This window comes from Episyrphus balteatus, chromosome 3, assembly GCF_945859705.1.
Source record: "Episyrphus balteatus chromosome 3, idEpiBalt1.1, whole genome shotgun sequence".
Taxonomy (NCBI): Eukaryota; Metazoa; Arthropoda; class Insecta; order Diptera; family Syrphidae; genus Episyrphus; species Episyrphus balteatus.
The window spans coordinates 40,319,429-40,391,517 of record NC_079136.1 but is presented as its reverse complement, the minus strand read 5'-3'; the positions used below and the strand labels follow the sequence as shown (position 1 = coordinate 40,391,517).

At 32.5% G+C, this 72,089-nt stretch overlaps 2 protein-coding genes across 2 annotated transcripts in view; both read left to right on the top strand.

Moving 5' to 3' along the window:
• The window catches only part of LOC129916921 (uncharacterized), a 536-nt gene extending 199 nt beyond the window's left edge, over window positions 1-337 (top strand). The window contains exon 1 of the mRNA XM_055997133.1: window positions 1-337. This exon is cut by the window's left edge and continues 199 nt beyond it. Within this exon, the coding sequence (XP_055853108.1) occupies window positions 1-269 (269 nt within the window). The 3' untranslated portion in view covers window positions 270-337.
• Window positions 338-54,166: 53,829 nt separating this feature from the next.
• LOC129915478 (uncharacterized) lies at window positions 54,167-56,589 on the top strand. The gene is made up of 3 exons (XM_055995029.1): window positions 54,167-55,736; window positions 55,805-55,870; window positions 56,575-56,589. The coding sequence occupies exon 1, from the start codon at window positions 54,395-54,397 to the stop codon at window positions 55,733-55,735; it is 1,341 nt and encodes a 446-aa protein (XP_055851004.1). The 5' UTR covers window positions 54,167-54,394; the 3' UTR covers window position 55,736; window positions 55,805-55,870; window positions 56,575-56,589.
• The last annotated feature ends 15,500 nt before the right edge of the window (window positions 56,590-72,089 follow it).

Genomic DNA, 72,089 nt, shown 5'->3' with positions numbered 1-72,089 from the left:
TGAAAAGTAGCGATGCAAAAAAATCTAACGTTCATGGTTATATGGATGAAATTGGTAAACGGCAAGTTTCAGGACCAAAGCAAATTTATGATAAACCAGCTACGGAAAATCAAATGTATGGATGGCTTGCTGATAAAGCATTTGTGTATGAAGATGAAGACGATATTGAATTGTTTTGTAGAGGAAGAAAAATCGATCCAAATATTAAAGTTCAAATGGAAATTAATGTGGGAATACAAAGAGATCGTAATTACAATATGCTGATATAGAATAGTAAAATTAATTAATTAATTGAATATATCCTTTGCACCTCTATTTACGACTTTCGGATGGTGGAGTGTCTACGGTGATTTTTCAATCGCTTAACCAGTTTATTTACAAGAATATGAAAAATTTAGAAATAAAGAAAATTAAAATCGTTAAATCTATTTTTGATAAAATCGCCCTTTCCATGGCAAGTACATTTCTTTTTGGGTTCTTGTTTCAAAATTCAGTTTTCAAAATGCAGTTTTTCAATATTCAGCTTTTTAAAATTTTGATTTCATAATTCTGTTTTACAAAATTCAGCAAGAAATGAAAATAGGGTGTTAGAAAAAGTTAAAAGCGCGCACTTAATAAGATTTTCCAAACCTTTTTTTAAATTTTTTTGCCGAATTTTATAAAATCATCTTTCTTACTTTTTCCATTTTTTATACCGAAAAATAATTAAAATTTTGTTGATTTATCAAATAATAAAAATAAATAAATTCAAGAAATTGAATAGGAAAAAGAATATTTTTTATAACACAACATCGTTTTTAATTTGTTTTCAACGATATATACATAGATGCGAGTAGCAAAAAATGCAGTCTATTAATTTTGAAAAATATTGGAAAGTTCCAAATTTGAATTACATTAAAAAACATCTAAAAACAAAAACAGAATTAGAAGAGTTTTTTTTGTTCAAATATATGCTGTCTGAATTTCGAAAAGTAGAATTTTAGAAAGCAGAATTTTAAAAGACAATAAATAAAAGCAGAACTTTAAAAAACACAGTTTTCGTGAAGAAAGCAGAATTTTGACCCGCTCCCAAATTTTGTTCATGAAATTAAGTTCCTGAAAAGTCAATTGTGCCTGGTCATATCCTGCCTCTAAAGACCACTCCGAGAAAAAAGACATCTGCTATTTGATAAAAATAACGTTTGCGGAGTTCGGTAGTTTTTTTTTTGTGCAACAACTTTTGCTAGAGGAAATCCCTCCAAAAGACCTAGAATCAATGAAAGGGAGGAAGCTCACAGGTGTTCGAACGGTCTTGGGAGGCGTGATAAATCAATGAAATCTAAATCATTCGATCGAAAAAAAAATAATACAATTTTAAGAATTAAAACAAAAACCCTACTGTCCCCGAATTTGAAAATCCAAAATACAAAAGAAGGGATTGGTAAAGTTGAAATGCGTTTTGGTATGGCCGAAATTTATAGTGAATAGAAATTCAGACGGAAAAAACTAGAGCCGTTGTTGTGAGAAATGCCAACAACCGTCAAGCCTTTAAGCAATCCCACATTTGTTTTCTTTCCACATTGCTATTATTGCCTCTAATGTTATAATAGGCGTGTTTTTTCTATTAATCAGTAGCTACTCATTTTTTATTTTTTTCCCAAAACAATAATAAAAATTACACAAGTAAGTATTTGTTTTTATTGTTTTACGAATAAAATAAAAAAAATGAGTAGCTACTGATTTGTAGAAAAAATACGCCTAATGTACAATATATTTTTTTAGGTTCAAACATTTAAAACATTGTATGGAACAAATTTTACAACTTGGAAAAGCTTTCAAAAATCAATTTTCGAAAAAAGGGACACTAATGCCCCCATTCACAATATTGCGAGACGACGAGACGAGAGCGAGACGTTTTTTCTGAACGTTTTCGATTTAAAGAAAAATCGTTTTAAAATCGTATGGAAATTCACAATACTGCGATTTTTTATTCTATAAAGTAAACAAAAATAAAAAAAAATAAACAGTATTTTCTGAAAATCGAACTCCGGGCGGAGAGGTTGGGAGGTAATCACCTTCTTATCTGAGCTAACTCGAATATTTTAAATTCAAAAAACTTTTATCCATATAAGCTGTCAAGAATATTTTAAATTAAAATATCATTTTCGAAAAATCGTCGTCTCGTGCGTCCTTTTTCAAAATTTTCGGAATTTCAACGCAACGAGAATCGGAACATTGTGTATTGTTTCATATATTTTCATTATTTGGAAATTTTTAAAATCGTCAAGGAAAATCTCGTCTCGCTCTGGTCTCGTCGCACAGTGGGCCCATATGGCCTTAGGCGTCTCAAAAATCTGTAACTTTGTTGTCTTTTGTGATAATTGCTTCAAATTTGGAACATAGTGCCTTTGATGTATAACGAATCATTCAACTTACTTTTTTTTAAATTAAAATTATTTTTAAGCTTCTAAAAATTAGTCAAAGTTCAAAAAGTACGATTTTCGCTTGATTTGGGTATTTAAAAATATCTGTAACTTTTTTGTCTCCTGAAATAATTAAACCAAATTTGGAACATATAATCTTTAATGTATCAGAAATCATTGAGCGTAGCTTTTTTTAAATGCAAATTATTTTTGAGCTTTGAAAAGCTAGGCAAAGTTCAAAAAGTACAATTTTAGCTCGACTATGGCGTTCCAAAAATCTCTCATTTCTTCGCGTCTGAAGATAATTAACTCAAATTAGGAATATATTACCTGAAATGTTTAATGAATTATTTGACACACTGTTTTTTTAGCTAATATTTTTATTTAAGTATTAAACGTTTATTCAAAGCTAAAAAACTACGATTTTGACTAGGCTAGAACGTCTCAAATATCTGTAACTTTTGTATCTTAAAAGATTATTTTCTCAAATTTTGCAAAATAAGATAAAACTGGTTTCTTACTTTTATAAAGGCCTTCCCTTCGTGTCTTAAAATTACTTAATTATTTTTATGAGTATAAAATGTTTGTGTTACGTTATTTGAAATTAAAGCTATTTTATTGCAAAATTATAAGAAAAATATTGATTATACTCATTTTAAATAAAGTCGTTTGTAAGGCAAAGTGAAATAGTAGAAAAACTACGCTTTTGAGAAAAGAGCAAAAAAAGAAATCACAAAAAAAAAAATGGTTGTCAATTTTCACGAAAATCCTTCTTAATTATTTACTTTAAACGGCTCTTTTGAAAATCTTCGAGTAAAATCAAAGTCAGTAAATAAAATCTCTATCTAACTTTTTCCATAGATGAAATTTTTTTTCAACAATTACAATATTAAATTCTAACATTTTTCTGCTACCTTAGACTTTTTCTAATAGTACAATGACTGAATTGTTCAAAATACAAATATCTTCAATTTCGGGTGCATATACTAAGTCTAAGAGCCCACAGCAAATTTTGGGAGTTGAGGTATAGCGTATAACCAAGATGTGAGAATGCAGTTTTATAGCCTTATGCGTTCTAACAACGAATTCAAAAGTCTGGCAGCTTTAAATCGCGGCTTTATATGGTTTCCGAGAGGTTAAATATCGTGAGTTTTCCAATTAATGTGAGTAGGCTAAAATAACACAAAATCACATTCTGGATATAAGGACTGATGCTCTGTCATTTCCCCAAGGCCTGAAGACATCAATCTTGACAGTGCGATCAAAAGAACTCAAGATATGTATTGAAACAGGTCAGGATGCACCAAAATACGTTTTTTTGTACTATGTCTTTCGACAGATATATCGTTCTCTATCAAAGAAAAGCAAATAAAAGCAGCCAATTCTTTTTGTATCTTTTAGTACATAAAATAAAGAACAAATTTGTGAAAAAAAGTAGACAGCGGAAGACAGCGGAAACATTTAAAACTCAATTCGAAATTAAAAAAGTGCAAATAAAAGCTTATTGTGTAAAAAAAATAATATTAATTAAAAATATATTTTTAAAAATTTTTATTTTCAGAAACATAAATAGTAGCAGTTGAAATAAGCTTTCCAACGACATACAACACTTATATAATTTATTCAAATATAGTTTTGAAAACGTATCGTGAAGATTTGGTTTATTTTGTTACTCAAACAAAGTATTTTCAAGTGGAGACTTCAGATACAATTTTGTAATAGAGGAACTCATTTTAAAAATCAATTTTTAATGAAAACATATATATTGACTTTCCCTTGATTCATTTCTGTAAAGAAATTACCAAAAATTAAAATTTCATAAAAACCATTTTTGAGACGCAAATGGTCCTTTGGGCCCATTGTGCGTCGTCTCGCAATATTGTGAATCAGGCATAAGTGAAAACAAGTTATTTTCGACTTTATCGTAAACGAAAAAGAGTTTATAGAGAACATCTATCAGGTACTTTTTATTCTTAGTCTAATCGTAGAACAAGTTGATATTTGTATGTGTTTCGAGCAAGTGTTAATAAAATTTAGAAAATCGTTCTCAGTTTTCGAAAAAATTACTATTAAATGTTGTCTCAATAATTCAAGATTTTTCTTGGCACTTACGATAATTTGGCGGAGAGGACTCGATGGTGTGTGTGTGTTTGTGAGCGAAGGGAGGAACAGCATCCCCAAACTTTACAACTTTTGAATCTGAATACTTACTATAAGTCAAAAAATACGACAACTGTTAGTGATGACGATAACGCGCAGAATTCTAGAAATCACATCCATTTGTTCTGAGAAATCAATATTTCATAAAAAGTGGGTGTGGCAGTAGGCGGATTTCTTTAAAACTACTTCAAATTTTATTTTACATTTAACAAAATTAAGCTTAAACTTTAACAATCCAAACATATTTTTCATTTTTTCCCGGATATGCCTCTGTAATACATTGTGTATGCGAATGTGCTCGTGCAACCCTTTATCGATATTCCATGCATATACCAGGCCAACATAATAGTTCCTGGAAAATTTTTCTACTTTCATATAACATGAGCCAAGAACTCTCCCCCTTTTGGATTTACTATATAACAGTTCTACGAATTAATAAGCCTTGGCCTGCATATTTCAATTCCAGAACACACTACTAACACACCCACCTATAATGCGATAAATCCGCAAAATAAATGTTAAGCTCGCATAGTTCTGTATTCCCTTCACAATCATCATCGATTCTAGTCACCTTTTTCTGTTGCTGTTCAGGTGACGGTGAATTGGGACATCTATCGGTTCATTTACGGTACGTGATCTATCTGTTTTGAACTGGGAATACAGGGAATATCTATATTGTCTATTTTTTTAGCGCACTTGGACTTGCGAATATTAATAGAAAAAGAATTGTATGCCTCTATTTCATGGCGCATTCCAAAATGTATTTTGCGAACCGTAGAAGAAGGTTTGAGCTGACAGACAGCACATTTCTTTTGTATTCATACAATTTTACCTGTGCAAGATATCGATTAGGTGCAATTTGCCAAACAGCATTGAGGTTCTACTGGCAGATAGATGGACATTCAGTTCGGACTAAGGGATGCCATAATTTTGAGTTCTTTGTTTTCTTTGTTGCGTGTTCTCGTATCTGGTCGATTGATTTAAAAGAACGGACTACGGGACGTGTGGTAAATATTGGACTCATATCAATTCAAGGACACATTTAAAGGTGATAAACGCTGCGTTAATAATGCGATTTGCATTCCAATGCGTAAAAGAGGAGTACAATGATGGAATTATAGCTAGCTACTGTGTTTGATATTTAACCAAAGGTGAAGAGGTTTAATACAAAAGAAAGGACACTTCCTTTAATTCTTTGTTGTGGACCGTGGATTGATACACCTTTTCGAAAGGTATTCATATTTTGTGGGACAAAAAAGCGGATTAAAAATTTTGGATGCTTTCAATGACGAAATGAAGTAGAAAATCTGGCGCTGGACGATATTCTTTTTATTCTTCTGTTTTTTGATTGATGGGTCAATTTAGGTGATGATTCTGGACAGGCACATGTCTTTTGGACACAATCAATGGTTTAATTTCTAGGTGTGGTTTTGCGTTTGGTTAAAAGTGATTATTGTTTACAGGAAATAGTAGCACATGTGTGCTGTGCATATATGACAAGGAAACAAAAAGAATAGCTGATGGTCAGCTTGCATTTCAATTTGTTTCCATCTGCGGTGTATTGAAGTTTGATTTTTTAACAAAGTACAGCAATAAAGTAGCATCGACTTGTTTTCCTTTCAAAACCAAACGAAACATTATGAAGAATAAGGGTCAAAAGCATAGAGGTGGGAAATTTCGAGGACCGAATTCTTAAAAAAAAATCAACTTTGTTATGATGAAAATTTCATGCTCAAATGTTCGCTTTAGCTATAATTTGTCGGTTCATGAACGGGTAGAGCACAAAAATGTATATTTTTCAATTTACCGCAAAACCAGAAAAAATAGTACTACAAAAACGGTCCTCGAAATGATCGTTATTTCTTCAAAACGACTTTAGGGGCCTTAAAATAGTATTATGTTTATTATATTAAGTCAGTAGGTCTAAAATAAATCAAATATAATTTTATTTCTTGGTTCAGAGACCAATTTCTACAAAAAATGCTTTTTATGCATGTCCGAAATATTTAGGCCATAAGTAATTTTTCCTTTTGTTTTTTGTAACATTTTTGATAAAAGTGTATATTACAGCCATACTTAGATAAGATACTGATTTAAAATACCTACCCAAAAACTGCGGAATTATTTATTCAGATTTTAAGATCGTTCCCGGAAATTACGTTTTGGCCTTAATTTAAAGAAAAGAGCACTTTTTAAACTTCAAATTGGAATAGAAAATGAGTGAAAGGAGCTACAAAATTCATTTTTGCTCAACAAATTTTGTTTTGCAAAGCCTCAATTTTAGGAAAAGAAAAAGATTTAAAAATTTAGCGGAATACTGAATAACAAAAAAAACTAAATGAGCTACAAAATCCAGGTTTTTGGGTTTCATCTTAGTCTAGGTTACTTCTTACTTCAAATTTCTACACAAAAAATTTTGAATTTCACTTTTTTTCTGGATTTTGAAGGGTTACTTTTGATCTATCTTTTTTAAAGGAAATCTCGAATATTTTAAAAACGGTTTGAGCTACAAAATTGGGGTTTATATGAAAAAAAAAAAATGTATTCAAAAGCTACAATTAATGGCAAAAGAAAAAAAGTGATTTTTTAAAAATGTCTCCACTGCCCTGGTCAAACCGGAAGTGCACTTCTGAAACCCAAAATTCGACATAGAAGAATTCCTATACAAGTACCTACGTTTTTTCCTTAAATAAAAAGTGGACTTAGAACAAAATATGATGGGACTTAAGAACAATCAAGAATACACGGGCTCATTTTCAAAAGGCTACATCCCTGTTTTATTGTTCTATGTCCCATTACATTATATTATCTGCGAAATGAAATTTTTTTTGACAAAAAACGGTTTTCAAATTCAAATTTTTTTAGCGGAATTTTGAATATCAAAAAAACTGTTGAGGTTACAAAAACCAAGTTTATGGAATTGCATAGCATTTAAAAAGCTACAAATTTGGAGGTCAACTGAACTCATTGTTTTTAATCATTTCAGATTTTGTCCGCTATCTTCAGAATTATTTTAGCAGAAAATTCAATAATTCAAAAACTATGCGAGCTACAATTTTTTGGTTTGCACAACAAATTAGCATTTTATTAGCTAATTTTTTTCGAATCCGCTACAAAGTGTCCGCCAAGGTAAGGGACGTAGATACGTGACTATTATTTTAATTGGTAAATGAGAAAAAACTTTTAATTAAATGTTAATTTGATTTAAACAAAATGCCTGAACATCCATGATTTTGACCCATAAATATTCTATCTAAACTTAAAAAAAAAAAAAATCAGAAAACTCTTGTAGTAAAACAGAGATATGTAATTCATCCTCTCTCTCTCTCTCTCTCTCTCTGTCCCACTTTCGAAATATATCTTACTTCCGAGTACAAATAAGAACCAACCATTTTGTACTGAGAAGTTATTGTTCCCATAAATGCCATATCCCCAAGGATTCAACATCATGCTACACCACCATTTACAGCATTGTAAACCATCTAACCTATTAAAAAAAAACCTCACTTTACATCATCCTAGAAAAAAAAAATCATCTCTCAAAGTTGTAAAAGATAAAAAGAATACTGATAGGTCTGTAAAAGTTACCAGGATAACATCAAAATGCTCCACATCCGGTTCTAGCAGCCATCATATAAAAGTACTTTTTTCCCTCTAGTTAAGGGTTCTTGTATACATATTCCCTTCCCATTTCTTAATTACACCAAAGAATTTATACATTATTTCTAAACTCTCTCTCTCTCTCCGTTAGAAAAACACATTCTATAAAAACTCATCATAGAAATCCACTTTCATTTTCAAAATGTATCCTTTTCCCCAACATTCCAAAGCCAGTCTAAATTTGCTGCTAGCCTAGCTAATGATTCTACAGGAGTTCTTTTTGAATTCCAACCATGACAATGATATAAATATTTCAATGAACGTTCATTCACCAGAACATGCAGAAATGTCAGACGAAAAAATGAGTTTGAGTAAAATTTTGCAAAAAAAAACCCTTGAAAACGGATTAGGATATGGCCGCCATGTCCCGAGCTAGGGAAGTCAATAACTCAAAAACAAAACAACAACAAAAAAAAAGTATGGGCCTACCCTAACAGTCCATGACATTGGGATATAATTCTAATCCGGCTTAGGGAGAAAGGAATTCCGCGAAATTCTTATCAAAACCCTAATTCGAACAGGAAACCAAAATACTTAGCAGACATTTTCTCTTCTTCTATAGTTTTTTTTTCCACTTTAAAAGCTTTAGAATACACGAAAAAAACACAACACGATAAGTTTGTAAATTACGATTCTGCGCGAGAAAAAATTGATTTCCATGCCATTGTCTCGAAAGGATACAAGGATACGTTTATGTTTTTGTGAAAGGATAGAAGTTGGCTGAAAGTTCTGTAAGCCTGTTAAAAAGTCGCGTCAGTGAGATGACTGTTTTCACATAAAAATAGAAAATTAATGGTTTTTTATACAAAGGTGTATATAAAAGGGTGGGAACACCCACAACTTGCTACGAAACACATAAATCTGCTCTCTAGCGTCTAAATGGCTCTGGAATTTTCTAAGGGTTAGTGGAAGCCCATCACCCACAACTTGTGTGTTTAGAAAAAGAATTTTGGTTTTTTCCTAATATTTCTATTCGAATATCTAGCTGCCAGGGGATAAGGACAAACCAGCAAGTCCAAGGCACAACATTCTTTTCCTTTCCTTTTTTTTTTGGAAAGAAAACTTGCTCCTTCGGGTGAACCTTGCGATAAAAATTAAACTTTCACTCCATCCACTCCATAAATGCAAGGATTTGTTTGTTTCAAGGAAGCAAACCTTTCGTTGTGTTCTGATTTCCTGCTGAAGTGTGACGAGAATGGAAATTTATTCCAAAATGTTTGTGTGAGAAAAAGAGAACGATGCAAAAAAGAGAAAGATAACTTTGCATGCTTAATGTACATAAATATGCCTGGCTTGGCTTGGTTCCTAGAAAACTATTGACTTTCGCTTAAGGACTTTCTGAAGGTGTATTTCACCATAATCTCAATTTTAAATTAATTTAAAACAGTTTTTTTGTTATTAATTTTGTAAAATTGTTCAGTCTTAGTCTTAGTCTTAGTCTTAGTCTTAGTCTTAGTCTTAGTCTTAGTCTTAGTCTTAGTCTTAGTCTTAGTCTTAGTCTTAGTCTTAGTCTTAGTCTTAGTCTTAGTCTTAGTCTTAGTCTTAGTCTTAGTCTTAGTCTTAGTCTTAGTCTTAGTCTTAGTCTTAGTCTTAGTCTTAGTCTTAGTCTTAGTCTTAGTCTTAGTCTTAGTCTTAGTCTTAGTCTTAGTCTTAGTCTTAGTCTTAGTCTTAGTCTTAGTCTTAGTCTTAGTCTTAGTCTTAGTCTTAGTCTTAGTCTTAGTCTTAGTCTTAGTCTTAGTCTTAGTCTTAGTCTTAGTCTTAGTCTTAAAAAAAATTTGGGAAAGACTTATTTGAACAAGTTCAACAAAGAAAACATTCACATTGGTGAAATTCTCCTTAAACATGTTATAAAGAGGTCAAAATCCTATGCAAGGAAACCTTTACAGGAGCTTTCTGCTATCCTGGCTGAAAAAGCGAAAAGATTGATGACTTGACATGTCAATGACAGAACCTTAATTCCTACATTAATGTCTGGGAAAATGCCATTAAAAAGGATTGTCTCTTGGCGATTAGATAAAAAAAAAAGGAAACTAACCCCAAAAAATTCTACATTCAATCTTCTGTAAACCTGGTAGAAGAATCGTTTTAAAAAAATATTTTTTTATTTTTATTTCAATAAAGTAAAAGTAGACACGGAGGGAATGTGAGAAAATGTGCTACTTAAGGCTTTCTCTTTGAGAGAGTATTTAGCCTTTTTTTATCCTTCATTTAACACAAATTTTATTTATATTATTTGAATTCTGAGGTCCTGGTAAATTAAAGCCCTTCGATAGCTCTTTAAGAGGAAACTCTAAAATTTGAAAAAAAAAAAAAAAAACAATAAAATAGAAACAAAACTTTAAAGCCTTTAAGGCGTTTATAGATAGGTCGGTACACTCTGCTCTCTGTGTGTCTGGCTGGATGGAAGGCAGATCCCCTTACACAAAAGGTTCATCAGCGCAGACATAACGGCTTCTTATTCAGGGGGTTTTAACCGTGATTTGCTCAACTCCTTTTTTTGCGTGGGGAGCCAATCAACGTCAATTGCTCGCTAGTCTGTATGTCGAAAATTCTGCGAGCCTGCTAAAAGATAGTCAATTTCTAGGGGGAGCCGTGGAGCTTGTGGAGCATTGGAGCCCTGATTCATATTGCAGCCAACCAGCAAAAAAGGAAACTTAAGTGGGAGGAACCTAGAACACCCACAAATTTCGGGTTTTGCACTTCAAGTCCCTTTATCTTTGAATGTCGTCGAAAACCAATCCCGGTTTGGGGGAATTCGACAAGAGTGTGACAAACCAAAAATAAAATGAAAAAAGAACAACAATTGGACGAATGTGAAAAGGAGCCGATGAAATACAAGGAGGAGTTGTTTAGAGACTTTATAAGAACTCGCTCAAAAATGTTATCACCTCTCTCGCTCGACTAGAAAATTCCATTGGTATTTGTTGGGAAGTGAAGAATTCTATGAAGTACAAGAGCACAGAAATTATAAAAAGTTATTCCTTGGAGGTTTTCAAGGAATCGAAGAACATTGGAATGTGCGAAAGGAATGTTTGGAATGTTTTTTTGTGTAGAATTTCGGCGATGCCATTGCGCGATTCCATTCGGATAACAGAAATTTGGCAAGGATCAAAGGAGTAGTATAGTTTTCTAATGACACAACGATTTTTGTTGTTTTCAATGTTCTAATGGCTGAAATAATGTTCTTCGAATGTGCCTTTGTTTTCGATGAGGAAAAGATATCGAAAGTTGTGCGTGCAAAATTTGGTTTGGAATATTTTTTTTTGTTTTCGTTATTTTGCCTTATCAGGGTTTGGGTTATGAATGGAAACAGGAACGCAGGATAGAAATTAGGGTTTCTTTTTTTAGATAGGGAACCTGAGAGTATTTCTAATAGTAGTCCAGTCAAGTTATACTTTTGCTGAGAAATAATTCGCAACTGCAATTTGTACTCAAAATATGAAAGTACACTAGTACAGGAACTAAACCCCCCATTTTCCGAACAAATGTCTGGACGACTTTGGCCGCCATTTTGTTTTGAACAGTTTTGAGACTATCGCTTGTAGTTCGGCTAGTTTTGGTCTTAGAGAAAAATGTTATGAGACAAAGTTGTAGCAAATTTTATTTCCCACAAAAAATGTTGAGTAAGTTTTTATTCTAAAACCTACCATTTAGGAGTTATAATGAATTTCGTAAAATGCTATGCTCACTTATTTTTTATATTCACCATAACTTTTTTTTCAAACTTTTATTAAAAAATTGTTGTTATAAAAGTTAAAGAGCTACTAATTATCTATGTTTGTCTCATACTAAGTTTTTTTGTCCGAGTTGCCGTTTCCTCACTAAAACAAAAATTCAAAAAAAAAAATTAGCAAAAACAGGGTGAGGGGAGAGTACGATAATTGTGGTGCCGAGATTTTATAACAGTTTTTTGAAGAAGGGTTCAATACAAGTATTTTTTACTATCGGAAGGGGGGTCTATCTCCCCCCGTTTATGCGGGAGGGGCAGTTTTCTAAAAAAAAACAGCCTAAAATAAAAAAAAATATTAAAAAACAACGGCAACACTTACAGTTATGAATGATACATTTTTCAAAAGCCACAATTATATGCATTATTGTAGTTTTTAAATGGAGCTATTAAAATTTATAGTTTTTGAAATAATCGTTAAAAAAAATTTTTTTTTTCCTAAATTTAACTTTGAGATCGATTATTTCAAAAACTATAAATTTTAATAGCTCCATTTAAAAACTACAATAATGCATATAATTGTGGCTTTTGAAAAATGTATCATTCATAACTGTAAGTGTTGCCGTTGTTTTTTAATATTTTTTTTTATTTTAGGCTGTTTTTTTTTTAGAAAACTGCCCCTCCCGCATAAACGGGGGGAGATAGACCCCCCTTCCGATAGTAAAAAATACTTGTATTGAACCCTTCTTCAAAAAACTGTTATAAAATCTCGGCACCACAATTATCGTACTCTCCCCTCACCCTGTTTTTGCTAATTTTTTTATTGAATTTTTGTTTTAGTGAGGAAACGGCAACTCGGACAAAAAAACTTAGTATGAGACAAACATAGATAATTAGTAGTTCTTTAAATTTTATAACAACAATTTTTTAATAAAAGTTTGAAAAAAAAAGTTATGGTGAATATAAAAAATAAGTGAGCATAGCATTTTACGAAATTCATTATAACTCCTAAATGGTAGGTTTTAGAATAAAAACTTATTCAACATTTTTTGTGGGAAATAAAATTTGCTACAACTTTGTCTCATAACATTTTTCTCTAAGACCAAAACTAGCCGAACTACAAGCGATAGTCGCAAAACTGTTCAAAACAAAATGGCGGCCAAAGTCGTCCAGACATTTGTTCGGAAAATGGGGGGTTTAGTTCCTGTACTAGTGTACTTTCATATTTTTAGTCCGAATTGCAGTTGCGAATTATTTCTCAGACCTCCATACAACCAAATCTAAAATGACTGGACTATAGGAGATAGTGTGATGATTTTAAAGAATTCTCCTTATCAAAGTTTTAGTTTTAGCTCCTCTCCGTTTTATTGAATAAGTGAGAGATATGAGAAGTTTGAGTAGGTCTTTAGGTGATGAGCGTAAATATGAGAAAAAGTGCTCAGAATTATCGAGGATTCAGGATCCTTAAGAGGTAAATACCCTCTCTCACCAAATAGAAAATAAACTTGAAAAGCTAAAGGTAGGTATATAATATGTTATGTAAGTTTTAATTAAACTTAAAAAGTTCTTCAGATAAAAGGTTAACAAATGTGCTTTAAGTTGATTAGTGCCCGGAAAGAAAAGTTTAAATGAAAATGAAAACAGTAGGTATTTTATACTTTTTACAAAAAGCATATATTTTATTTTAATTATGTATATGTATATTGAACCAATACCAATACATCTTTTGTTAAATCAATTGTTCAATTCTGACTAAAGTCGAGTCTGCAAACTCTTCTCAGCTTCACAAATCTGGATGGAAGACGTACAACACAACTGCTGTAAAATTGGACACAACAAAAACATTACTGTTAAAAAAAGAACCAAGTTCTCCTATGTTGAAATTATGCTGGCACAAAAAGTACTGAAATGTAAAAGTGTACCAAGTTCTAAAGCTTGACTTTAAATTTGTATAAATAGAATTTTGTGAGATGCTTGGTGTTTACCAGCTTAACAAATGAAGCAAAATTTCTGGCATCTTTGGTATATAAGTTAGAGGGGGGTCGAAAATGGCCTAGGTTGTTTCTTGTAAATAAGGGTGTAGTGCCAAAGTTGCTAGAGAACTTGGCTGGGCACTACCGTGCCCCTTGTTCAACGAAGGACTCACAACATTGGTAGAAATTACATTCAAAAGAACTTCAGCACTAAACAGAAATCGTAAATTGAATACTTTCTAGATTTCGAAAAAAGTAGTAGTTAAAGGTATAGTAAGGAATCGTCACTTTTCAAGCAACCAACGCGTCAAACAGTACCAAACCGACCGACTCGTTTTGTACAAGCATGAAGCAGTGCAGTGGTTTAATTTCTTTAATATTTTTTTTTTCACATGAATTTACCTCCCACATGTTTGTTGATAATTTGTATGTAAAATAAAAGCTTGGTGTGCTTTCATAAAATTGTGGTGACTATTTGAAAAGTATTGGTAAATTTAATAAAAGAAACATATTTTCCCACTTTTTCACTTAAAGTTCTACTTATGAAAATGTCATATCATATCTGCGAATTATATCTTTTTTTATAGTTTATTATGTGTTTTTGTAGGAACATAAATAAAAATCTGCGCATATTTGCGCTTTTTCTAAATTTGGCTTCTGAAACGGGTTAGAGTTTTGCGTTAGAAATTTTTTTTTTTTTTACTCGAAATTTTGATAGTAAATTTTACATTAGCCGTGTTTTATTAGTAACCCAGTACTTAGCTCCTTAGTTTTTCCTGAATATTTTGACATTAAAAATTTGGTCGTTGAGGGTTCGCTCAGAATGACAATTCAAAGTTGTCAATTCCGAATGGAATTTTTTACACCCAAACGCCAACATTATAATTGACTGAAACATATTTCTTCCTAAAAACATCAAATTTTTCTATTTAAAATCTATAAATTTTGTATAGTTTTGAATCATTTTTCAACAGTTTCACGCATCAAAACAATTTTTGCCAAGCATGCATTCGGCCCATGTGTGTGACCCAGAGAGTACCTAACTTAATTTAAAGTGTATGTAGACCGGCAGATTCACTAGCAAAAGTTGACTACCTTCTACTTTAACAAAAGTGCGCCACTTTGATTTAATAATTTTTGTTTTTAGGCTACAATCTGTTTTGTCTAAGTGCACATCTGAGAAAACTAAAGTAGGTATTTGCCGACCCCATCGAAGCAAAATTTCAAAATCCGCCCTTCACCACCGTCCAGATTTAATTGCAAAAGTAGATGCTTGATATGGAAATAAGACACCAGCAGCGTCAACACAAGCATCATCAGCTAGGACAAAAGGATCAAATGGAAGAAAACCGAGTTCATTTACCAACAAAAGTAACAAGAGGTCGCAGAGCTTTTGCATCACACTGTCATGGTTTCGAAAAAAGACTGATAATAAAACGGAATGTCGAGACAAAATCGGGACATTTTGTAAATCGGGTCAGATATCGGGAAAGAGTCTAAATGTCGGGACTGTCTGGCAGCCTTAATTAGCGGACGGCATTTACTTATTTGTTAGTTTTGTTTTCAACAAAATAAAAAATTATATATTGTTGCAAGCAAGTGAAGAAAGCAGTGAAAGTTAAGCCTCAGGACTAGCATATTCATTAATCATTATAAATATTTACCACCAACCACACCAAGGATTGAAAAATTATCCCTCGGAAACGACATCTGAAATCTAGATACCTGAGAGCCATTAAAATCCTGTATAGAATGCAGGAAAAATCCATCGGGTGGCTATATGCTTCCACCTATATATAGCATGTCAGTTTCCAAAAGAGCACAAAGGGTTATCAGCTCCCCAAATTCTCATCAGTCTATCTGCAGTTTGAAAATTCTTAACTCCTAGTTTCTAGACAACTACAAAAAAATTAATCTTTATTTCACCCATGTAAGTTCGGAAACAAAGACCTCACCTTTAGAAAAAAGCCATATAAGTTTGTTTCTACAATCTACATATAAGTTAAAAATGATTTTCCAAAAAAAATAAACCCTTTCAAATTCTCCTAGTAAAAACTAGAACTTGTATTTCTGCTTGCCTATTCAAAAGAGAAAGTATTTAATGGATATACAACTAAAAATAAACCAAAAAAATACAGACTCATAGATAAAATAGTTGACGTGTCTTTACTCATGCACAAATATGTGTATGCGTTTTACATAACAATCTCTCTAGTCTAGTACTACCCGTACAGAAGTTTCAAAACCTCCCCTTTTCTCTATTTAAATACACCCCAACAGTATAACTACAAAAACAACATTAAACTATACTTGTTTTCATGTCTGTGCAAAAAAACTAAATTTCTTTTTAGTTTTCCCACTATCGCCATTACCATACAGAACATCCAGGCAATCAGAAAATCTAGCAATACCCAAAAACTATCATGTTACTAGAACTTTCTCCAACACTATTTTCCCACCCATTTCTTGTGGCTTCGGATGGAAACTACAATATTTCTCACTTCTTCCAACTAGACAACTAGAAGACTTATTAGACGGAGAAGGTTTTCATTTATTTTTGTTCAACCCCAATCCATTAAACTGCGCATGTATCCAATTTTAAGGGTATAAAATCGACCAACTGTAAACTCTCTACCCCATAATCAAGCTTTCTATAGTTGCTGAACGCCAAACGTCTGGTTTTGTTAAAGGTGTTAACTTTCCATAGACGCCATGTTGTCTGCTATTAAAAAAATTCTTCAACGTTCGTAGAAGTTCAGCAACCCTTTCAATAAAACTTTCTAAGGACAATAAAGGTGAAAGGATTATGCACCTTTTTTTTCTTTTACCTTTATGGTAATTTATGTTGCGACACACTATTACCTGTTATTTTTGTTTACATATCTGCTATTTTTATAGATACACCTTCAATCAGAGCTTCACATATCGCTTAGACGTGATAAAAAGATTGCATAATTTACCTGTACCCACCAGGCATTCAGCAAACTTATGTTGTAACGGAATGTTATATGACTATTTTTACCAAAAGCATTCTTTCTCTCTCTCTCCTACATTCCTATCGTTTTTATCAGCATTCTCACCAAGTTTTAGTGTAAGCGAAAAAGAGAAAACGTCGATTTTCTAACACTGAAGGATATTTCATAACCGGGACACATAACCAATATTGGGGGATTCCTTCCTGGCCCAACTGACGACGACGACGACGACTTGGAATTCTAATGTTTAGAAACTGTGCGAGAAAGTATTAGAAAAAAGTCAACTATACGATGACGAGAAAAGAATTTTGATATTAGAAAGCACCAGGCAAACATATTCAACTGAAGGTTTATTTCTATCGAGCTGGAGACTTTGCAAGATGATATGGCGAAGGTTAGAAAAGATTCATAACCACCCACACACTCAACCCTTAGTTGGCGAGAGGGCAGTCGGTTTCTTACGCATGTCTCGACTTTTCTCCCCCAAATACCTCGTAGACTTTCGTTTTTCTTCCTTCATGACATAATGAGTAAGAATTTCATAAAATCAGAATCAGTCTGTCAAAAACTGTACGCCTGGTTGTATAACATTTCTCGAGCTTTGAAGATAGCAAAACGTTTAAAAAACGTTTGAAGTTGCTTAATTCGTAGAAAATTACATCCCGGCTTTATTATTCATGATATACACAAGAGCAAACAAACAAAAAAAAAAAAGGATCAAAGCTAAGAGTCTTGACAATTGTTGTAGTTGATGAAGGTACTCTACTCAGTGTTCAAAAAGAGAATAGCAATAGCTAAGAAGACTGCTCTAAAAGTTCAAAGAGAACAAAGCAACTTTGATGTTGTATATATTCTTGTAAGGATAAAAGAGGATATACATTTGAAAATCCCTTTGATGCTGAGCTGATGGTTTTATCAAAAGAGTACCGTTTTTCTATAATTTAATGAAAATTACAGAGAAGATTTATACAGTCACATTTATATTTTTGAAGACAGTTTTTGCGATTGTGGAAAAAGTTGAGTCACCTTTCGAATAGGCAATCAGGCTAAGCAAACGGGTATTTGAGTATAAAACTTAAGGATTTTCAAATAAAATTGGTGGGACACACTCAATGGAAGAATTCACTTTATTCATCCAAACATAGTCGAAAAAGTTTTCCTTTTGTCAAGTTTCGTTTGAAATATTGGGGAAAGGAAAATGTATGTTTTATTCTCTTGATGTACGAATGGTACCAGCATAACTTTGATGTTTTTTCATGAAATTGTATGTCCTTTGAAGTTCAAAGAGAAGAGAGTAAAGTTAAATTGGGGAGCAAGAATGAATGAATGAATGTTTGTGTGTGTGTTTTAAGCCATTTTTGAAGTCGGTTAACTTTTCGGAAAAAGTTGAGTCGCCTTTTGAATAGGCTATCAGGTTAAATAGAAAGTATTTGAGTTTTTGAGGAGGATACTTATACTAAGGGGAGTATGTTGAAAGATACTCAATGAATTTATACGTCATCAAAAAGGAATTTGGTTTCTTTGAACATTTTGTTTCAAAAGGCAAAAATACGTAAGCACATGAATATGTGTTACCTACAATAAGGAGGATCCCATTGGGAATATATTTTTTTTAGGAATGTGACATACATACGTAAACAAAGAATTATTGGGGAATCAGGAATTTGAAGAGGATCTGTTTTAGTGAAGGAATGTTGTTAGAAATGTGTTTTTGTGTATAGGTACGTGCCGACACGTATGAAAAGTTTGGTTAGAAATTCTATATAAGTTATTTTTTTCTTCGTTATTGTTTGGTTAGAAAGTTATACTAACAAAGATAAGGCAGTGAAGGTTCTAGGATAGCTATGTTTGTTTTTATCGACTTCCAAAAAGGAGGAGGTATTCAATTCGTCTGTATTTTTGTTGTTTTTATTTTTTTTTTGTTTTGTGTTTGTTACCTCAGAACTTAAGACTTATAAAAATACATAAATATGTATGTATTAAAAAACCATGAATGATTTTGTTTTTTTGACGTCATAACGTCTTATAAATCGATGAACCATGGCAGCCACCACAAAAAAGTGACGCCATTTTCTAACGTTACACTCTCGCATTTCGCAGTGCGGCAAAAAATTTCAATTCAAAATTAAAAATAAACTATTAGAGATACAAAAATCTTGTATAGCTTATTTAAAAGATAATAACCTAAAGCTTAATCCAAATGAAGGATTTTTAAAAATGCGGTCATTTAATAGGGTAAAAAGGGGTAAAACGAAAAGATGAAATTTTTGCTAAAATCTAAACGCGAAGTTGTAGAGAGTTTATTTTTTTTTGATATAGATAGATGCGACTAATTTAAGAATAACTGCATTTAAGAAAAATTTCTAACAAATTTTGAAACCAAAATGATGATTTTGGGTAAAGGATTTTTTTTTTGACAATTCTAAAGATGCCAGATGAAAGATGAGGGAAAAAAATTTAAGGGTCTGATACGGATTTTTTTCCAACACTCTGCGTTTCGAAATATGAATTTTTGTAAAACACCTTGTTTTTTAGGGGTATTTTTGGGTAATTTTTGATTTTTAGCTTTTTTTTAGAGCGTTAAAAAAATCTCAAACTTATAGGACATGTAGGTGGCCTTATGCATGCATGTGCAAAAAGTGAGTTTTGACTGAATAACGGAAGAAACAAGTTTAAAAAAAACACGTTTTTTGACCGTTTTTAACCGATTCTCATGGTTTTTTATTTTTTTGACCAAGCGCTGATAGAAATTTCATTAAACCTTTGTGAGCATCCTGATACAATTACCTTTCATTTGGTATATCACACATAACGGTAGACTAACTACAAGCTATACAATGTTAAATCAAGAAACTTGCGAAAAACCTCAAAACACCAGTGGAGATCTGTTGCCCCTGTCTGGAAATTCGACATGGGCAACTTTAAAAAATTCTAAATTCTCTGAAATAATATATTTTTTATATTTTTTATAGGTTGTCAAACAAAAAAATTGATAAAATAGCGGGAGAACATAAAAATAAATGTTTTTTTGCTTTTTTTAATGAAATTTTATCGAGTTCAAAAAATTGTAGCTCTTTTTGTAGATGTCCGATATATATATTTTGAGCTAAGACAATAAGCTTTTAGATGGTAGAAAATTTTTAATAGGTTGTTAGGGAAAAAAATGGAATTAATGACGTGAGAAGATAAAAATTTCATGTTTTCTTTGCTTTTTTGATGAAAATGATTGTTTTCAATATATTATTTTTATACTTTTTGCGCATTGTAAAAATTTAAAAATGGTTTTATTCTTGAGAAGAAATACTTGGCTTTTAAAATGCATAATTTTTTTTTTGTAAGCTTTTAATATAATGAGAAAATAAAAAAGGTATTTTTTTTTAGCTTTTTCTTGTAAATTATGATTGCTTGAAAAAAGTAAACGCTTCAATTGACTCATTTTAAACAAAAGCACACAACCTATTTTCTGACGACGTTATCACGTAAAATCATCGTCCGTAAACCGGCTTTACAGACAACCTCTTTTTTTTTTTAACGGTGGGCGCGAACTCAAGGACTTCGCGGCCGGCTGGAGGTCGTAAGGTATTGTAGAGCTTGGTATTACTACTAAAAAGCATCACAATAAAATTTTCGTTTCTCGTCAGATAGCCCAGTTATTGTCAAAAAACCAATTTTATCCTTTTTTTTTTAAATGGCGGAAGAAGCTCATAGGAAATCTTGGTTGAAAACTTCAAGTTAAGCTTTTCTAAGCTCACCTACAACATATACAAAATTTAGCTTTCTCGGTTCATTTGTACATATTTGCAAATGTAAATAATGACTGGGCTAAATTCGATTTTTCTTAATAATAAAATTAAAATTAAACGGGTTGGGATCGAAATTCTGTAGGTATGTGCCAAAATTCGGATTCCAAATTTCTGTATTCCAAAATTCTGTATCTTAAAATTCTGTAAATTCAAAATTCTGTAAATTCAAAATTCTTTATTCTAAAATATGTTTATACAAAATTCTGGATTTCGAAATTCTGTATTCCCAAATTCTGTAAATGATAAATGAAAAATTGTTTTGATAATGAAAAAAATTTGCGCACTTTAATAAAATCTTATTTCCTAATTTTTCCTCAGCGTAAACTGTCAAATAATGTTTTATGTAGAATATAAATCCTTAATTTGTTAATTGAATACAAATTGTTCAGCAGGCAAGATAAAAATGTTTGGAATATACAGAATTCCAAAAAGCAGAATAATATATTTTCAGAATTTTACAAAACAGAATTTTGGATTTACATATAATTCTGAAATACAGAATAATAGAAAACCAGAATCATGGAATACAGAATTATGTTCATACAGAATTATTTATTCAGATATCGAATTTTGGAATACAGAATAACGACTCGTTCCCAAATTAAACTACTTTAAAAAAAATTATAATAATACTGTTTTGGTCTTGTCTCTTGTGATTAATAAGAAACTAAAAGGATGGAAATATCTTTCGTATTGGACCAATAACTCATTTTTTTTTCCAAAAGTGGACTTAACCACTTTCAAAAAAAAAAAAAAATAAACGATTCTATATTGTTTTTATAATTTTTTGTTTCTCAAATTTCATTCCTTATTTTCAGATTTTAAACATTTATCTAAAAAAGAAAAAACACACAAATACTTCTTTCAAAAATTATCCACTGATCTTAAAATACAAATTATACACTATACATTTTAGACAGCTGAAAATTCTTCTTCACCTCAATAGTGTCAAAAATGTTTCAATTGTTTAATAGTTATTCAATTGACACACGGCTATTTATTTAAAAAGTTATGTATATATTTATTTCAAAATAAATAAACACAAAATAACATTATAATTCAGCTATGAAAAAGTACATCTTAATCTTTTTTATGGAAAACATCATGGGCTATAAAATAAATTTTTTCAAAAACTTCATTTTAGAAGAGTTAAGTATAAACTGATATTTTTGATTTTTGTCGAAATAAAAACAATTTTTTTTTAAATTACAGCTCAGGAGGGATAAAAACTTAATTGAAATTTGTATAGGAAAGATTGTATATTTGTGTTTAGAATTTTGTATCTTTTTAACGGTTCATCAAAGGGCTAGATTTAATCATTTTCTTGTATAAAATTGAACGCTCTACAAAATTGCATTTATAAAATTAAAAAAAAAAAAACGGACGCGAAAAATTTATTAAAATAATTTTTAGTTGAAAAAATGAATAATTCGAATTTATTGAAGAAATCTAATATGATAGTATTACGGGGTTTGAGAATTATATAAAAGGATCTGTAAAACCAAAACACGACATAGAATACAAATATTCGAAAATTTTGCCAATTTTTTTGAAAAACCTAATAATTTCGTCAAAAAATCGGAAAAAATGAGAAAAAATTACTTTTTATATTTTGAAGTTGACTAACTTCGAAACGCGGGGGTAAATCAAAAAAATTAATAGGAGATTTTTTGTACAGCGGACAATTTTATAAAAGAAAATGATTTTGTCAAGCTTTTTGGATGAACCATTAAAAAGATAAAAAATTCTAAACACAAATACACAATCTGTCCCATACAAATCGTATATGGGAAATAGAAATTTGCGATGCGGCGGTACTAAATGTTAACATTAAAGCCTGGTACGCTGTTTGCGCTAAATTTTAACCGAGATAAAATTCCAATACAAGTTATCGATAATTTGTATGGGATCCATTTTAGCTCAGATACAATTTTTCGATAATTTGTATGGGAGCTAAAATTTAGCTCGAACAGCGTACCAGGCTTAAGGGCTGAAACTTTTACAGTATTTTTTTTTTCGTCATTTCCAACAATATTTTCGGTAATGCTTTGAACCAAAAAAAAAAAATTTTTTTTGAATCAGGCTATTGTATATGATATGAGTTATGTATATGACACGAGTTACTATGTATACGAGCTATGTACACAAATTAGCAATTTTTTAATTCTGACCAAATCAAAATTTTTTTTTTCTTTTTGAAAGACTACTTTAACAAAAAACAATAAATGTAGTAATATAAAGGAGCACATTATCTGCCAGTTTTTCAAAGTTAACTTTTTGATAGGACTCATAGTTTAAGAGTATTAGGTAAAAAAAACGAAATTTTCGACATTTGACGCGTTTTAAAACCGCGATATCTTCTAAACGACACACGGTTGTCCAAAATGACTTATCTCGTTGCAAAAATCATATCTTTTGAACGGATTGAGGTAGCGGTACAGTTTTCCAAATTTCCAGGGCTGTTACACCAATGAATTTCAAGAAAATTGTTTCACAGTGTGTTTAGGAATCATCGGCCGAAAACAGATTTTCTTTAAAATAAATGTTTAAATTAAAATTGGTATGCCATTTTAAAGAAATCACTAATCCACATCTAAAAACAAAATTTCAAAAAAATACAGTGTCCCGTTATCGAAAATTTTATTTTTCAAAAAAAATTTTCAAATTTTTTTTTAAAATCCAAAAAAATTTTTTTTTGAAATTTTATATTCGATTTATATTTGAGTTATATAAGTGCTTCTTCACAAAAAGATTCGTTAAAATCGAATAAGCCGTTTCGGAGAATATCGGATTTTAAAAAAACCGTTCTATGGCATGTACCGCTACCTTAATCCGTTCAAAAGTTATGATTTTTGCAACGACATAAGACATCTTGGACAACCGTGCGACATCTCGTTGGAAATTACAAAACCTACAAGTCATCCATATACTTTTTTTTGATAGCTTCTCCCGTTTCAATGTTATATATGAAAAACCTTAATTTTCGACATTTAAACTTGAATAACTTTTTATGCACACATGGGACTTTTGGGGACTTTTTACATTTTACTTTAATCGACATTTAAATGCTCTGTACCAATTTTCAGCTCTATGGGAATTATTTCTGGGTTGAATATCTAATTTGTCTGGACTATATGGAAATAACATTTAAATTGGGAGAATAAATCGCGTCTTATAAGGATAAAAAAACCCATCTATATAAATATGTACATAGTCGAAAAAGTAAACTGTGTTCAAAGTCTTAACATTGACTGACATACAATATTTAAAGAAATGTGTATGCAGATAAGGATAGGATGGTTCTTAACAAAATAAAATTTCCATAAAATGGTTCAAAATAGTTATATATAGGGTTGCCAACTTTTTTAAGAAGGAATAGAGTATATTTGATTTCAGAGATGAAAAAAAAAGAGTACATTTGAAAAAAGAAGAGTACCATTTATTTCAAGTCTTGAAAATGTATTTTTTGATGCTTCTTGCAGTATATAACAATATTTTTGTTATTTTTTAAATATGTGTATAACTCTAAACGTTCAAATTCAAAATTCATATAAATTAAGAGCTCATTTTTGATCAATTTCAATGAAGCCTTATTTCTCTTATCTCATCACTTCATATTCATGACCCAAAATACTCTCTCAGTGAATGCAAGAACAGATAGTATATAGTTCACAATTTTTGCAGTTAACAATATAATACATCGAAATAAAAAGAAATAAGAAGCTTAACTAAAACATAAATACCTTGATTTTTTACAAGAAATAATCTAATGTTTTGAGGTCTTAAACAAAACAAAGTAAAATAGAGAACAAAATTAGAATTTAAAAAAAAATTAAGCTAATATTTCTGAAAAAGTAAAAAAATCCTTTCTTAAAAATTTTTCTTTAATTAATATTTAAAACGTTTTTTTGTAAAAAATCAAGGTATTAATATTCTATACATTTTTTTATTTCGATGAATTATATTGATAACAGCAAAAGTTACACCAGTTCAAACATTGGAAAATCAAGAAAAATAGCATCAGTTGCGATTAATTTTTTTCTATTAAAAAAAAAACATTCAATTTCATTACAAAATAGAATTTAAAAAACAATTAAATTTTAAGTCCTACTAAGAAACAAACAAAACAAGCAGGTCATACTAAAACAACGACCAAAATTTTAGTGTTTTGTAATCTCTAAATTACAATTGTTCAAATTTAGAAATTATAAGGTCGAATATTTTAAGCCTCGTTTTCCTTTTCATTCAATTATCTTTAGAAATATAAAAATTATCCACCAATTTGTAAATGTTAAGATGTTTATGTGGCGGTACACTTAGCCTTAAGTAAAAAAAAGAGTATTTTGGCGTACTCTATCAGAGTTATAGACTATAGAGTACACATACGTGAAATAGAGTACAATACTCTTTTTTAGAGTACGGTTGGCAACCCTAGTTATATAGTTGATGGTATATGTATAATATATCAACCGAGTATAAAGTATATCAAAAAAATTAAACAAACACAATTTTGTATAATTAAAAAAAAAAAAAAAAAAAAACAAAGTATAATCACACTAATGAACACATTTAACAAGAAATGTTAATTTTTGAATTTACAATTTATCATAATTAAAAATTTATTTGTTTTAAAAAATTATTTGTTCAAGTCATTTAAGTAAAAAAAACAGATTTCAAGTAAAAAAAAAAAATACTAGATTAGCCTTAGCAGCTATAAAAGAAGAAATTTTGGATGAGGTTGTTATCAGTTTTGATCTTTTACTTGAAGTAGTTTGTTTCATTATGAGCTTTTCGGGTTATTTCCTTTTGGCTACAATCTTAGTCGTTTCTGTTAACCAATCAGTAACTGGTGCAGAAATAAATTTGATGGATTCCCTAGAAATTTCAGCCAACAGTAGAATTAAAAATACCATCGCCATAATAATCTCTACTGAACAAATTTCTGAGCAAAATATTGATGCTTTTCCTGAAGCCAATCTAGCTCTAGCTAAAGGCTATAGAAATTGCACAGATCTTCTATCAGAAGCTGAACGGAAAATTTCTGATGTGATTGCTACAACCAGAAAAACACTAATCGAACAACCACAATCCACAGCCGACGCCGAACAATTAGTTAAGAAAGAGTTTGAAGTTGCCATGAAAGAATTGATCTTTGTTGCCGGTGTCAAATTGTTTATAGCACAAGGAGAAGCTCTTGCTTTGTCAAGTGATGGAGCGATATCGCGACTTATGAGGGCTAGTCAAATGGGTCAAGAAGGTGGTGTTGACTGTATCAATGGTATTGGTATCACCGAAAATTTGGTTTTGCAAGCAATCTCGTCCAACAGTTCACAAGCTTTAGACGCAGCAGAAGCAGCTGCCAAAACAGCTTTTGCAGCTGTCTATATTGAAATTCAAAATTCATTTAAAGAAGCTGTGCAGGCTCTCAAAGATGCTCAGCTCAATCCAATAGTTCCGATAGTTGAAAATCAAAATTCTGCAGCAATTGAAAATGATCCTGCCGCAGAAGAAGCTGTTGCCAATATTAATCAAGCTGCTAAAAATGCAATTCAAAATGGTGCCAACGAAAATTTAGTAAATGAGTTAAAAGAAGTTCTTATCATTGCAATTGGTGAACTTGCGAAAGTTTCTGCCGATGCTAAAGCTACTGTAGAAGGTATTCAGAATGTTGCAAATACGGAACCGATGACTGCGAAGATAACATTCTTTAAGAAAACTGAAGAATACAATGATAATATTGGCAGAGCTACAGCTAAAATTTATTTAATTTTAGTAAAAATTGCATTGAAATCTGGAAATTCATCAAATAATGGGGATATATTTAACGCTATTGGATCTATTGAAACTGGTAGAAATGATCAAGATGTTGCACTTCAGCAAGCTACAGACTTAATAATGATCGGACTAAGGCATAAAGGCGATTCACGTCAATTCGGAATTGATGCAGCATTTAAATGTTTATTGTATGGAAACGAAGCCATTTTACAAAGCACAGTGGAAGCTGCTAATATTGTTTTTAATATCCTTTCAAAAAAATAAGCTTTAATTTAAAGTTTTAAAACCTAAATAGATATCTTTTTTATATATCCCTTAGTTCTATATTTTCACCTGATAAACACAATTACATCTACTTCAACTATATTTCATTGATCTGTAAAAAAAAAGTCAGATGTTACCGCACCGCAAAAAACCCAGATGCTTATGTTTATCGTATCAATAAAAATACTTTCAACCGCAGTTTTTTTATGTACTTTTGATTTTCTTCTACGCAAATGAAATAAAAATCCTCAAACCACTACAATGGTTTTTTAATATTGCATGATGTCCTTAAGATATGGCACGCGCCTTCATCATCTCAAATATCTTTAAAAAAAAAAACAGACTCCTTGATTTAAAAAAAAAAAAATAATAAAAGAAAAAATGTTCTTAAAAAACGCGTGCGCATTCGCAACCAAATGTATGTTTTTTTCTACCTTCAACCTTATGGCACACCTTCAAGGCAGATACAAAAAAAAAAAAAACACCAACTGGTCCATTACATTGCGATTTACTTCCTTCAGGATATAGTCCTCAGTTTTTTATTCTTCCACTTCTTTTTTTTTATCAAGCGAAAGTGAACGCGACTCTCGTTTTCACCCTGAGAAGAAATACAAAAGATCTCGATGCAAAAAAATCATCGATTCATTCAACTTATATATCGCACATGCCGCTAAGGGTGCCATAATCAGTGCGTATACCACACCGGAGATAAATATCTGAACAAAAAAAATCATTATGGTAACCTGATGTGGGTGTATTAAGGATATGCATGGCAGTGTTGTAAAAAAACTATTATAATAAAAAAACGAATCGACTGCTGGAATTTTTAAAATCTTTGGAGGGTGAGTTTTTTAACCTCAATTATCGAGATTGAAGAAACAAAAAAAAAAAACTAAAACACCGCAGACGTTTCCGTATCTTTTTTTTGTTTGTGCCTACATTGTCTTGATAAAAAGTGAATTTGAAGTTGTTGATAATTTTACAGAAGGTAATCTAAAATCCTTGACAGGATTTCAAACTATTGTGTGGTCTCAATGATGGAATGAATGGGATGGAAATTAATGGTTTTTGATAAATGGTCCAAAAGGAAAAGCAAATTTTTCTTGAAGATAGTTAAGTTGTCATGTATTCAATAAATAGTTCAAGTGATCAAAATTGTTTTTTTCATCAATAAAGTATACCCAAGAAGACCCAACCACCCAACGCATGTAGGTACTAAAAATAATTGAGAAGCTTTCTACAAGCAGAGATAGGTACATTTCCTCACAGATCCATTCAAGTTGTTCAATGGAGGTTAAGAAGTAAATTGGTCAGCTAAATGTTCGTGTTTTTTTTATTTTTACGGATAGAGACTTTGTGAAAAAGAAAATTTAAAACAAGGAAGTAGGTGGGGTAGATGTACCAGGTACATCGTACCTATTTCCGAACATCTCCAGAAGCCCAACACTTTTCACTTAAATGTGTAAAAACAAACTGTTTTGTCCCTTTAGACGAAAAAACCCGGGTAAACTAAAATCTATATAATATATTCGATCACTCCTTGCGATATATCGCTAATAAATCTATATTTTCTTAGTGATGTGCCAACCCGTAAATTTTTCAACTCGAGTTAACTCGATTTTTTTCATACCCAATTTTGCAAACGGTATTCGGTGTTCATGTTCAGTTAGGGCTGCCAGATAAAATTTTATTAATGTCGGGACAATAGGTCTTAAAAGTCGGGACAAATCGGAACACCAAAAAATTACATGAAATCGAAAATTATTAAAAACAAATAAAAAGAATCACGTGTGTGATTGCAATATTTTCCTTGACTTATTTCCTACATTTTTGTGGATTTCACGCAAAAATATGAATTGTTAAAAATTTCATTTTTTTGAAAACTAAACTTAGTCCCAATTTATTCACTGTCCATTAAATTCAAAGTCACCATATAAAATGGGAAGTTTTAAAATTCGTTTGTACAGAGAAAAATAGACCACATAAAATAGAACAAAAACAATAAGATTTCTCTATGGTTTTCATCCAAGAAGGAAACCTTATTAAAACAATCGGGTTTTCCTTATTGTTTTAAAATCTGCACTTGTGGGGTTTTGAAAAGAAAAAAAAAAAACGACGACCATGCCGGGAATCGAACTGGAGACTTCAAATCATTAGTCACCCACCTTACCACCTGAACCAACCTGCCATGAAAATTTTGATCGCGATTTTTGTTCTAGTGCTAAGTTGCAAAAAAAAAATCAACTTTTCAGTCAAATTTTAATAAGATTTTCTCTATAAAAATAATAAGAAATCTCCTTAAAAAAACCTTATTAATCGTTGATTTTAATAAGATTTCTTATGAAATGTATGGACGGTAAAACAATATGGCAATCTGTTAGTTTTTAGCGGGTCATATTTTTCTCTGTGTGCGATTTGAAAAATTTTTAATTTTTAATGGCGTCTTTAAACTTTTTGGGCCTTATCCATAAAAAATGATCAAAAAAAAAATTTCAATTGATGTATCTTTTAATAAATGTAGGCAACAATCCCAAATTTCCATAAAATTTAACTTCGCCTTTTAAAAAAAGAAGTTTTAAAAATTCTATGCGATTTGCCAGTTTTTTTTATTTGAGAGTTAATAAATTGAAGCTAAAAGCTTTTTTTTGCTTAAAATTTTTATTTTTTTTTCCCAAAGTTTTTGAAGGAAATCGGAATATCGGGACAAAATCGGGACAGTTTGTAAATCGGGACATATATCGGGACAGGGTCCAAATGTCGGGACTGTCCCCTTGAAATCGGGACGTCTGGCACCCCTTTGTTGAGTCGAGTTAGTTGTAGTCGAGTCAATTGTATTCTAGTTAGGTTTGTGGTGAGAAGAGAACTCAGTTTTTTTTTTTGTTTGACGTTTTACATTGTATATGAATTGATATACAATGCGTTTAACAACTCTATTTGAATTTTTTTAACTCGAGTTGACACATCACTATATTTTCTTATTCAAATAGCTTTCAGTTTGTCGGAATTTTTATTATTATTTTTTTTTAACTGTATGTAGGGTAAAGGCACTAGTATCCGGACAGTTAAGGTACTTTTGAACTTTGACGTCGAATAGTTTTATTGTTTTTCAAGCTATAGCAAATATTTTGGTAGTTTCTTAAAGTTTGGCATTTTTGTAATAATGTTACATTCACATAATTTTTAAACTAAACATTTTAGTATTTAAAAATAAAAATAATAAAAAAAGTTCGATTTGCACTAGTGTCCGGACGCAAAATTTAGTTTCCGGACAAATTTATTTTAGTATCCGGACACGATAATTTTATATGAATTTATGGTTCTTTTTTCGTTTTTATGAAATAAAACATATTTTGTTTTTGGAAAAAATATGAACATATAACTTTAATATACAAAAAAATTAATTGTTGAAAAAAAACTACTTCTTAAAGTTAAAATTGTTTTTATTAAAAGTCATCACTAAGCAATTAACAAAAAGGACACACTAACAGCATATATTTGTTAAAAGAATTAATAATAATTCATTTCAGTTTAAAAAAAATCCTATAGATAGGTAGGTACTTTTTTCATTGGGTACCTACAAAACAAACGAAAAATAGTTCTTATAATAAAGGTAACAATCCACTTTTCTTGGCAAACTTTTCGTTAAAACAATTATAAATAAGGACTTAGGTACGTTTATGTTAAAACGAGGTTCTTGGGATGAAACTTCGTTCGGAATCGAAGGAATTGTCAAAATTGGTAGGCTTGGCGATAGATTGAAGCACGGAACGAATATTTCCAGAACTCATAATTACTGAAGGGGTCCTCATTCCTCATTAACATCACATTGTTACCACCATATCTATATTTTTCATTTTTGCTTCATTTAAAAGTGATGAAAAATTCAGTTTGGAAGTGCTTGGCCTACATTTTTTGCACCCTAATCATGAACTGTTATCTCCCAATCAGATTATTGGGATATAAAGACACTAACGTCAGCCGACAGGATGATGTGGGTTGTCTTCGGTGGCAATGCGTACAAAATAACTAGATTTTTGGAACAAAATTCACTCAACTTTAGTGTTAAATGTGACTTATGTCCATCACAGGATGTTCCACTTTGTCATCAAGCAAGCGTTTGTGTCCGCAGTTTGCAACATAATCAAAAAATTTTTCGCTCCTCATCCAGTATTGGTCTGATAAATATTTATGTAGCCTAAGGAGGCTATACAGAGAAAATAACGAAGGGATAACTATACTTCTGGTATATTTAACTTTATTTCTGGTACATTTTACTAATTTCTAATATATTTAACTATATTATGATTAAATTACCAGAAGTTATGTTTTTTCCGTGATATAATTTTGCTAGTATTTGGGTAGAGACAAAAGCTGGGGTCGAATTACGGCACATGCTCGTTAACGTATGGGAGCTATGTGTCCCTCTTTTTTTCTACTAATTAAATAGAGACAGAAATAGTCAAAACGTTAACATATGATCGTAATCGTGTGCCGTGATTCGACCCCTGGTTTCATCGCCATTTAATATCATACTCGAGTCATAAATGGAAATATGTTCCTGGCCAATAATTTTCAAATAATTTTAGAGCTATTCAAACCATTTTAAAATGCTTTCTTGTCTAAAAACTGCTGTTCCTTGCCTACTAATATTTTCAGCTTCTCTCAAAGCTAGAATTGGATTTATATAAATCCTTGTATCCTCTATGGTCTTTGATACGTTTTTTTTAATTCATTCCTTATAAGATAACAAATTTTAAAGTACAAAAACACTTAAAATTACATTAAAAACAAGGGTGTCCGGAAACTGAATCCAGTTTTTCAGTATCCGGACACACTATTTTAACTAAGGAAACCCTGTCCGAATACTGAAACATTCAGAGAAAAATGCAATTCTCTTGCATTAAAACCCAAAATATGTTCCAAACTACAATTTTAGAGCCTAAAAAAGTGATTTTTCCTTTTCCCTCATATTTTCAGTATCCGGACACTGTGTCCGGGAACTAAAAAAAGTCTTAAATTTTAGTTTTATTATCCGGACACTAAAAAATCTAATTAAAAAAAAATTTTTTCACTATTTTATTAATAAATTATCAAAATGTATCATATTTACTCAAAACTAACAATTTCTTTTTATAATAAAATCAATAAACAGGTCTCAATTTTCTTAGTTTTTGCAAATGCTTCCACTATTTTTTTCTTACACAAAATCATTTTCAAAACCTCACCCCTGATGTCGAACACTTAACTGAAGTATATCTCTTAAACCATTCAGGTAATCTGCTTGAAAATTTGCATTTATATGTGAAATACATCAGAGAAAGTATATCGTCGCCTGAGAATTGTTTTGTCGTATACGCCAATTTTGGAATTTTGGGAAATCGCATTTTAAGGTTTGAGCTTCTATAAAAAAAAAACTGGCCGATAGATTTTTTTCAATTTTTAATAGAATATTTTGTGCGATATCTTCTTTATATTTATGTTGTCAAAATTGTCACATCTAGTTTGGCTTTCAAATTATCGGGGTTTTTACCCAAAATCAGTTTGTCGTAAACGCCACCAAAATCAACTTTTTTTCCATCCCATACACGTACGACAAAGTAGGCGCACGTACGACATTCCAATACCAAGACAAATAAAAAAGTAAATTTTCAAATTTCACAGTTCGTTTTTATTTATTAATTAAACATTTAAAAAATAGTTTCTTATTACATAGTAGTAAAATAAATAGATTAAAAACAAAGAATAAAACAATAAATATGACCATAAACATGGAAAAAAAAAATTAAAAAAATTTTTTTTTAACAAAAACTAAAAGCCATTCTATGACTATGAAACATGAAAGAAACAACAAATAAAACAATAAAACCGCGACCTTTTTTCACTTCAAGACAGCGCGCTAGAACGAAGCGCCGCCCGCGACCGACGGTCGACTTGTTGTTCTTTTGTGCTCGATACAAGATCAATAAGTGTACAGCAATAAAACAATAAAACAGCGACCTTTTTTTCGCGAAGAACAATGGCGCCTTAAAAAAATAATTTTCGACCAGCAGGTGTTTTTGCGAGCGGGTGCAATAACAAAACTCACTCCAACCCTTTTTCGCTTCGTTCACGACAGCGCGCGTGAACAAAGAGGCGCCACGGCGAGGCGCCCATGACTACAGTCGACTTGTTGATCTTGTGTGATCGATACAAGAGCAATAAAACAATAAAACAGCGACCTTTTTTTCACTTCACTTCGTTGAAGACAGCGCTCGTGAACGAAGCGACAAGATCAATAAGTGTACAAAAATAAAACAATAAAACCGCAACCTTTTTTCACTTCTTTCAAGACAGCGCGCTTGAACGAAGTGGCGCCCGCGACCGACGGTCGACTTGTTGATCTTGTGTTTTTGATAGAAGATCAACAAGTGTACATATTTATGAGCCACACCCACTTCCATATTGTGTCAGATCGGTTCTTGCGACCGAGGATGAGGTCAAGATACTTGCGGCAGGAACAAACGACAAGAACCATTAATTAAACACAACATTTGAGATGTCTCTGAAATGCACTTTTTTCTTCCTTGCACCTCTAGGAATAAAGCAAAACCTCAAGTAGCGCAGAGCTTAATGCAGCCCATAGTTTTTAAAGTCGTTGTCCCTATAGCACATGAAGTCCTTATTTTCAATAAATACTTTTCTAGTAGGTATATTATATCTGTTTACATTCTATTTCGGATATATACAAACATGTAAGAAAAAACAATTTTAAAATTTCTTTCGAAATTTTCTACCGTATCGGTTTTGTACGACGTACGACAAACCAATACTGAAGAAAAAAAAGCTGAAAAATACATAGAATTTTTGTCGTAAACGCCAAAAGTTGGCGCTTACGACAAACCAACGCTAATCCAATGCTTATTTTGTGGATATACGACAAAATGCACACTAATTATCTCAGTAACGGTAAACGATAGGACAAATCTGATAACAGAAATGAAAAGAGAACGTTATAAAACCTATTACTACATATCCAGTTTAAAAAAGTCCATTTTGGCGTTTACGACAAAACAACTCTCGGGCGACGATATTTGTGGTTTTATTCGAACTTATTACGATGATTTACCTATTAATCGCAAAACAATCACGAAGTGTCCGGATACTAACACTGTCCGGATACTGGTGCCTTTACCCTACTTATTCCTATTTTAAACTTTTCGGTAATAGGAAGCCAATTTTTATGAGTTTCCTTTCCCCGAACACTACTGTTTAGAACTAGGCAATACTGCTACAAATTTTCTTCATACCTATAATATTTTTTTTGAAGTTATACTTCTTATGGGAGGGTGAGTATGAAAATTTACTTTTTGACAAGAATGTCAAAGGGATTATGACGCGATCACCCTGGGTAGCAGGGCTGTCGTTTCACCTTTAGAGTAGGCAGTACTTTAGTATTTAAAAATGCAGTACGCCGCAGTACGGCAAACATAAAACACACAACACGTTGCAAGTTACATGTTTCATGTGGCAAGTTGCATGTGGCAAGTTGTATGTGGCAAGTTGCGTGTGGCAAGTTGTATGCGGCAAGTTGCATGTGGCAAGTTGCATGTGGCAAGTTGTATGTGGCAAGTTGTATGTGGCAAGCTGCGTGTGGCAAGTTGCATGTGGCAAGCTGCATGTGGCAAGTTGCATGTGGTAATTTCCATGTGGCAAGTTGCCAGGGTTGCAAAAAGCTCACATTACAGCTCAGCTCACAGCTCAGCTCAAATTTGAGCTATCTCCCAACTTCCAATGCCTATATCTCGGAATTTTGAAGAAAATGAAAAAAAAAATTTTGATGCCAAAAGGTAGCGGGGACTCTAACCTACATTTGGGTACAACTCTCATCCCTGTAGGTATACGCGTTCTCAAACCGGGAGGACTTAAAAGTAAAAAAAAAAATAGGCACAATTCTGATAAAATAGGCATGATGTGGCGGTTTAACATGGAAGGCGATTTTTTAAAAATTTAATAATGTGCAAAGCGTAGGCCCATGATACAAGCTATCATTTGGCATCACTCCCAAAAATTGCTCTCAAGCGGTTTAGCTTCCAGGAGCGTTCAAAGATTCGGGGTTTTTTGGAAAAAAAATTTACCCCAACTTTCAAACGCGATTTTCTCGGAACGTTCTGAACCGCACAACATGAGTAAATTTCACAGAATAAATTGAAAACTACATGGACGCAAGGAGGATGAAAGAATTAATTTATTGTTCACTTGATAAAAATGTAAAAAAAAACTAAGTGTGGATTAATTACTTAATAATAGAAATTAAAAATATCAAATGAAATTCATTTACATAATACTGAATGAGAAGTATAACTTCAGTCGCGTGTACATGTGTACACACACTCTTTTTTTAATATTTATACAAAGGTTCTCAAGAGTCACTGCCGAGCTTCAATGTGGGAATGGACCAGTTTAAAAGGCAATGAACGTTGGAAAATTTCTAGGTGACAAAAACAAACTTCTGCGGACTGTAGTTTTGCACGTTCTAGAAAATAAAGACCGTTTTGGTTTTATACAAAATGCATTGCGCAGATATGGAATTTATTCCTTCGACCCTAACGCGGTCGACAAAATGGATCCATAATAACTTTCTCTAATGTATCAACCAACCAGTTATTAGATTGCACATCTAACGCGACATATTCGTAGCCATAGGATAAAAAAAAGTTCATTTTAAAACCGTTCATAAATTGTATCCGAAGCACCTACAAAATTGAGCCCATTGAAGAGCCAGAACCATATGATATAGGCCGGTTTCTGGTTAGTTTATAAATACATATGTATTTAACATTTTTGTTTACCTTGAAGGTTCCATATTTTTGTTATTTGAATTATGTAGTTGTAAAAGAGTTTTTATCTAAATAATAAAAGAAAATTGTTAAAATGTATGGTGTTCGGAATTAGGCAACTAAGCGTTCGGATATTAGGCACCTTGACAGGCATCGGTTTTTATTTTTTTACTTTTTACGTTTTTACTTTTGAATTTCCGTTAACTGTTCGGGTATTGGTACATCTATCCTATATTTTTCCTTGTAAAATTGGAAGATTCTATGAATTTTGGCCTTGACGTTTCGCACAAAATAAACGTTGATTAATACCCCTTACCTCGATCCATTTAGTAGCTCTCATGACAACTTAATAAAATCTGCTTGTTTTTTTTTTAAATCAAATGAGATAATGTTATCTATTTTGCTGTCAAGAGGAAACAAACCTAAAAGTCAAAATTTGATCTCAACTAATTTCTGAAATTTTTTGTTTGGAATACGAAAATTATATGTATAATAATATTCGACTTCAACTTTGCACAAAACATATGGCATAAACCAACTTGGATAAATTTTGTTTTCTAAAATTCATTAAATTTTGGCATACTTAATTACTTTTTCAATATTTAAGTTAATATTTTTTAAAATTTTTATTTATATAAGAATTTGATAGTTAATTAAAGCTTAATTGAAAAAAATGCAAATAATAAATATTTAACTAGCTTGTCAATATAAAAAAAAAAAAAATTCAGTTGAGAATACAAAACAGTTAGAAATAAGAAAAATTGTATTGTTCTGAAATTTATTGTACAAATATTAGTCATAGTCGATAAATTCGATTTGCGTATAAAAATCTAAGATCGCGTCATTACTTCCCTCATCGAGTTCTATGAAAAAGTGTTTTATAAAAATATATAAAACCTTCTAGGGTTGCCACTCCATAAGATTCTAAAGATTAAAAAGAACGGTTCAAAGTGAACAATAAACGGATTTGCAGAAAATTCGTCGAAAACAATTCGTCGAATTTTAATTTTTCGAACACAATTCAAAAACAATTCAGCGAATGACAATTCATCGAATAAATTATTAAAAATCATAGGTTGCCACTACAATAACGTGTCATACCTTTTTGTAAAGCTATAGTAACTTTCTCTTATAGTTTGCATTTAAATAAAAATGTTTTAGTAAATTAAAAAAAAAAGTCCTAAATTTGAAAAATTTTTCTAAGTCCAAGAATATGAAAAATTTTTCAAAAGCCAAATCTTATTTGAAAAAGAAAGACTTGGTATATGTGTAAGGAAGGGAATCATCAACGATCAGGAATAATTCCAAGAATTGAAACTTCGTACCAAACTCTGCTAGTCAAACCGTTATAAAACGATTCTGGGGAAATAATCTCATCATTTCAATTTTTTTTTTTTATTAAAAGAGAGGTTGTGGTTATAAAACTCATGGCAACAGTTATCTACCACAAGTCTCATAAGATCTACTTGATTTTTTTATAAAACTCTGAATCGGTTTCAAATTCGTTTGATAAATATTTACCCTAATTTAAAACATTTTCATGCCAACTTTTAAATCATATTTTCATAAAAATTACTTTCGCTTTCCTAAACGACTATAATTTAAGATAACTTTATTGTGTAATCTCTTATTATTTTTTGCAGCTTTATTAAATATTAAGTGTTGTTTATTTTATTTGATCTAATTAGGCAGTTTTTTATCTTTTCCATTCAACTGTCTAAATATTATAACAAAAAACATCATAAATTTTTGTCTATTCAAAGACACTTTTGAAGCTATAAAAGCAAACTTAATTTCTTCGAAAATTACCAGTATTTAAATTTTGCTTACTAGGTTAGTATCGCCTCGATTTTGAATAATGAATTTTTCAAGATATTTCTTATTGGTTTCTGCTGCCATCTTGGTTGTTTCGGTTCAAAAAACCGATGCTGGTGTTTATGAAATTATCAAAGATGCAGCTTCAGCTGTAGGAGAATCTATTAAAGGAGGTTATCAGACTTTAAAAGAAGCTATTCAAGATATAAAATCTCCAAGTAGTCAGCGAGCTCGTGAAACCAACAACCTTATCAAACAAGATTCCAAGGAAAGTATTAAAGCTGGCTATTCAGTTGACGCTGTACGTTTCCTTCGACAAGGATACACCAATTGTTCAAATATTGTTTCAAAGTCTAAAAAGACAGTGTTGGATGGACTTTCTAATGCTGAACGTTTGATACTTGAACAACCTGAAGAAGCCGTGAAAGTAGCAGATCAAGCAATTGAGGTTGCCAAAAAATTGATTTTCCTTGCTGGCATTCAAGTCTATCAGTCACTCGGATTAGCTAAGGCTGTATCGAATGATGGCGCTAAAGAAGGTTTGTTAGATGCCTATAAAACAATTGCAAAAGGAGGAATTGGGACTTTGGACTCATTGGCATTTGCTAATACCTTGATTGATACCGGAGCCAATAATGGAGGAAAAGCAGCACTTCAATCGGTTAAAGCTGCCCGTGAATGTGTCTCAACTGGATATGAAGGGGTCTTTAGGCAAATTGAAAAGTCTTACAAAAAAGCAATGAAAGCACTTAAAGATGCTCAAGATAATCCAATCTATCTCACTATTCAAAACTCAGGCGCTGAAGATGTGAACAAAGATGCTGACGCTGTAGATGCAGCTAAATCAATAAATGAAGCTGCAGATAATGCAATTAAAGTAGGTGCTAATGCTAATAAAGTCAACAAAGTTAGAACAGTTTTATTAAATTCACTTGGTGAACTTGCAAGAGTATCTGCCGAACTTAGAGAAGAAGCCGAAACTAATCAAAAGTTATCAGAAATTCAGCCTCAAGGTTCTCAGGTTGCAGTGTCAGAATCTCCCAAACGTGCCGATCAAATTATCACAATTACTGTTGGTAACACCTATTTGATTTTCGTTGAAGCTGCATTTGATTCTGGCAATCCATGGAATAGTGATATTGGTAATGCCATTGGATTGATGGAACAAGGTAAGGCTGAAATTACTTTGGGTAGAGCAACTGCTGGTAAAATTGAAGAACTTGGAAACGATTATGAAGATTCTGATGCTCCTAAAATAGGAGTTCAAGCTGCCATTGATAGTGCTAGGTATGGCAAAATTGCTTTATTCCAAAGATTTGTTCAAGCTGCACAAGTTGTTTTTGATGTTCTTACTAAAAGACCTATTGCTGCATAAATCTTAAAGACATCAAAGAGCTAGAAATATTGTTGTATTTTTTTTTTTTTTTTAATTTAATTATTTTTGTTACATAAACTGAAAGTATTTGAATATCAAACTTGTTTTATTGTTCTCATAGTTGTTTTTTTTTTTTTTTTTTCTTTGCTATAAAGTTAGTTTTGATGGCTTTCTTAATAATGTAAAGACGTAAAGACGTTGTATTGTATCATGTGCAATCAAAATTGGGGATAGTTTGGTTCCAAATCAGGAAAAAAAAAAATGCCCTAATTTTTTCAAATTTTTATTGCTAACCCTATTTCATTAAACAATTTTTTTTCTTTAATATTTCGATATTTTTCATCATTTGTTTTTGAAGGGAAAAAAAATGACAGTTTATAGCTTCTTCAAAAAAATAGTGGCACCCTCTTTACTTTTATACTTTCATATGGTATCATACGTATAATACTATCATACCTATTATTCGTATGAATTATTAAATATCCGCCATTTACCCAACACTGAACACAGAATATCGCCCCTGCTCTAGTAATGTCTTATCAAAATAGGGCCAGGAAGGGTTAGAAATAAAAATATGGAAAAATAGGGTGTTTTTTTTCTGATTTGGAACCAATATTCGCAAAAAAAAGTAAAATAAGGACCACCCTAATATACACCAGGGCATCAAAGCAATGACCGGGTATTGTAGAAAACTTTGACTTCAAAAGGATTATAAGTAAAGAGTACCGCCAGAACTTGCATAACACTGGTTAACAAAATTAAACTTTTTTTTTGTTGCCGAAACAAAAATATACTTTTCTGAAGGTTTTCGGTATGCTGAACTCGAATCCGAAGTCAGAAAAAATTAATCAGCTCCCGTTTTTGAAATATTACCGTTAGAAAATGCAGTACTTCGGAACTTATTCTTTTATATAAGGAAAATTGTTTGAGCATATTTAGTAACGGTTTTATAAGAACTATTTTCCACCTTTTTAAATATGTTTAAATCTTTCCGATATCTTTTTTACTGCCTGAGATATCCTCAGTTGTTTGGTATTTTTATAAATTTTATAACGCCATTATCTCCTTTATGATATATGAAGCCAAACCCACTTACTTCATTTTAAGATATCTCGGGCAATACAAAAGATATTGAAAAAATTTAAACAGGTATCGGTTCTTGTAGATACCGTTACTAGATATGCTCAAACAATTTTCCTTATAAAAAAGAATAAGGTCCTAAGAACTCAAAAAAACGTTTTTTTTGCATCTTTTAACGGGAATACCTCAAAAACGGGAGCTGATTAGTTGTTTCTGAGTTCGGATTCGAGTTCAGCGCACCGAAAACCTTTATAAAAGTATATTTTTGTTTCGGCAACAAAACCCTTGTAAACCAGTGTAATATTCCATTCCATAGTCAATTTTTTTCGAAAATGAGTTAAGTATGCAGACCTATTTAAAAAAAAATCTATTTTCGTTTGGTCTTAACAGCATAACTCTAAGTAAACTAGTTCCAAATATATTCAATGGCCCTAACCATAACCACACTTAACAGCTTTTTCTAAAATTATGTTTGATTATAATGGCATAACTCGAACTTGTGCTGTCACCAATCAAAAATGTTTAGTCTTTTAAATAAGCGTTTGGTCAAAACAGCAGAACTCAGGCTTTTTTGATCAATCACGGAAATGACGGGAAAATATTTTAATCCATTAATTCGTAAAAAAAAATAAAAGTAAATCGCGGTAAGTCCGAAAAATTAAAAAACAAATTCCAATATTGGCACTGAGAATGCAACTTAAAATAATCTTATTCATGAACGAAAAATAGTTTCGTCAAAACAACATATCTCACTAAAAACATTTATGTATATGTAAATACGCTTAAAAATTATTTTTTTTTTACTTTATTTATGTAAATATTATTAATTAAAAAAAAATTTTGATTTGGATTTGGAGGAATTTTTTAAACTCTAAAATGCATTTTTCTCAAAACGACGATTTTGGACATATTTATGTTGTTAATAACAAACTCCATAGAAATATTGTCGTCTATCTTGTGTCGTCGCCTAGGATCTTTTACCAAAAACCTGATCGGCCCCTATCAGTGTGGTTTTAAGCGAGATAAATCTAAAATCGACGAAAATTTTCATTTTCCGATAAATTTCGAAACACCATCGATGTCACCATGGCTATCCTGTTCTGTTGTGCTGTTCGGATAAGTGGGTTAAGCAATCTTAATGAAGAATGAATTAAACAATTATAAATCTGTTTTCTAAGAGTGTTTTATTAAGTTATGTTATTCAAAGTAAAAATTAAGAAGAAAAAAAAAATAAAATCTAAACAACAAGTTAACGAAATTGAAATTACAAAATTTTCTCTAGTTAAAATAAGTTAAACTGTAAAAAAAAAATCAATTATTTGAAAGCACTTTAAAAACAATATTCGCAGCTTCGGCTGTACTTTGTAAAATCGATTTGTTTCCATACAATAAACACTTGAATGCTGCTTCAATTCCCAATCGACGTGAATCTCCTTTATGTCTTAGCCCAAGAACAATTAAGTCTGTAGCATCCTGAAGTCCAACATCTTCATCAGTTCTACCGATTTCTACAGCTGTAATAGCCCTATCTATTTCTTCATTTAATGAATTTCCCGATTTCAATGCAGTCGATGCTAAAGCTAAATAAATTTTCGCTGCAGCTTTACCAATATTAACTTTGTATTCTTCGGTTTTCTTAAAGAACATTATCTTCGCAGTCATCGGATCCATATTTGCAATATTCTGAATACCTTCAACAGCAGCTTTAGCATCGGCAGCAACTTTCGCAAGATCACCAACTGCAATGATAAGCACTTCTTTCAATTCATTTACTAAATTAACATTGGCACCGTTCTGAATTGCTAGTGCAGCAGCTTGATTAATATTGGCAACGGCTTCTCTTGCGTCAGGATCATTTGCAATTACTGCAGAATTTTGATTTTCAGCTTTCAAAACAATTGGATTGCGCTGAGCATCTTTGAGTGCCTGAACAGCTTCTTTCATCGAATTCTGAATTTCAATATAGACAGCTGCAAAGGCAGTTTTGGCAGCTCCTTTAGCAGCTTCTAAAGATTGTGAAATATGCGAAGAAATTGCCTGCAAAAGCAATTTTTCAGTTAGGCCAATACCATTAAGACTGTCTACACCACCATCTTGAGCTAACTGGCTAGCCCGTATAAGTGCTGGTATAGCTCCATTACTTGATAAAGCAAGGGCTTGTCCTTGTGCTGTAAACAATGTGAGACCAGCAGCGAAGATCAATTCTTTGGCATCTTGGCATCCTTTTTTAGCTAATTTCTCGGTGGCATCTGTAGATTCTGGTTGTTCGCTTAAAATTTTTTCAATGGCATCAAAAATATCGAAAACTCGACGTTCAGCTGTTGATATAAGATCTGTACAGTTCCTGTAGCCTTTAGCAAGAGCAATATTTGCTTCAGGATAAGCGTTCTTATTTTCCCCAGAAATTTGTCCAATAGAGATAATGGTAGAGACAGCTTGCTTACTTCCTGAGCTAAGTGCAGCTTCCACGGTGAGTTTGATGCTATTAAACTCTCCAACAATTGAACCTACTAAATTGATTCCTGTTCGAGTAACTGTCTGAAGTAATCCAGCCTGTGATTGGTAAGTAGAAACTACTAGGATCGCAGCCAAAAGGAAATAGCCCGAAAAGTTCATAATTGTAACGAACAGCTTCGCGTTATAGATCAAAACTGATAACTAAACTCGATTGAAATCTATTCTTTTATAGCGCCAGAAGATCATTCTTTCAATCTAATATTTCTTTACTTTAACGTTCTTATATAAGTTGAATAAACAATTTTTTAAAACAATAAAAATTAATTAGGCAAATTGCAAATAAAAAATTAACATTGTTTAATAAGCGTGTTTATTAGGGTGTTAATTTTGTTGGGTTTTATTTTTTTTTTTTTCTAAAATGTTATACAATTTTCAGAATAATTTTGTTTGCTTCATTTTTCCATAGTTCTGCACCTAATATTCAATAGCAAAAACTATTCAATTTCTTATAAATGTTGGTTCTTGTTGATTCTCATGAGTTCGAAGGACCAAACTGAGTTTTTCAATCATGTATTTTTTGTATGGGATAATAGCTCATAAGCAATAACTTTATTTTACAGGCATACAATGTTTAACGAATCTGGTTCAAATTTTTGAAAAAAAGTAAAAATATTTCTATTTTGGGCAGTATCCAAACATACCTATAGACTTTTTATTTCTATTTATGTTTAACAATTTCGACCATAAACTGTTTCATCGCCATTTTTTCTCAATTTATAATTTTATTTATAAATACTTATTTAACTGTTTGGAACCAATTTATGGATGTTTTATTTTGAAAAGAACCACCCTAGTGTTAGATTCTTATCTCTATAAATTCTTATTTCTGTAAATATTGACAGTCTGACATAATTTAATTTTCCCGCGTGCGTAGGGTGGTATAATAGTTCGCACTTTAGACAAATCGTCAAACATAAAACACCAATAAAAAAAAAAAAATAAACAAACAGAACTTGAAATTTTTTTCAATATACACTCATGCTCAAATTTAACGCACACCCTATTTATTCTACAAAACAACTATTATTACTTTCATAGTATTATTGTTCATTTCTCAGATGTGACAAGAGTGGGCTTTCAAGGGATGGAATGAAATGTGGGTAGTGTTTTCAGTTTTGTTCTATCACATCTAGTTTTTGAGCTAGGTATACTCATCACTATTTTTAATATAAACTCTCAAAAACTAATTTTCAATAAAGTTCTTTTTGATGTTTAGTCAAAAAATAAATTCTTCCTTAACTATATTGCTTTTTAAAATCAAAATCAGAAGTCGCAAACTGAAATTTGGATCAAAAAAACCATTCATTATGATATGTACTAATTTTGAGGTATCATAAATTTCGTTTTCCAATATCTTTGAGAAAAAAATTAAATTTGAAAAAATGTAAACATATTTAGGACGATAAAATATTGCGTTTTGGGATTGCATAAGAAGATTTGCAAAAAAAATATTTGTATGGTGGTGTAATTCGACGTCAAATCTACCCAAAAAATGCGTTTTTGACCTGTTTACACTGAACCAAATCCTTACGTAAATACAACGAAAAAATTCGTTGAGCCAAAGAAAATTTAATTAATTTTCAGCCGGTGAAAAATTTAATTGGCTCAACGAAATGGCTTTCATACGTTAATGAAGAACTTCATCAAGTAACGAAAACTTTCGTATTTTAATGAAATTTTTCATAAAAAAATTTGATCGAGAATTAATGAATTTTTACATCACTTTACGAAATTTTTTCATCAATTAACGTAAAATTTAATTAAAACTTTCGTAAACTAACGAAGTTTTTCGTAAATTTTATGAATATTTTAATTAAATTACGAAAAAATATTCGTTAGCTAACGAAACTTTTCGTTGTATTAATTATTTTTTTAGTAGATTAGATTATTTTTACATTCTTTTCGTAGAATTACGATTTTTTCGTTAACCTACGAATTTTTTCATTCATTTTTATTTTTATAAATATTTAATTGGACCTGTTAAATCATTGATTCAATAGTCCAAACCAAAAATTGGCGTTTCGACCCGGTGGAGCTCACTTAAGTCAACTGATGAGTCCGACTTATCGTGAGACACCTTGTCAATACGCAAATATTTTTTATATTCAGCTCAGCTTACATAGATTTTTAAACAAAAACCTAATGTGAACTATATAAAGCAAGATTCAATTTTTAATCATTAAAACAGAAATGCACCCAAGTCTACGTTTTTTTTTTTGTAAGGCAACTATTTTTTTCGTTAACTGATGTATTTTTTCATAAGCCAATGTAATATTTCATTAGTATATGAAGAATTTTCATAAGCTTATGAAGATTTTCGTTAGTTAATGTTGAATTTCATAGGTTAATGAATTTTTTCGTTACTTAATTAAAACTTAAATAAAGTAAAAAAAAAATTCTTATTTTTATTCTTTAAAATGAGTATGAAATTTTTCGTTAATTGATGAATCTTTTCATTGAATTGGATTTTTTGGCACTAAAAAGGGAGAAAAAGTGTATGAAACGTTTTCATTAATTGATGAAGGTTTTCATATTATGAAAAATTACATATTTTCGTTGAGCCAACGAAAGTTTCGTTGGGCCAACGAAAATGTAGTGTATGAAACGATTTTCGTAATTTTACGAAATTTATTATTTTCAGTGTATATTCAAGTATTTCAAAAACTTGAAAATAGTTCCGTTTCAGCTCTATTTTCGTTGCCGACTAGTGAATCAGCAATAAAAACTCTTGAACGAACTCACTACTAAAAAGATCCGGTACATCATTTAGTGGAGTCACCAATATAGGTAAGTCTTCAGAACTTAATTCAATATCCTAGTCGGTGATGACTGATGATTGTTCTGGCGATGCTCCTCAACAGCAACTTCTATAACAACAGCTTTTTCCCCACCAAATGGGAATTACCGAAAATTGTAACAAGAAGAAAAATTTTTTGAAAAAGAATAACCAGATTAAGGCCAACTTCTCTACTCGGTAACCTCAACAAAATATTAGAAGAACTTCGACTTGTTTCACTTAAAATTTTCTTGAGTGAAATAATATATTTTTGAGTGAGATGAATACAGAAACATTAATTAATCAAGAAGAATAAAAATTCACCATTTATTTGCAAGACTGTAGTCATTGTACTTAAAGATCCTTATTTTTGACCATAACCTCAACAAAACTTAAAATTCACAAAAAAAAAAAACAAAAATTTTAAAACATTGCTGAAAAAAACATTTGCAACCCATTTTTTTTTTAAACAATCAAGATGCTGCAATTTTAGCAGCTTCAACTAATCTCTGGTAAAATGCTAATTTGCTAAACCTGGCAGCCTCCAAAGCATCTTTAATTCCCAAAGAAGATTCACCAACTTGATATCTTATCCCAAATAGTGCCAAATCTACAGCTACTTCAAGTCCAGAAATTACTTCAACTTTTCCTTGATCAATGATAGTAATAGCTTCTCCAATTTTCTTGCTCGAATGCTTACCAGATTTGAGACCTGCTGCACCAAGACCTAAAAATACATTGGCAACTGCATTATGAATTCCTTCAATTGCTACTTCTAACTGTTTCAAAAACATTGCCCTTGCAGTTGTTGGTTCAATGTCTGCTAATTTGTTCACATTCTGAATGATCTCTTTAACTTGTTCTGAGGAGTTTGCAATATCACCAATTGATCTGATAAATGCTTCTTTCAATTCGTTGACAATATTAGCAGAAGTACCCCCATTTAATGCAATTTTAGCTGTTTTTTCAATTTCTGTGATGACAGATGAAGCATCAGGATCTCTTGCTGCTGCTTCGGAATTCTGGTTTGTAACTTTTGCTATTACAGAATTTCTCTGGGCTTCTATAATTGCTTTGGTTGCTTGTTGATGGGCCATCTGAAGTGCGGTATAGAGACCTGTATAAGCAGCTTCAATAGATTCACGGGCAGCATTGAGACCCTGCTTTGCTATGTCTCCTCCAGCATTGATACCCTGTTCGGTTAGCTTTGCAGTTGCCTCAATAACTCTCAATGCTCCGTATCCAACTTTTTGTATTATTTTACTCGCTTCTTCAAGACCGTTCCTTGATCCATCGTTGGTAAGTGCTAATGCTTCTCCAAGTGACTGAAACACTGATACACCGGCATTGAAGAGTAATTTTCCGGATTCTTCCAGTCCTTGCTGAATAGTTTGTTTGGCAGCTGTAAGTTGTGAAATTTCTTTTTCAGCTGCTAAAATTCCATCAATTGTTCTTTTTTCAGCTGCTGCAACAAGTTTAGTAGCATTTGTGTAACCACTTTGAAGAAGAAGTGCAGCATCAGCTAGAAAAGATTCAGCTTTCTCACTTGTTTTAGAGTTAAGATTGATTTTTTCCAGGGTATCACTAACTCGTTTATTTTCCGATCTCTCTGTACCACGAATATATTGGTATCCTCCATTTTCAGGAGTAAAAGTTGCATTTGATTGCTGAATGACGAAAACCACTGCAGTAAGTAAAACACACCTTGAACAGCTCAAACTCATATTCAAATATAAGTACTAGCAACTCTGAGGTCAACTTTTGATCTAATGGCAATTTGTCATTTTGCATCTTCTTTTTATAGTCTTAGGTATCGTTAAAAACAAATTATATTAATTGTGTTTATTTGTAAGCAGTAGTACAGCATTTTATTTCAATATAACTGGTCTAATGTTCTGAATCACACTTTGAAATGTTATAAATAACAAATAAAATGCAATTAATCATCGAAAGTCTTTAATTTTAACGAGTTTGAATTTTGAATACTTTTTTTTTAACTAAATCAACCATTAAGCGAGCTTATAGCTGGTTAGTTTTTGTCCATTCAAGTGACAATGTTCCATAAAATGTGTTTTTAGAATACAAAAAAGTGGTTTTAGAATACAAAAAAGTCAGCTTACGGACGATAATTTTACAGGTTGTGTCCGGAAAAAACGGAATAACTTTTTAAATCCAATCATATTTTACAAAAAAAAAAAAAAACTAAAAAATAATACATTTTTTATATGAAAAGGTTAGAGAAAAATTACACCAATGAAAAGCTTATCAATTTTTCTACAGAATAAAGCCATACTTAGATTTTTACAATTTAAATTCATTTTTTTGTATCACAACCTATAATAAATTTTATACCATCTGGAAGCTAATTTTTCCAGCTCAAAATATTTATGCCGATCATGTCTATATGACATCTAAAAAAGGGCTAGAATTTTTTGAACTCAGTCGATTTTCATAAAAAAAAGCAAAAATATCATACATATATTTTTATCTTCTCACACTATTAAATCAATTTTCTTCTATGACGACCTGCAATAAATTTTATATCATGTGAAAGCTTATTATTTCAAGTTTCATATGACGATGACGTTTCAATCATATTTCTACGATGCCTATAAAAAAAAGTAAGAATTTTTAAAGCCAACCATGTCGAAAGTTCAACCTGAGATTACGGTACTTCTCACACTGTTGGCCCATCATGATCAACAGATCTCTACAGGTGTTTTGAGGTATTACTCAAGTTTTTTAATTTAAAATTCTGTAACTTGTAGTTAAGGTACCGTTATGTGTGATATATTAAATGAAAGGTAATATTATTAGAATGCTCAATAAAGGAAAATCAAATTTTGATATGGTCTAGATCAAAAGTTATAACCTGTTGAAAGGTAGAACTTTATTTTACCGTTATCTCAAAATTGTGAATACGAATTTGATTAAAATTTTGTACAAATATATAGTCCTTCCTATTATCTATAAAAATAAAAAAACGATTAAAAACGGTCAAAAAACTTGGGACAAAAGAACTTGTTTTTCCCGTTATTCGGACAAAAATCATTTAAGAATACTAATTTTTTGCACATGCATAAGACTATACGTTCTATTAGTTTTAAAATTTTTAAACGCTATGAAAAATGCTAAAAATAAGAACCCACCCAAAAATACCCCTAAAAGTAGGTGTTTTTCAAAAATTGGCAGGGAACTGGCTCACAAAAAGGTTAGATTTCTTAACAAAACAATCAGAAGGAGTGTCATTGAAGACGAGCGTTGGAACCGATGACAAAGTAAACATTCTTAAAAAATGTTGTGGTTCCTGTCATAGAACAAGCTTCGCGAAATTTTACGACCAACAACCTTCTTGAGAGATTAAAACGCAATTTTCTGTTGCGGATGCTTTTGACACCTCAAATCTAAGATTATTTACAAATATTCTTTCATTATGATGATAACGTATGAACGATTATACTTTTTTCTTATGAAAATAAATCACATTTAGCCTTGACACTGTGATCTTTTTTTTTTTTATCTTTTATCTACTTATCATGAATCCAGAAGATAAATATTATAAAAATATTTAATTTTTTTATAAAATTTTTAAAAAGTATAAAAGACAAAGATAATTTTTGTTGAAAAATAATTCGCAAAGTACATCGGGTTCAAGCATGGCATTGCCAAGCACATACTTGCTGATAACAGTTTCAATCTTGAGTTTTTTGATCATTAGATTAGAGGCTACTGAAGAATCATTTTTACTTTCAGTGAATAGAGATGATGGATTGTCTTCACTTCAATTCAAAGGAAAATCAAATCGGGAAGCAGCACTTGAAGAAATTCTTAAAGAGGCATCTTTGAGTATTAAAAATGGTGGTTTTCCAAAAGCAGTCAATGCAATAAAAGACGGATTAGAAGCTGCAATAAATTTAATTGCAAGTTCTTCCGAAGCAGCAAATAGGGCGTTTGTTAGTGCTACAGATAAATATTGTAATAACCCCAAAGCAGCTATTAAAGATATTCAAGAAGGTTTGAAAACTGCTCAACAACTCATCATTTATGCAATTGAATATCCAGTTTATTACTCATTCAATGCTGCAGCAGGAATATCGAAAGAAATTGCAAGAAATGGAATAAAATCAGGATTAGATCTTGCTGAACAAGGTGGAACCTATGTGATTGATTGTCTTAGAGCTGGAGAGTCATTGTCAATTAATGGATTTAAAACCAATATAGCTGCAGGAGGGAAGGGGCTTGATGCTGCTCAAGAAGTTACCAAAACTGGCTTTGAAGTGGTATATGTAAGTCTAATCCTTGCTGGGAGATCTGCATTTAAAGGACTTTCAGAAAATATCACCGAAAATGAAATACCAGCTCTGAACTTGACATCACCTTTCAGTAAAGAAGCTATAGCTGCCAGAGACGCAATTATATTAAATTCTGAACGTGCTATTAAATCTCTTAAACCCGGGCCAGTTTTAAATGCTATTATCAAAATTAAAGAAAGTCTCAATTCAGGAATCTTAGCTGTTGCAGCTGGAGAAGCAACAGTTTCAAAAGCTATTTCTATAACTGCAAATCTTTCAACAACTGAACCAGAAATATCTCTGGCAGCGTTTGAAGTAGGATTTAAAGCTTTAAAAATGGGTATTATTACAGCTGGCAATATAACTTGTCAAAGACTTGATGAAGCTGGAAAAATGGTTGGAAATCAAAAGATTAGAAAAATTATATCGGCTACTATTAAAGTTCGATCGGGTATAACATCAGCGTTAGCGAATATTGACACAGCGGAAAAGTTGGCGTACACCGGATTAAGAATTGGTGGAGAAATAGCAGAACATGGGCTGAAAGCTATCCAAAAATCTGTTTCAGCTGTAATATTTGTGTTATATTCACTTTTGGTAACAATAAGTGAAGAAGTTTTATAAAAGTTTTTTTGGAATTTTCAATAGTTAATATTTTTAAAAATATAATAAAGTCTTTTTTTAATGATGCCTTATTATTTTTTCTCTTATTTCTATGTAGTTTTGTGCACTTAAGGAATGCTGTTCTCAAGTCAGGAGCTCACGGATTGAGGTATGGTCAGAGAAATCTTGACCACTAAGACCATGATTCCTGTGATACGTACCAAGTAAATTTTTACCAGGATAGTTTGTGATATTTACCTTTCCAAACGTAATAGTAACAATAACTATAAGGGATAACCTGTGATAGGTTCTAGGTCAACTTGTGATACTTTTCAAGACAACCAATGACACCTCCCAGGGTAATCTATTATACATTACAGGGAAGCCTGTGATACTTATCACCTTGTCAGGTTAACCAGATATATACCGGGAAAACTTGTGATACTTACTGAAGTAACATGTCAAGCCATGATACTGATCAGGGCAATCTGTGATACTTAAGGCCAATCCGTGATACTCTTGGGGAAATTCAAACATTTACTAGATCAACCCGTGATAACAGAAAAATCCGTAATATTTACCATTATTCATTACCAGAGAAACCCGTGATACTTATCAGGATAACCCATAATAACTACCAGTGTTATCCGTTATACTTCCCAGAATAAATTGTGATACTTAACACGTCAACTTGATACATCAAGAAAATAAACTTGTAATACTTTCTGAGGCAATCTGTGATATATTCCAAAGAAACCTTTGATACTTATCTGGACATGCTGTGATACTGATTTTTAGAATACGCGATATTAATCAAAGCAGCTTGTGATACTTACCGGAAAAGTGCGTGAAGCATAGCATAGCAAACTTTTAATTTTTTAAGCGACTACTAGCAACCTTTTTGCGCAAAACCTATGGTTAAAGGTGCACAATATTCAATCGATGATATCAAACTTGAGACTAAAAATGCTAAAGAGATTATCAAAGCGCTTTTTTTTCAATTTTCATTTACGTTATATTTTATTTTATTTTTTTCCAAAGAATACAACAAAAAATTCTAAACAAAAATTACAAATTTTATTTCGAAACAATTTCAAAAACTAAAATAACGTATTTAAGGATGTGCTGCATGTGTGTGCACTGCTCCAGGTTTCATTGCATCAAACACAACATCAATGCATTCATGAGCCTGACCAAATAGAACAGATTCATTAGCATCAATCATTGCACGTGCTGCATCAAAACCAAAGTCCATTGCTGCGTCACCAGCAATGATGGCCTCCTTAGCAACAGTTGCGGCACTGTCGATTCCCTTACTTCCCTCAACACGACTCATCTCAACAAAATGGATAGCATCTTCGAATGCATCAAGTAATCCAGCTTTTTTACCAGCTGATCCAATAACAATGTATCCCTTGATACTGCCATCAATTAAAAATTGTTTAGCAATTTCGAACATTTCATCAATTAATTGAATAGCTGCTTCCTTATCAGTTTTTGCCAACTCCTCAGCCTTAGCCATAGCTTCATTGCAAACAGCAACACACAATGCAGAATAATCAATATACTCATCAAGTCCATCTCTAATTTCGTTGAGAATGGGAGCACTAATACCCAAGCCAATGGCAGTGTCAAATTCATTATTAAGAGCATCCAAAGCTTTCTTGGTGTCCTTATCAGCAGCAGCTATTTCTCTAACTTTATCATGAAGAACCGATTCAATGGCATCAGGTGTTGCAATATCCGACAATTGAGAACTTGACAGATAATTCATTGCGATTTCAGCACCTTTAACCATGTTGGTATTGCATAGAACGGCAGCTGCCTTAATAGCTTTATGAGCAGCAGCCAAGCATTTGTCCGTTACACTTTTAACGTCACTTTTCAGACCTTCCCGAACAAGGGTATCAATTGCGTCGATAATTTTGAATAGGCCAGTTCCGGTAAGTTGAATTTGGTTAGCGGCTGCCTTCATATTTTTGCTATCAGTAATGTTCAATCCAACTCTAGAAGCTCCCAAAGCTAAATGAACTGGACACCCAGAGTGATAAATAAGATATTTGACATTATCGATTCCCTCTTCGAGTTTATTTAGTGCAGCTCTTTTGTCGGCAATGGTTTGTTGCAGTATTCCATCGACTAATGCGAAGGCTTCGTGCAATGCAACACCAACTAATTTGATTGTATGTTCGAAGCCATCTTTCAATGTTTTAATAGATTCTCCCAATGGTCCAGGTCTAGAATGATATTTTTCAAATTCTTCGAGTTCGGCTACAGCGTTATTGGCCAATGTTGTTACCAAATTGTCATCACCAAGAAGTTCTTGCTTGAGTGCAAAATTTTTCTTTGCATCTAAGAACTTTTGGCTCACAGAACTGGCAAGTGCGGGAACAGCACTGCCAATGGCTGGGACAACTTTGCCAATTGCTGGAACAGCACTGCCAATGGCTGGCACAGCTTTACCAATTAAACCAGCGGCTGTGGATTGTTTGGCTAGAACACCAAGTACTGCCACAAGCAGAAAATATTTCGAATAACCCATTATTTTAAGGGTTTAAACTTGATAGAAAAGTATTTAAACCACAATCAAAATTTCAAAGTCAACTGATCGATTGAAAGGCTAAGTACCAAGTATTTATACTTTAAGAACGGTTGCAATCCTTTTGTTGTTATTTTTGTCTTACTTGTTTTCAGTAAATAAAATTTGTATTTGATTAATTGATTTAAATAACCAAAAGTGTAGGCATGTGTGGCTGAAATAACAAAGTTAGAAATTTTTTTAAATTTGCTCAGCTGTTAGGTTTTATATAAGGAATGGTATTTTTGGCTCAAAAAAAAAAAAAAAACCCAAAAAGCAGTTAGTATTTGTCTTTGGGGGTGCTGGCCCTTGACGTAGTTAATAAAATTTTCCATTGTCTTGAAAACAGTGTATGTATGACGTCAGAGCTGGCGTAGTAGTAGATAAAATACGGAACCAGAATGCAGAAAGAATCACATTCAGGGGCTGCAATTTTTCACTGAATTATTAGTGATTCTGAAGAATTGAATATTATAACCAAAGTTTTCCATACACTTAGCCAGTTTCCAGTTGCCAGTCGCTTATTGAGAAAGTTGCTTCAGCCATAGTGACCACAAAAAATCTGATCCGATATTTTTATAGGGTTACAAAGGTGCTTAGCTTTTGTCAGAAAATAGGGTCTTGGGGCTAACAGCTTGTTAAGTTAAACAGCTGATACTACTGATAAGTGGCCCCTAGTTGAGTATCGAACACTTTATTCGAAAAATTTTCACCACCACTGCCAAAATTTGTACATATTTTATTTTTTAGCTAGTGGCCTTTCTTTACAACTCGATATCCAGGTAGCCATCTCCAATTAGGTACGCACCTTAAGTCGTTGGGTATAACCTTCAACTTGATCATTTTATCAGAGGTTAGGTAAATATTTCATGTTTATTCGTCCAACATGTGCAAGCCAGGAAAGATGCTATACAGCATCATTAATCGCATCGATGCAAAACTCTCGACTATTTGTCTGAAGAACTTCTTGCTAAGGCTACTTAATTGAGTATCTTGGTAGGGACTTTTTCTATCCGACTTTAAAGTGAGACGTACTTTAAAAAAGTGAGGAACTTTTGGTAGCGCTTATCAAAATATAAACAACCCGTAGTCTAAATGCTTTTCTCAAGATATAGTTTCGGAAGACATTTTATACATTTGACAAGATCGCCAGAAACACAAATCGGGAAGTAAGAAGATTTCTAAGAGGGACCTGAGGGTTGAAATTAAAGACCAAACGATTGTTTGCAAGTAAAAGTCTTCTGGCAGAGCTAAATACGTTTTCGGCAAGGTTCATTTATCAGTCCCTTGACAGTATTTGAGACTTTAAAAAAATAGGTTTGGACCAGGAATGTTTAGGGGTGGATTACTGTCTACCCAGTAAACAAGTCGAATTTCGGGGATTTCCAAATATGGAATGTGGCAACACTTGCTAAATTTTTTTTTTCTTTCTCCTACGTAGTTGCTAACCAGTTCTACAAACAATCGTTGGTTTATACAGCCGTTTATTGATCCTCCACTCAACATATTGACATTTATAAATTATATTTTGCAATAGTTTGTTATTCAAGAATGACTAATGATATTTTGACACATTCATTTGAGTAAATTTTATCTTGTTTTTTCAGCCGTTATCAGTTTGCTACATCCAAGAAGTCAACATGACACAAATATGTTTTTCACCTTTTGGAGTCTAATATTTGAATTAGCATATATTCCAATTCGAAAATCAACAAAAAATAGACCTTATTACCTTGGTGTCGGAAGCCTATATAAGAGTCGAAATATCAGTTACTTGTCAATCAGTCAGTATACAAAGAAAACAAAACAACTTGCCTATCGTCTAGCTAAAGTTTGAAGTTCAGATCTTTTGCTGAAAAAAAAATGGAACTTTCAAAATATTTCGTATTGATTGCTGTGTCAATTTTTCTATTTTTCATTAAAAACTCGACTGCATCTCCACTTATTGAGGCTATCGATCCAAGATATCAAGCAGATCTCGATGATTTTGATAAAAAAGCTTCCATAGGTGGAGCTAGTAATATCGTTATTCAACTTGGTCAAGCTGCAATAAAAAAAATTGAAGACATTGCAGCATTTTATAAGGCTGCTGGAGCACATCCTGAAGCAGTCGATGTGCTGTTAGACGGACTCATTCTAACCATTAAACTTATTGCCGAAAGTGGTGATGATGCATTTGACTTGATTGACAAATATAATGGTAACGACAAGCACTTTAATGACCCCGAAGAAGCCATAAGTGACATCAATAGCGGATTACGTAAAATCAAAGATGAAATTTTCCATGCTGGCGTACCAGTTTTGCATGCAATGGGAGCGGCTGGAGTAATTGCTCCAGGCGTATCAAAACCAAAAATCAAAAAATCTTTAGATCCTCTTCAAGATTCTGGAACTGCAATATTCGATGGCATTGATGCTGCTGAATCTTTAGCAACTCATGGGTTAAAGTCAAATAAACGGTCACGTAGCCAATCGATAAAAGCTGCTCATAATGCTATATTAGCAGGTTGTAATGCTTTAAATCAAGACTTTGTTAGAGCTACAAAAAGGGTTATGGCTTATCTTGCCGATGTTGCCAATGGGAAAGTTCAAGAAGTTGATGCTACAGGTGATGCGATAAGTGCCCGAGCTAAAGCTGTTGTGAGAGATGCTGAGACCTTAGCTGTCATAGAAGATATCGACTTGAACATTCTTAAAGCCTTGATGGAAGGTGTTTCTGGAAAAATTCTAAGTGCAATAAGAGAAGGTATTCTAGGTGATATTGAAAGTTCTGCTATGGGAATCGGTTCCGCATTAAAGGGCATTAAAGATGCTAGCGATTTGATTCATACCGATCCTAAAAAAGCAATAAGTATTGCTAATGAAGGTTTTGATGCAGCTAGACAAGGTTGTATTGATGGCAGTGTGCAAGGGTATCAAGCATTTGGTGCTGCTGGTCATTTACTTGGTCAGAAGAAAGTTTTCTCACAAGCTATTGAAGATATAGAAAATAGTCGTATCGATGGAACTGGTGGAATTGAAGCGACTAGAAAATTGACCAATATGGCTTTGATTGCGGGTGGTGATGCACTTGAATCAGGTTTAGCTGCCGCAGTTGATGCATTAGAAGCTGTAGAAATTGAATTGTACACAAGGATAGCCAATGCTGAAAAGGTTGCTTTGGAGATTTTGAAAGCTGTTACAAAGCATCCCGGTTTGATTTAATGTAAACGCATTATTTATTTTATCAATTAACTAATTTAAAAACTAACTAATAAAATAATTTTTTTTAAGAAATGTTTTGTGAGGTGTTGTCTGTATTTAATATTCCAAATGGGTTGTAGTCATGGAGGTTTTTGGGTTTGTATATTTGCTTTTTCACATTATATTTTTAAACTACAATTGAATCGTTTATTTCAGAAACAGCATAAGTCCGATTTTTCCAAAATTTTTTTTTTGGAAATTTCTCATTTATGTATAGTTATTCATCTTCTAAAAAAAATTAAGTATGTCAGACCCCCCAAAATACGAAAACTGAAAGAAAAGGGTTCAAAATATATGGAAAATTTTCACCCGGTGACAACATTTTTGACTGTTAAATACATGACTTTTTACCAGTTTTAAGTTATTTTGGCAGCAATCTTGACACTCACCCCCTTTTGTTATATATCTATAAAAAGGTAAAGATTTACTCTATCTACTGCTATTTAATTTATTAAAATCGAAAGTAGGGTTCAAAAACTATAGCTAAATAAAAACAAAAGTTTTACCACAAAAATTTCGTTTATTTCAGAAACGACATAAGTCCACCGACTTTAAAGGCTTAAAAACCCGCAAAGACCTAAAAAAAAGTTTATATTTTAAAGGTTTCTAAATGCATCTTAGGCTAGATTATAACTCGGCATACTCTAAATTTGAAGTGTTGTGGAATTTTAAGTAAAAAACAGTTTTTTGTTGCTCCTGAAAAGTTTATGCTCATGGACTTATGTCGTTTCTGAAAAAAACGATTCAATTGGTAGAATTGGTTATCTTGACCGGAAGATGGTGACAAAAGTCATTTCCAGACAACAACATTGGATGTGGTTTTAATTGAAGGACGAATTCTTCACAGCGTTTTTCTCTATTAATAAAACAAATTACAACAACATTTTTACTAAGCAATTTCTGTATTCAATGACATCGTTTTGAGACAATAAACTTGAGAAATTATGTAGTGGTTTTGAAAAAGTAAACATTGGAATGCAACAATTTTAAAACCTACGTGATTTTATTTTTCAAACAAAAATTTTTAAAAAATCAGTTTTGCAGTTTTTTTTTTTTGGTATTCTGATTGTTCCTAGTATAGCTCTAGGCCCAAATATTCCTGAATACTGATCCAGCTCAATCTCCCTGGAGACCTACAATACATTTACCTGTTCCAGTTCCCTTTTTTTGCTGTTCCAATGTCTTTTTTTTTCGTTATCAGTACTTGTAACTGTCAGCCCTCTTCGGATGATGTTGCAAAGGGTTTATAACAATGCTATCGGCAAAACCAAAATGGTGAATACCCGAGTAAAAATAAAAGTTTTTAAAGAAGAAAAATTTAATTAAAAAAATCACTTGCAAGAATCTATGCAAAAGCCGGTTTTTTGTGAAGCTAATACCTTGTACTAAGTAAATGTGATTAAATTTTTGGGTGGAGATAATGCAAACAAAAAATAACTGATCTTAAAGCTGGAATTTGTGATTTTTTGATGTAAAATTGAGGTTTAAAGGTGCTTTGGTTACTATGGTTTTTTAAGTGTATTTTAATTTTTTATTGAAAATTTTGTTTGATTTTTATTAAATATAATACAGGAGCATATCAATTTAAGTAAAATCTCATTTCATAATGATGTTCAATACTTTGCTATTTTGCTTAAACATTGAAAAATCGTGAATTTTGGGTTATTTTTTACATTAAATGGAGATAATTTATAATTATTCCGCATTATTCCATTGAGAATCCATATTAATTTTAAAGCTTGATATATTAACTTTCCTTTTGCATTTTAAGTGGCTGCGCATAGCTGCGACACCCATACCTATATTTTTTTTTCATTTTCGAACTAGCCTTCCAGAAAAATAACTACTATAGAAAGAATCAAAAACAAAATTATAAGGATTGTAATGTTGATTTGAAACGTTTTTTGTGTGGATTTTTTTTAGCCATTAACAGGTTATTAATCTTGTTTTCTAAAAATAATTTTCGAAATTGATGTTTGGGTGTCTTAATCTAAAATTAAATTCCCTGCACCACCAGTGCTAGCATAATACTTACAGGGGTATCTAATTTTTGTTTTTTAGGCACTTAAAGCTTCCAACTAACTCTATGTGTTAAATTTCAAAGACCGTTTTTGTTAGTGGCACTGTTAATGCCAAAGTTATCGAAAATACCCATCATTTCCATAGTTTTTAAATATTATTTTTCTTTATTTTAGGTAATTTTTTTGAAAATTGCCCCTCTCTGGAAGTAAAAAATGCTTGTATTAAACTTCTCTACAAGAATACGTTACAATTTTTCACCTTCTGAGTTGTCGAACTTTTGCCCAAAAATGACCCCCATTAAACCTCTTTTGGTTAAAAATATGAAAAACTATTAACAAAATTGTTGCTAAATTTCATTTTATATATATTTGTTATAAATTCAACAAAAAAAAAAATCCTCAAAAAGTTATAATCTGTGAATGTGCATAGTGATAGTGCTGTTTCTTAAGTATTTAAAGCTTTTTGAAAGTTGTTTGTAAGTTCGTAGAATGTGGATTTTATAATATTTTCAGTTAATTTTTCAAAACCCTACAGTAAAAAAGATACTAAGTACAGAAAATGCAGATACCTACGTTAATTTGAGTTAAGACGGCAGGCTTGGGGTCGAATTACGGCATAAGTACGTTAACGTATTGACGCCTTATGTCTCTATCTTTTTCTTCTGATTAAATAGAGAGAGAGAGAGAGAGAGAGCAATAGTCAAAAAGTTAACGTATGATCGTAATCTTATGCCGTTATTCGACCCCTGCTATTTAATCATGTCCCATTGACGACAGCCTCTCTGGACTTTTGATAGCAGCTAGAGTTCAAACGGCAATGTTAAAAAATAAAACAATAACTTTTTTTTTTATTATCGATATCTTCAAAACGAACAATCCGGTTAAGAAAAATATTAACTCATTTTTTATAGTATACATACGGTGACGTTAAAGCTCCTTTTCAGTTAAAAAAAAAGATGAATTTTAGTTATATTGGTCATAAAGAACGTCTCAGGGTTTATGAAACAAGTTGGAACTTTTATGGTTAATTCTTATTCAATCTCATTGAATCAAATTATATTTTTGAAAGTAGGGCAGTTTTGAAAATACATACCTATGTGATGCATATGACATTTTCCTTCCTCGAAAAATATCTAACTTCAAAAACGCCCTAGCTTCAAAAATTCGTATTATGGTGTTATGGTCTTATTTTAAAAGTTCCCTACATTCAAAATATAAATTTTTTCAAACTACGGTATCTTTCAAATTAATGGGGGGGACATCCCTCTGGACGACAGCTTTTTAAATAATTTTTTTTGGAAAACTGAAAGCATTTATTGAAATTTGGAAAAGTATATGACATTAATGACATTATGAAGTATTGATACAATTTTTTTGAAGTAAAAAAAAAAAAACAAAATGGGGGCTCTACAGCTTTTTAAAGTTGACTCCTCGAGTTTGCGCCCTCCAATGCGAAGGTCCAGAAAATTATTTATAATAAAAAAAGACATTTTTTTCCAATAAAATATATTTATACGCATTGCATGAACCTAAATTTAGTAAAAACAATTGTAAAATAAAAATAAGATACAAAAAAAAAAAAAAACACAATGTTTTTAATAAACAAATTAATAAAAAAAAAGGTTCACGCAATGGTCCATGAATTAACATGTAATTTGCAATCTATTTCAAGTGGATAGCTTCATTAGTTTTTGAGTTACGTTGAACGGCGCGGATAAAAACGCGTTTCGAGAAAAACGTTTTTAAAGTTTTCGTTTTCGTACTGTGGTAGGTTCGGAAAGCATGGTTTTCGGGTCTGTCTAGGGGCTTCATTTAAGGCTAAGACCACTCAAAATAATTTTTTCGGGTGATAAATAAATTTATTAGGCAAAGAAAAATAATACAAAAATAAAAAATTCCAGAATCCTTAAGTCTTTTTTAAGGTAGGTATGGTTTTTTTTTAGGTAGGGCATCTTTTGAAATACGGACATTTGAAGGTTAATTTAAGGTAGGACATTGCCACTAAGTGTCCAACTAGGACATCATTTTTCTCTAGGAGCAGTGCCGGATTAACCATGTCATGGCCTCTAGGCAAAATAATTCTTGGGCCCTTTTCCGATGCTTTTTCAATATCATAAGCTATTTTTAAGTTAGGTTAGAAATTTGTGCAGGTAACTTACTAGAGACTAATCGGATATAATCTGGTGTCCTATCATGTCATTTTATAAATGTAAACTAAAAGTTTTGAAATAACTATAATAAGAATTGTAGTGATATCTCAACAAAAAAATTTAAGCAACTTGATGGTTCACAGATAATTTTTATTAACGATAAGAAAATATATTAGATTCAAAAGGTATAAGTAGGTATACCTATCCCGACTTTTCACGAGTCGATTTTAACCACATGATATGTCTCACGGCTTAAGTCGACTAGGACTCTAGTATGGGGATTGTCACTTTACGCCAAAAAGCTTCGCCGCACGGCGAAAATCGACTCGTTATAAGTCGGCATTACGGTTTCATTATAAAACTCGAAAGAGAAATCATACGAAAAAGTTTCAATTTTGATTTTATTATTATTATAGACAAGGCAAATTACTCAAAACAGAGATCCGCAAAACAGTTCCAAAGCCGGAACGAACATGGAACGGTTCTTTTTTCGGTCGGAACAAGTTCATGGAACTAGTTCCGCGGAACTATCTAGAATTTTAGTTTTTTTTTCAGGAAAATGCATCAAAAAAAGAAATAGTATGATATTGAATATTTTTTCCTGATGGCCGTTTAAAGCGGCCAGAAAAACTTATGTCAGTTGAAACAAACTTAATCTACCTTTTAAAGCGGCCAGAAAAACGTATGTCGGTTGACACAAACTTAATCTACCTACTAGTTCCTGGAACTAGTTCCGCGGAACTATCTAGAATTTAAGTTTTTTTTTTTCAATAAAATGCATCAAAATAAGAAATAGTATGAATTTGAATATTTTTTCCTGATCCTGGAACTGGAACTATTAATGTAGTTCCATGTCCTTGAGCATGATTCATAAGAAAGTAGTTGTGGTTTTGGTTTGTGAATTTTTGGCGCTCAACTCGTTCCCATCCATGTTTGTTGGCTTTGGATGAGAATTCTATTACATGCGTGTGTGTATTGTGTATTTCAAACAGAGACAGAGATATATATTCGTTTTGTTTCTTGTTCCTCTTCTTCTTTCTTTCTTTTGTGTGTGGCTGTGTCTGAACGATGGAACTGTTTAAATAAATTTTGGGGAACTAGTTCCTCACTCGGAACTAGTTCCAGGAACTATTTGGCTCCGGAACTATCCATCACTAGTCTGAAACGCGTCCAAAACGCGTCTGAAACGCGTCCAAAACGCGTATGAAACGCGTCCAAAACGCGTTTGAAACGCGTCCAAAACGCATCTGAAACGCTTCCAAAACGCATCTGAAACGCGTCCAAAACGCATCTGAAACGCGTCCAAAACGCGTCTGAAACGCGTCCAAAACGCGTCTGAAACGCGTCCAAAACGCGTCTGAAACGAGTCTGGAACACGTCTGAAACGCGTCCAAAACGCATCTGAAACGCGCCCAAAACGCATCTGAAACGCGTCCAAAACGCATCTGAAACGCGTCCAAAACGCGTGTGAATCGCGACCGAAACGCGTCTAAAACGCTTCTGAAACGCGTCCAAAACGCGTCTGAAACGCGTCCAAAACGCGTCTGAAACACGTCCAAAATGCGTCCAAAACGCGTCTGAAACGCATCCGAAACGCGTCCAAAACGCGCCTGAAACGCGTCCAAAACGCGTCTGAAACGGGTCCAAAACGCGTCCAAAACGCGTCCGAAACGCGTCTGAAACTTGTCTGAAACGAGTCCGAAACGCGTCCAAAACGCGTCTGAAACGCGTCCAAAACGCATCTGAAACGCGTCCAAAACGCGTCTGAAACGCGTCCAAAACGCGTCTGAAACGCGTCCAAAACGCATCTGAAACGCGCCCAAAACGCATCTGAAACGCGTACAAAACGCAACTGAAACGCGTCCAAAACGCGTCTGAAACGGGTCCGAAACGCGTCCAAAACGCGTCTGAAACGCGTCCGAAACGCGTCCAAAACGCGTCCGAAACGCTTCCAAAACGCGTCTGAAACGCGTCCGAAACGCTTGCAAAACACATCTGAAACGCGTCCGAAACGCTATTTGTTATTTGTGAAAACTATTTTCTCTAAACAATATCTACCACACAAATTCTTCGGCACGCCACAAAAATTTATTTCCACCATCAAAATGCACAGCCTCAGCCTTGTGCATTTAGAAAAAAAAGTAATACAAAAATGATACAAAAACAACCACCAATTGATTTGGAAAATAAAGGTATGCTGATTATAAAATTGATAAATAATAAAGTTTTTGATTTTTCTGTCTTTTAGTGGCGATCAATTCCAGACATCATTGACTGAGTTTACAGCAGCTTCAGCCTTGAGCATTTAGAAAAAAAAATCAAAACAAGATACAAAAACTACCACCAAAGTGCAGACTGTAGACGCAGAGTATTTTTTTCTTTTTCATTTTTTTCAACTGGCCAGGCCACAGTCACGTGCCCAATGATCTTTTTTTATGTATTTTGTTTTCAAAAAAAAAAAACTATTTTGTGTTTTTCCAATAAAATATTAAATAATAGTTTAAAAGAATTGTTTGTTTGTTTTGAAGATTTTTTTATTTTCAGATGAAATTAAAATATGGATTTTAGCAGTACGGATATAAACCCATGAAAGTGCTCCAAATAAGTACTTTAAAAGTACAAGTTTCAGTGCTTTTTCTGTAGGTAAAAAAGTACTGGAAAATGTACATCAGGACCACTTCCAGAAGTGCTTCGCTGATGTACTTTTGAAGTACATTTGTCTGTACTATTAATGGAGTGGAAATTTATTTCATCTTGCATGCAAGAAAGAGATAGCTGCTTCACGTATTCTTATATACAGAAAGTATATAACTGAGTTTTTTCCCGAGCTCCTATCTTTTTTCAGTGGAAAAGAAGTACTTCTTTTACGTACATATTTCACCGGTTTTTTCTGTAGTTCTGCGTTTGCTGGGAAAACACATCTGAAACGCGTCCGAAACGCGTCCAAAACGCATCCAAAACGAGTTCAAAACGCGTGTGGGTGGTTTAGTTTTTTTTTTTAATTGATAACACTGGTCAACAAGGTTTTTGCCACAAGAACCAAAATATATATACTTTCCTAGTAGTGTTGGATGTGTTGAACTCGAATCTGAAGTCAAAATTTTTTTATTGGCATCCGTTTTTAAATACCGTTAGAAAATGCCAAAAAACGTCATTTTGGCTGTTTTCGAAGTTATGTTTTTATTTGGGGTAATTCATTATGAATATATTTGTAACGGTGCCTATATTAACTTCTAACTTCTCTGCATGCACAATCTCAGATTTTTCTGACATATTATCTGATTGCAACATGAAGAGCTTTAATGGCACCATCTCGTTACTAAACTCTGGTTCGATATTCGAATAGACCAGTATTTGTCTTGGTATTAAAACGTGATATATTTTGAGCTGACTGTTCTGGGTTGATTTTCCATTTTTCCCTAATCAAAAATACCGGAAAAAAACAGGAAAAAATCCCTCAATCTGGCATCGCTGGGTTGGGCCCTTCAGGATGGGATGGGAGTCATAATTCATGTATATTAAGGGTACCCAAAACCCCTTTAGTGCGCGCTCATTATAAAAAAAAAAAAAAAAAAATAGAAGATCAGTGATAGAAGTAGAAGATCATGTGGTAATTATAGTACTAGATCAACTCATGAGTAAACTACCACCTCCAATGGAACGGGGCTAATGTTTAATGATTTGCAAACGTTTTTTTATTCTTCTTTTTTCTTATTTTTACAAATACAAATGTAATGCTGTTTTTTATTGAAGGTACAACTCCAAGAAATTTTGTTTGTTCGTAGTCGGGGCGAGGGGCCCCCAGCTGAAGTGGGGCCCCTAGGCAGCTGCCTAGTTTGCCTTGAGGCTAATCCGGCACTGTCTAGGAGTTATAATTTCAGAGTTACAGTACTGCAAATTGTGTGTTTTTTTATATTTTAAATATTTTAAACAACCCTTAGAGTTAAGTGTGGAATTACTGAGAATGAGATACTTTGCGGTTCTCTTACTCTGAAAGTATAACTCCTAGAGAAAAATGATGTCCTAGAAAAAGAAGGATTAATTAATTTCCAATCTAAAAAGTCCTTTCTAGTTTTCTGTCCGACTAGTCTTTCTCGAGATATTGAGACAAATGCGTTTTTCGAAATGGCGGTCGCCCCACAAGACCAAACAATACGCAATCTAAGATTTGTACTTGGGATAAACCCCTCTTCAATACTGCATTCAAACTTAGGTGACGTCATAGCTTTTTCCAGATTTTTCCCCATTGACTGAACTATAGTTTCTATTCTTATTATTTAATAGGCATATTTCAGCGCGTTTTTGTGTATTTTGCTCATTATATAAGGTTTTTTAGAACTATTTTATATATAGAATTAAAAGTAACACATTAAGCTATCCAAAAATTCCAAAAAAAAAGTGCATGTCACCACTGAATATTTTGTTATTTCGATGTGCCAAAGGCCTCGCTTAAAAAAATCACCTTTTGAGAAGTAAATACCTAATATGTATGTATTATTTTTTTTTTAACAAAGAAAAAAACTTTTGATACAGATTTATAGACAAGAGAAATACCTTTCATTTGATACCAATATTATTTCTGTACACCCATTATTACGCATTCTACGATTAATTGTTCAAAAAATTAGCTGAAATCTTGATTGTGAAATCCGAAACTTCAAACTTAAATATTTCCAAAAGCCCACCAACGAATTTGAAAATATTTTACCCACATAATGTGCTTACCGTCACCTTTCATTTGATACCAATTTCGTTAGTAAACACACTGGGCCCAAGCTCCATAAAAAAATGTGCCATCTCCTTTCCAGGGATGAGAATGCTAAGCCCGAAAAGTGAAACATACTGCCCAAAAAAACGAAGTAGATTTGGAAAATATGTAGCAGATAATGAAAAAAAAATATACATATAAAACAAAGGAGAATGCCCAAAAATAAATATATTAAAAAAAAAAAAAAACCAGCACCGATTTAAATGAGACCTGCATGGCTTGAAAGCGCATCACTCGTAAATAACAAATATGATTTTTTTTCTCAAAAAGCCATCCCCGTGATTGCTATAATGATTTTTAATTTCAAATTATAAAGTGTTTTTTATTACAAAATTATTTTCATTGACTTGGTCTTAGTTCCATGAGCAAAGATGTGCCATCTGCCATATAATAACCTAAGATTGTTTTTTAAAAGCCGATGTCTGATTTATTTTATGCAAAATGCATGACCGGACCCACAGCCATTATGTGGATCTGGGCGGTGACATAAAATAAAATTGATATCTTGGATGGGTCTTTGATTTGGATGTATATGATGTGAAATTCTTGCAGTGCCTAAAGAGCACTAACAATGCATTCTTAACAAAAAATGAAACAAGATGACACATCTTAAATGAAATTTTGTTCGTTAGAAAAAATTTGTTAAACGAAGTAGAAATAGGTTGCTACGTAGCAGATACATCAAAATAAATTAATGAAGTAGATCTGCTACATATGAAGTAAATACTCATCTCTGCTCCTTTCTGCCTGGTTTAAGGATTTTATACTCCGCTTTTTAAATGTTTTTATGGTGAAAAGCGAGTAAATCCACAGCTAATTTTTAAATTTAATTTAAATTTGAAAAATTTTCCACGTGATTGGGTGAGTGAAGTTATGAACTTTTGCACTTATTTTGTTGCGTGTGGAATTTTTTTTGCACGTTTTGAAAAACAACCATTAATCATTTTATTCTCAAAACACCTGCTATAGGGTGTATGTTTGGATGTCAAAGATGACAGGAACAAATATGTGTTTAAGGCCAGTTTGAAAATATGAGAAGCACGAAAGCGTTACCGTTCGATTCTATTCTTTTACCTTTATTCGACCTTTGTTACTATGCTAATGCTTGAGTCTTGGAATTTCAAACCCACAAAAACATTACCAGCTTTGTTTACCGTATTGTTAGAACAATATTGACAATGTTAAGATAAATTGACTGTCACATCAAAAATGCTCAACTGTAAAATATTTTTGAAAAACAAAAAAAACTAAGTAAACAAAATATTTGCCAATGAGACTTTATGGCGCTTAGCTCCAGGCTTATATAAGACCAAAATTTATTCAAGTATCATTAGTTCTATCCAAGCCCTGCTAAACAGTGCTTTTGGTTTTGTAATTTAATAGTCTAAATAAGTTTTTCAAAATGAAAGTTTCCCAGTGTGGATTTTTGTTTGTAGTCGTTGTCTTGTTTGGCATCGTTCAAGTGTCAAAAGCAAACTTGACACCTGAATTGATCCAATCAGCGAATGTTGAAAAATTTTTAACCAGCAAGAAGTTCCAAGACATTGAAGATGCCATTATTATGAAAAGTAAAGATGCAGAAAGCTTGGCAGCAAAGGTAAGTATCGAAGCTATTCGACAAACTGCAGTAGCAAGCATTGCTGCAGGAGTTCCCGCTTCCATAGTGGAAACAGTTTTGGAAGGTATTCTAACAGCAGTCAGACTTGTAGTAGCATTGGGACAGGAAGCATACGATGCAATTGATGCTGCCCAGAACATGACTTCCGATCCAAATGCTGCAGCTCAAATGATTGAATCAGCAATGGGTGCTGATGAGCAAATGGTCCTTATTGCCGGTGTTCCAGTTCAAGACGCCTTAGGTAGTGCCTTGACAAAAGTTGGAGGTGGAGCAATCAAAGGATTGACAAACGCAATTGTTTCTACCCAAAGAGCTGGAACCACAGCTATCGAAATCATGGAAATGGCTTCCCAAATGGCAAGTTTTGGATTGAAGGCAGGTGGTCGAGCAAGAGATGAAGGTTTTAGAGCGGCTAAAGAATCGTTGGCAGCAGGTTCGTTAACAGTTCTTTCACATTTGAATTCAGCTGCCGCCTCTGCATTTGATGCTATGCAAAATGCTGTATCTAAGAAAATTATCAACAAGGGCAGTCTTATACCTGGAATTATTGAAAGTTTAAACACAAACAAAACTACCAACAATCCTGCAGCTCTAGAAGCCATTTCAAAGCTCAAGGCTGGTCTGAAATTGTCTTTGGCAGGGTTGAAAAAGCAATCAGCAATCGATGCATCTAATATCTTGGCTAAGGGTTTGACATCGACAATTTTAGAGACTGCCGATGCAATGTCAGTGGCCAAGAAGGCATTTGAAGAGGCTGGCAAGTTAGCTTTGAAAGATGCTCCAGCTGCAATTGTTTCATTACGCAAGGGAATCAAAGAAGCTCAAGATAAAATATACAGTGGATCGGCTGAAGCATATTTAGGAGTGGGAGTTGCTGGAGAAATCTGCGGTAAGGCAGCAGCAGATGAACTTATTCCCGCTGTTCTTCAAATTGAAAATGGTAGAGTAGCAGCTTATGAAGAATTGAAGCTTGCTGAAGATACTGCTATTTTGGCACTTGAAGCTGGTGGATTAGCTGCAGTTCAGGGAATTTTTGCTGCAAGTCAAATATGTGAAGCTGCTGGTAATGCAATGTATAGCGAATGTGTAGAAAGTGGAGATATTGCATTTGAAGTGTTGCAGAAAGTTTAAGATTCTGATGAATCGTTTTAAAAGCTTCGAGCTGGTACTCAAGGCTAAAATTATTTTTTGAATTTTGTAAATGGTTAATCCCTACCAATATATTTTCTTGAATTTGTAAAGTTTGTTTTTTGTGTAAAATCGATTAAAGTAAAATAAAATTTAAATTTAATGAAATTTTGTTTAAATTAATTTTTTTTTTAATGCTAACTGCGTGGTGGGGTTTTTTGATTTTGCATTTGGGATTTGGGATTTAGGGACTTTTTAATTTCAGAAAATAGCTGAGTTTTCTGGCTGTTTTTTCTGGCTTTTTAGGATCAATGTCCTAAATATTAAAAGTTAAAAATTCAAGGACTGCAAAACAAAGAGCAGAGGACCCAAGAATGTGATTTCGGAATGATTATTGTCACAGATTCTCGTATTAACCTTCTCCATTGATTAGGCAGTCGATCACCTCTTAAAAGAAAGGAGACGAAACCATAAAATATCTAAGCAATATTTTTTTTTTTTTTTGAAACTCTAATGCTAAAAATTCGTCACAAAACTGCTACCAAAACCATAAAGGAAGGAATTTCGTCGTCTTCCATAAAAATCTGGCCTTCGCACCATCAATGATACTCAAATAGTAAGCTCTTTGCAAAAAGCTAAGTTTTACAGCACAATTTATTGCTAACTCAGATCCAAAATTTTCTTTTGCTCTCGCTGTTCTTAGAGATCTCGTCCTTAAAAGATCCGCTGTAGCAGTTACAAATTTAATATCTCCTACTGTTTTAAAGAGATGTTCTTCAACATGGGCTAAAACATTGCGTTAGCTTTTGTTCAGCCTATTCCCTATCTACTATCTACAATCTACCAACTACACATAGCCTTCATACTTTCTAAGGTAATGGAAACTTTGGTATATGGTAAGATTCTGAAATATCTTGAAGATCGAAAAATTTTAAATTACGTTCAGTCATATGTTGGTTTCTGGCGTTCCTCAAGATTCCGCCTTATCATCTACCTTTTTTTTTTCTAAAATTTTAAGAGGACAGCACTAAGTTCCTCATTTCTACTTTCTGACCCATTTCCCAATTCTTCGGATGTTGCAATCAACTCATTTAATTCCGATCTGTGGGAGTTGCATAGAGGAAACTGAAAAGCTATGATTACACGGTCAACGAAATCGGTCAACGCGTTGACTCTCTGACGTCAAGAAAAAATCCATATTCTCTCTGTCATCTCACCGTCAACGTTCACAGTGTCAATGCATAAAACATTGACTATCACACGATTGACACTATTGCGTCAATGTTGTCCTAAATTACGTTGACGCGCAGGTGTGTCAACGTGACGTTTACTTAGCAGTGTCAACGCGTTGACTCGCAAAACTGTTGATCACACTGTTTGACACAAAGCAAAAATTTAAATTTTCCAAAAATATTTTGTAAAAAAAAGCGGAGAAAATGAGATTTGAAAGCTCTCATAGAAAAATTAAACGGAAATATGTTTGACATTGTTGCATTGAAATGTAATTATTTCGAGATATACGCAATGCACTTTTAAGATAAAAGTCTTAAATGAATTCTGGTAAGATTGTTGAACGAATACAAATTTAAAATTTCTAAATTTGTGTCGAAAAGTTAGAAAAAAAAAAAAATGTTTTGACATTTGATTTAAAAAAAATCCAAAAAAAAAAAATCAACATGGCCACCTTCAGACGCTTATAGCATAGGGACGCCGCGCCGCACCCAATGTTAATGGTTATGGTCTTAAAATGTAGCTTAGAATATACAAATGGTTTTTGGTTTTTTATAAAAAAAAAATTTTTGCATCCAACATGGATGCCATAGCTATACCAAAAAGTTTTTTTTGTAAAAAAAAAAAAACAAAAAGATGAAATGAGAACCCCCCTCCCTCCAAAACGGTACACCATTCCAATAATCGTCCTACAAAAAATTTTCCCAATCCAACTTTCATCACATTTCTATACAAAAAACAATGTCATTCTAAAACGATGACACGGTATTAAGTTCTGCCGCGTCAACGCTGGGACAGGGTCATTGCGTGACACCCAGTAATAAAACCCTATCAACGCGTCCCAATGGCATTGACAGAGAGATTACACGGTCATCGAAAATAGTCAATGCGTTGACCCAAAAATGTGTGTCAACGCGAGTGTCATCGTACACGTCAACGCAATGACAACAGTTTTCGTTGACGATCACACAACGTGACACTCTTGGGACAGATTGTGACGTCATTTTTACGTCAGAGAGTCAACGCGTTGACCGATTTCGTTGACCGTGTAATCATAGCTAAACGCTTTCACGGTATGTACTTTTTCAACCATTTGTCGAGTCGTGGAACGATTGTACTTGAAGTCGGTCGTTCTAGAAATTTTTAAATTCCGTAGATTTAGCTACAAATTTTTTTTAGCAAATTCCCAAGAATCACCCCCTAAAATATCCTTATTTTATTCCGGGACACCCTGTATAAAGCCTATATCTGTCCAAAGTTGCAATATAATTCGCACATCTGGAACCTCTCCAACACTTTTCAATAGGGAATTCTTCTATGTACAGGTAAAATAGACATTTAAAAAAAAAATTGTTACACTCATAAAACTTGGCAAAAAGTTTGCTTTTGGGATAAGAACCAAGTACAAAAAAGTCTATAAAAAAAGTTGGGAAGGGTGTTTTTTCGCGCACAAGAATTTCGCGAATTTCATCATTTCTTAAAAAAAAAAACACCCTTTCACTCAAGATAATTTTGTACAATTTATAGATTCTTAATTCTTATACCAACCAAAACATTTACACCAAGTTTTAAAAATTAACAAAATTTAAGTCAGCTGTTATGATACCTTCCTCACACACAACTTAACCTATCAAAAAAACACCCTTTCACCAAAAATAATTCTAAGAACTTTATGAATCCCTTGTCCCTGCTTTATCTAAAACCTTCATCCCGAATTTCATCAGTGTAGCATGTTTTTCCCATGGGTTTCGGTTATATTTTACCTGTTGAAGTCAAAAAACAAGTAAACTTGTTTTCAATCGGCTATAACTTTTTTTAGAGCAATCGTATTGACTTTATTTTTATGTCATTAGAATCAGCATCAAAAAATACCTTCAAAACATGTGTCATATGATGATTCGACAAACAATTTTTTTCAGTATATTTTTGACCTTCACCCCCTCCCTCTTGTCCGCGAAAAAACACCCTTCCACCAAACTTTTTTTTATAGACTTTTTTTGTACTTGGTTCTTATCCCAAAAGCAAACTTTTTGCCAAGTTTCATGAGTGTAACAATTTTTTTTTTTATTTCTTGATTTTATGTAGGTACTATTTTACCTGTACTATCTGTACTACTATCTGAAACAATTGACACTCTCGAACTGTTTCATGCCCTTCGCTATCGTTTTTGCCCATCAATATTTCCCTTGAAGTTTCGAATTGCATTACTCTTTTAAAGAAATTTCTTCGTATAATACTCATCAGGAATGCTCATCAGCTGACTCTTGAGATATGTATAAGGGTTCGATCCAAATCGCTCCATATCATTGAAGCTGCTTAAAACATTTTTTCGGGAATCTTGCTAATTTCTACCGCCTTGTTATTCTTTAGTGCGCTGATCGTGATAAACATATCATCTCCACACCCAAATCAGAAAATGTTAGTTGCACATTTTTGTTCAAAGCGCGAACATAAATCGAAGTAACGTGTACCAATCTTAAGATAGCAAATATAAGACGGTGGTCTAGGGCAAGCTTTATGTTGGTCCTCGTGTATTCTGAACATCCAGGAGACTATTTCGAAAAGGTCGGCTGATCAGGTTCAGGTACAAAGTTTACGAGCTGGAATCCCAGTTTGGTCAGACGATTAGAGTTGCAGAAGCCCATAAATCTTATCCATGACATGCCTTCATAGTCAATATAGGAACCTTTTGCATTAAGGCCTTAATTATAAAATCTTACTTAATTTATTTTTATTTCTCAAAGCTAAAATTCGGTTTTTTTGAGCTGTCACATTTCTTTGTATTTCCAAGCTGTACCAATTTTTTCTTACCAATTTTTGATGCAGGTTATAGCAAAAATAACTTAAACAAACATATTAATATTGACGAAACGACTTTTGAACATTCTTTGGCTGTTTAAACAAAAAAACAGTCATAGATTAATGACTCTCATCGATTTCAAAACAGATAAAAGGCAAATATTTTTTAAAACATTTCAATATTTTAGTTCAAGTTGTGCTGCCATTTAGTCAACATTCTTAGTTTTATAAAACAAAACAAAAATTTGTTCCAAATGAAGTCTTTACATTGTGGCTTCCTGGCTCTAGCAGCCATTGTTTTCTTTTGTTCTACTAAATATTCGAATGCAGAATCATCTTCAGCTTTGAGTGAATTGAGTCTAGTTGAACAACTTGTAACCAGCAAACAGTTTCAAGATATGCAAGAATCAATCATGATGAATAGTACTGATAGAGATAGCAAAGCCGCATTATCTGCCATCAAAGTCATTCGCCACTTGGCACTTAAACGTCAAGTGAATAAAATCGCTCAAGATGCAATGGACAAAGTTATTGAGGCAATTCTTATTGCAGTGAGACTTGCTTCAACGCATGAACATTTAACAAACAAAGTTCTTGACAC

Excerpts from the sequence above, each read along its gene's own strand:
- LOC129915478 (XM_055995029.1), top strand. The coding sequence starts at position 54,395 with ATGGAACTTTCAAAATATTTCGTATTGATTGCTGTGTCAATTTTTCTA.